The sequence below is a fragment of the Lissotriton helveticus genome, chromosome 1_1 (genome assembly GCF_964261635.1).
Source record: "Lissotriton helveticus chromosome 1_1, aLisHel1.1, whole genome shotgun sequence".
NCBI lineage: Eukaryota > Metazoa > Chordata > Amphibia > Caudata > Salamandridae > Lissotriton > Lissotriton helveticus.
In genome coordinates, this window is record NC_136057.1 from 408,839,449 (window position 1) to 408,911,537 (window position 72,089).

Consider the following 72,089-nt stretch of genomic DNA (forward strand, 5'->3'; position numbering starts at 1 on the left):
ATCAGTTCCCTTATGTGCGTTTTCAGCCCAATCGTTCTCCTCTCATCTAGGTCTCGATCTGTGTAATGTAGCCTGTGGTTACCCTGTAATGCTTTGGTTCTTGACAGATCCACCATATATTTGCCTGCTAGTTCGACTAACTTCTCATGGACTGCTCTCGCCTTTCGAGTGATGTCCTTTGCCATATACAGTATTTCATCCTGTTCATACATTTCCATTCTTTCTAAAGGCAGGGTACCATCTACCATGTCATCCAGGTCTGACCTTAAGCTGGCGACATCAAGTCTCTTGGCTTTTATTTCAGCTCGCAATATGTCTTTTGAAGGGGGCTCACTGGTCTCCCTACCATCCCAACTTCGAGCTCTGCGTTTGGGCTCGGGAGAGTTAATGGGTGCCCTCCCTTGCTCCCATCTCTCCAGGTCCCATGCTCGGCCATCCGATCTTGGAAGGTGATGGAACACGGGCCTGTTACCCCTACTCTTGCTCTGCCCACTCTCTTCTTCTTCTCTCCTCTCACCGTACACCTCTCTGTTATTTTCCCTCTGGTCGCTACTCTCCCTTTGTCTCGTATCGCTCAGTATCCGATACGATCCTTCCTGGTTCCCCATATTCCCTGGGCTGCGCTCATTTCCGTCATCACAGGGTCTATGGTGCGACCTCTCACAACTCCCATTCAGTTCTCTGGTGCCAGGCACACAGTGTGGACACTTAAAGCTGTTTCTGTACTCTTGTGCTCTCCTCTCCCCTTCACTGAGTATTGGGCGCGCCACCCCTCCACTCCCGGGGCCCCCGTTTTCCAGGTCTGTTCTATCTCCACTCCGGGCCCAATGGGTGACTCCCCTACTATCTCTCTCTCTACAGTCCCACTCCGGGCTACTCTCCCCAGCCCCGCAGTGAGTCCGAGCTCGGCTGTCCTGACTTTCCCTTTCAGCTTCCGCAGCTATGATGTTCTTTTGAGCCTTCACTGCCTCATCCCACTGCTTCATGTACTCATTTAGCTCTTGAAAGGATTTTCGTCCAGATCCCCTCAGATCCACTGGCCATCTAGGGCCCCCAGGATCTCCTCCTGGGTCCCCTGCTGGGTGCACCGGAGTGCTCCATTCTCTTGGTATCGGCATCTGACTTGGGGAATTAATCGTATCGTCCCTCCTTGCCGTCCCTGCTCCTTCTCTGTCTTTCCGTACCCGTTCTTCCCCTCTTGCTCTCTCTTGGTCATATATCGATATTATAGGACCTATGGTAACAGGTACCTGTAGTGCATCTGGTAATGCGTAGGATGTGGCGCTCTTCGTTTCCGGCGCTCTTTGTACCACAAACCTCCCGACTACCTGTTGCACCTGACTAGGCGGGGACAGTTCTTTCTTTGCCTCAGGATCCCACTCTGAACTGGGAAGCGGTCTATGCTCTCCTGCATTGCCCCCCTTTTCTCCTTCTGTATGCTCGACCCCTCCCCCTGCTCTATTATACGGGGGTGGCCTGTCTGTCAATAATCTGTTTATCAGGCTGTCCTCTGTTTCGCTCTCATCATCTTCTTCTAGGGGGCTTTTATTTACGGGCACCTCTAACACTGGGTACAGTTTATTTACTTCCAGGTTATGCACTCTCCATCTTTTAGCATCCGCATCCCACCTGGCATCCTGCACTGCCCTTACCGAGCGTTTCACCCTTTCTTGTCGTCTGTTCATATTCTTTTCATGCGCTGCCCTAATCCATGCTTCAAGGGCTTCAAACTGGGTCGGTCTAGGCAAGGGTCTAATTGAGGTCATGACTGATTTTAATCGATGTAACACCTCTAATCTGAACGTCCCGTACTTCGGGAACGTCAGTTCCTCATTTCCTTCCGTAATCTTACTCCACTCTGATATCCAGAGGATCGTATGCAACCCAACATTCACTGCCATGTAACGAGCTGGCGTACCCTCCGGCGGGGCTTCTTCCCCTTCATACGATCCCCGCTTCTCTCTTTTAAACACCGCTTTCAGCCATTTAAAACACTTCATAATTATGCGCACAATATCCAGCCTCGCTACTCTGTTTACTTCCTGATGACAATCCACCAATCCTGTCGCGGCTTTGCTGACTTGGCCTATCGCAGCGCGGTCTTTCTCCGGTCGGCCAATCACGTCGCGACCCTGTCTGACGTCTTTGCTAGCTGGCCTATCACAGCGCGGTCTTTCTCCGGTCGGCCAATCACGTCGCGACACTTTCTGACGTCACTTTTCTCCGCTTCGCAGCAGCACCCCTCCTTTCTCAACTCGTCTCCCGGTTATGCATGCGTCCCATTCATACACCGAAAAATGACTACTTCCGACCAAGCGGTCACTTCTCTCGACTGTACGTCCACAGTCTATATGTAATTGTCAACATAACTGACGAAATGTCTATCGTCTCTCTGATAGGTTGCTTACACACACAGTAACTTCCGACCAGCGTCCGTTACTCACGCACTCACTCTTACGTTCCCCCTATCTCGGTCTTTCGGGTGATCAATGGTACCTCATGACCCCCTTCACACTAGTTGACAATTACTCTGGGTGTCCGATACACCCGAACCACTTAAGCTCTCCTTGAACTTAAGATTTCCACCGGTTGCGCGCGCTCACAACCTGTTCCACAGTCACTCTACAGACATTCAACTCCGCCAGACATTACAACATAGATACAATACAAAACACCGCAATCTAACACGCATAACCCTTTATACTCACTCTCGACCGATACTGCTGCTTTTTCTGTCTCACGTCATCCGGATCTTCTTCAGCGGGCTGTTCTTCCGATCATCGATTTCTATGGGCCTTGGGGTAAGCTAACCTGGCCTAGGTTACCGTCCTCAAGAAGGCAACCATCCTCTGCTACCAACTGGAAGGGCGAGATTTTGATCGATACCTTAGCACTATTGATCTAAACCTCGATCTGGTCGACTGAACCTTTGTTGCCTGTCTTTAAGGTACAAGGTACATCCATTTCCAAGTTAGTTCACCCAATAAAAGACTCTACTCCCAAAGATCACAAACAACTTCTAGCTTTCAAAAGTTTATTGTAAAGATATGATAAGCTGCAAATACAGACATCTCAGAATGAGATTTACGAGATACACAGGTCCAATTACATACATGTGCTCTCGGAAAGCCCTCAGACGAGCAACGGAAATCACTAACACAAGTTCTAAGAATAATAAGGCTATCAGCATTGACGCATATCTCTCCTTCATTTAAATTGGAGGAAAACACACAGGTTAGGCTGTCCCTACCCTGCTCTAGATGGTATCCCTACTTAACCAAGTCCCAACCTAAATAAAGGTGTCAGCAGTGAATGACCCCCAAGGGAAGTCACTCACTCTAAGTCTCTTGGTGAAAACCTATAGTTCTCCAGTCATGACCCCTCTCTGCCTACCCATCCGCTCTCTAAAGGGTCCTCAGGTATCTGCTCTAACTCCACCCAGGGGTGCTGTCCCTAATACAAAACAGTCAACAACATTTGAGACGCCCCTTTCGAGACGCCCCTCACGTGGTGTAGCTTCTGGCTTTTTCCATGATGCTTTGTATTGGGCCTCATACGTTAGAGTTGACCTTGCTTCTCAGACTCTTCTCCGGCCCGCTGATACCCCTTAAACATTCCAGAACCCTCCTCCATGTCTGGGCCGTCTACTGAACAGACCTCTATTCATTCATTTATAATTGGATCCCCCCTTTCCCTTTGCAGACAGATATCTGCAGCCAAGAACCCAACTCTCATAGACTTCTAAAAAGGCTTGCAACATTTCTCAGCCCAGACATGTACGTGTAAATCAACGTTAAAACATTTCAGGCCTACAATATTTCTCATAATGATTATAGCATTCAACTTCTTCATTAATTAAAGCATGTTAATACTCTTATTCTATTATTCAGTAAACATGTTTATAAATCATGGCTCATTTAATGCAATGACCAAAACATTAATACAATCTGTGTCGTGAAAAGAAACACCTTCCCTTTCCCTCCAGCTCTGGCCCTGAGGCCTACCACATTCTGCGTTTAACCACAGACCATCTTACATTTTAACAGCTACACGACATAGATTCAAAAATAATCACATCTAATAAAATCATATAGTGTCACACATTTCTGTATTAGTTCCACTTCTACTTAAATCTCTATATTAGCTATACATTTAGAATATAATTTCAGATACTATTAGCACTCATGGCATTTCTCCTCATGATTTGTGCTTACTACAGGTAAGTGTGATGCACTCATACATTTAGATCAGTTTGCGCTCTCTCAGGGCTATTGGTTCGTCCACAGAATAGCATCATCTACGCCACCCTGTGGTCAGCTAAAGTACTACAAGTTTACATTGCAGTTCACTGGAGCCTTATCCTTTATTGTAGCACGTGGGAAAAGATTAGCAGGAGAGCCAGCAAACACATGGGTTTCTTTTCTTATCCAGTGCAATAAACTACTTCAAATGCCGGATGGGCGATCCTTTCCGCCTGTTTGTCCTAGCTTCTACATTTAAATATTCCCAGCAAGGAAGCCTTCTTCTCACACTGTAGGGGAAACGCGAGGACTAAAAACCATCCCATTCCCGAGTCTGTTTATTAGTGGCCACCCTAAACTAAATGCCTACATAAGCCCAGGGCTATGGTTTTGTGTATTCTGGCTTTGTTGCTGGTACCCTGACACGTGCAGCAAAGAAGGAGCTTATGTGATTTGGGCGTGGTAGAGGCGAAGCAGCTATTAATGCAGTGCTGAGAGCTAAGTTACATTAAAGACCCTAGTACATGTTTATTTCTGATAGTATCCAAACATTTGTACACCTGCAAAAGGAATGCTTGCTTGCGCAACAGACCGTGCAGGTTTGATTATTGTTTAAGTCAAAATACAGGTGCAGAGCAGATGCTGACGAGTGACTTGAAATGTACACTGTTTTGTTTTTTTCAGCAATGAATGACTTTATTTTTCATAAGTACTTAAAATCATGACAATTTGTTACACCACTAATCCATTCCCAATAGTAACACACAGACTCCTTAAAAAATGGACCGGATGTTATTTATATGATAATTATTTAGCAGTGTTCTAGAGTTCACTCTTTTAAAACCATATAAAAAAATTTGGCCGAGCAAGCAAGCTCAGCTATGCTACAGGTATTTAAGCAGAATGTGTCTTTACATTTAAACATTTTAAGAACATCGGTTTAAGGAGTTTGCATCTTTCTAGGTGAGGCAGATGGCAACAACCAATACGATGCATGGTGGATTCCTTCTTGTAGTTGCAAAGTCTGCAGTGATGTGAGTCCTTTAGAATTTTCTTCCATCTGTCTCTCAACTACCTAATATGGAAAACCAAAAATTGCGGCCTCAATATGTTCTGCCTGCAAATAATGCGCCTAGACTCCCTTAAATAATAATTTATATTGAGTCATTCTTTTTAACAAATGTTAATTAATTCTGGTGACTGATTAGTTTAAATGTGTCTAGATTTGCTGCTCGAGAGGTTCTTGACAGGTGAAACTTGGCATTCAAAGCGACATATGAGAGGTCGATATATGGTATTTCATTTTCACTAACCATATTCATCTTTAAATCTTGCGTGGCAAGGTATATGGCCAAGGATTTTGTCCTTTGTTAAGGCACCTAAAAGTGTCTTGGAATTAATTGTTAAAGAATTCAGGGGCATATTATCAAGGGAGGGGCGATACATTATCGCCGCTTTTATCTGCAGGAAACTGCCGATAAAGCGGCGATAATGGGCTTGATAATATGCTCTATGAATTCCTATCGAAGCCCATGTTAGATGTGAAGACATCTAACAATGGCTTCGATAGGAATTCATAGAGCATATTATCAAGCCCATTATCGCAGTTTTATCGGCAGTTTCCTGCAGATAAAAGCGGCGATAATGTATCGCCCCTCCCTTGATAATATACCCCTCAATTCTGTGTTCACAACAACGTAATGATGTTTTATAAAAACAGTTTTGAACACTACGCTCTGGTTGGGCAAACGGAATTCCAGTAGTGTCTGGGTGCAACTAGTAAACTAAGAAAGTTGAAAAATAATTCTGTAGGCAATGCACTGTATTCTATCTAACCCTGGGCGAAGTACTACGCTAGGCTCGCGTAGTTTGTGAAGTTTGGGCTACTTTGCACTACGCGAATTGCACGTTGCACAGTGCAAACATGCGTAGCGGTAATGTTTTGCTCGCTCGCGGTCCTCAATGTCAAGTTGGCGACCGCAAGCGAGCAAAATGGCATCCCGGTGAGACTTTTTCCTCGTTTGCAACATCAAGTTGCCGATCGCGAAGCGTGGAAATTAAACCTCCTGGCGAGATTCTCAACGCGGGAGGTCAGGTTTCTCATTGCGAGTGGTCCCGTATGCTCGAGACCGCTCGCGATGAGAAACTACCAGTCCGCGTTGAGAAAGCTGCTGCTCGAGTAGAAAACTACTCGAGCAGCAGAAAATGACCGCTTGCACTGTGCAAGATGCGGTTTGCACCGATTGCACAGTGCAGACAAGCATTCGGCACTGTGCAATCAGTGCGAACAGCATTTTGCACAGTGCACTACGCAGTTCACGTAGCTGCGCGTAGCTCGCGTAGTGCAAAGTGCACTTCTTGTAGCTGCGTGTAGCGATACTACGGGAACTACGCCCAGGGTTATTTCTATCTAATGTAAGTGAACAATTTGAAGGTAAACACGTAGTCAGCAAAACCGTTGCTTTTGTAATGTTTAAAATTGCTTCAGTTGTGGGACTATAATTCTGTAAATTTTTGCGTTTATCTGCGCAGTGCAAAGATTAGGGTGCTTGTTGTTCTTCCTACTGTGAATTTGGTGGGTTCAGGGGTTGAGTCAGATAACCAGATGCCCAAGTATTATATAGTGATGTATACCCCAGTTTAACTGGGCCAAGGAACCAGATTTTCTTTGTAATATTTGTATATTTTCCAAACTTTAACCTTTGTTTCTGAACAGTTTCCCAACTGTTTGTTATGTTGGTTATATTTCTTCAGTTCATTCAGTGTTCACTGCAAACCGGCTTCTGCTTCATCCAGTATGACTAAATCATCAGCATATTCAAGAATTTGCAATCCTTTTGGGGAAATAACTTGGCTCTAGACAGAGCTTTGCGATGTCAGCAGTGTAAAGACTGAATGACAGGGGAGCCAACACTCTCCTTGGTTTGAGAACTCTGTTTGTATCTGTGCTTTACGATATTTCATGACTATATTCCGGAATTCACTCTGACCCAGGTTTTAGAGTAGAGGGTGACAATGGCTTTTAGCATTGATCTAGGCATTCTCCATTTACTTAGTTTTGTCCCTACAATCTGATTGGTCAGACCTGTCGACCACTGCTGAATAATTGAATAATCTACAAAAAAAGCAAATACCAGGGATCCACAAAGAAGCGTGGAAATTTATGCCAAATAGTTAAAAGTTAAAGTGTTATCATTCATAGAGTATTTTTTTCTGAAACCAATCTGATATAAAGGGATTCCCTCCCCCTCGCCCCCACTGACCATTCGTCCATGTCATTCAATAGCCTGGTGTAGGCTTTGGTCAGTTATAAGTCAATAATTGGTGAGGTCCGATCTTTCTACTTTCTAATAAATCAGGTGTAAGATGCACCTTTGCCACATGTAGGGGACTTGTGCATCTTTGAATGAAGCACAGTATAGCAAAGATAATCAGCAGTCCCAATAATCAATATCAGATTCAAACAAAGAGTCAGGGATACCATTAGGGCATGGGGCACGATTGCCGTTAATTAATTTTGACACTCTTTTAGTGTGACTCAGTGTGATCTGTGCATACAGGTTCTCCTAAGGAATAGGTTGTTGTTGCATCTAGCCTGATATTCCCTTTTGAACTTGATCATTTGTTGTATAAAATGTTCTTATATAATTAACTCATTTAAAAAGGGGAAAGTCCAGTCCTGTTGGTGCCACCCCTATTACCTAATCAATTAAGTGTCAGAATTTAAGTTGATCATTTTTTCTCAGCACTTTATAAATTAACTGCTATTGAACCTCACAGTATATTTTTCTTCCTATGAAGTTTGTCAATATCTTCTCTTTGTATTTTTGAGATTGAGTGCCACGTCTAAATTATTTATTTTTAATTTTTTTATTTTGCGGTTTTTATAAAGCGCTTACACGATATGAAGGGTATCAGAGGGCTTTACATCAATGTACTTGTATAGAAACATAAACCGTCACAGTACATAAATAAGGCTAGATTCTGGATGGTTCTCAGTTCAGTATTGGGGGAACATTTACCGGACTTTGTTGCTGCCACAGCCACAGGGGTGCTTGGGAGGAGAGTTGCTGCCCTTTTCCTTCCATCAGCTGGGGTCGCCGCCTGACTCTCGCTGCCCGCTCCCACTTCCACCTGGGGAAGCGTAGACAGCCGAGCAGAGTGCAGGTCAGGGGACTGCAATCCCCAGCAGCCCACAGGAACCACGTGACATGAACACAGCGCCAGGAGGCGCATAAAATTACCGTCAGTCCTCCCTCGCGGGACGCGAGCGGGACGCCGGGCTAAGCCCGGGCAAAGGGCGGGCCCTCTGTGGCCCTCAGAGGCCAGAGGAGGACGGGACGGGCCACCCCACTTGGTTCCACTGGAGAGGAGGTACCTATATTTTGAACCTTCCTATAATTCCGCCATTTCATTTGTCCATTGACTCCTATGTAGCAGTGTTTTCCTCTAGTCATGTCCATTTGGGAGGAGCTGAATGCCCTGTGTGGCACAAAGTATGTTCCGGAAGCCTTGACTCCTCCTAAATTGGGTAGAGACGCTGACCAACTTAATTGCACTCTATTGGATGTACCTTTATCCCCCAATAAAACTCATGCTCAAACCAACACTCTGTCCCGGGGATCAACCAGCAAAAGGGAGCATGCTGAGGACAAAAATAATGCCAACGATGATAATCTACCTAATGTTGACGTTGAGGTGGACAAAATGTGCATCAGCCCCCCATTATGCCCCTCCAACTCAACTATACTAACACCGGCTAAGAACTTACTGGCTCAGATTGAGCAACTGTTAATCTCGTCTTTATCACCTTTGATCACAAAAATCAATGATCTAGGGGACAGGTTGACCCTTATTGAAAAAACAATAAAAAAGAACTATTCATCAACCGATAAAATTGATACACCTATTTGCCCTACTCCCTCTATCAACTACGAAAAGTCCAAGCCCACTGCATGCAGAAAAAATCAAACTCTTGAACCCCCCTTTACTACACTCATTCCAAGAGGCCGGAATGTTACTCTTAACCCCGTACTCGTACCTCATAGAGCACCAAGGACCACACCTGATAGAAGGCATTGCATCAATCTACCTTCCGAAGCCGCCCCATTCGTGACTGTTCTCTCTGGGGTCCCTGCATTGAGTCACGGCAAACTTGAAACACACCAGGATTTGCTTAACAAAGCGATTTTTTGGCTAAAACACAACAGACCGTTGCCACCTGCACTAGATGGCGGAATTCTGAGTGTTAGGAGGGTGGGGTGGCTAGGTACACTGCCCAAAGACATTTCGGGGGACTTGATTTTAATTAAATTTAAGGATAGGAACATTGTCCCCTACCTCCGTTCCTCCCAGCACAAAGAAGGAGAAGGCCCCATTTGCATTTGGGATTTGCATGATTTTTATCCCAGCCCCCGGTACAATTCATTACCAAGACTAATGTCATTGAACCATAATTCTTGGTGAAAGGGGATTCTGGGTACCTTGTGCTATTAATTCTGTACTTTTTGTTTTTGTCTTTGACTATTCACGCATTTTGATTACCTGATTAGTTAAATTGTTTCTTGTTCATTTTAATAGTTGATTTCTTTTAATCCTGTAAATGATTTGATGAGTTATCTTTGTATGTATGTATTTTTCTTTCTTGTTGCTTTTATGGTTTTAAACTAAAAAACGATTAAAGCTTATTTGATTTGATTTGATCAGTTCAGTATTATGTTGTAAAAGTTCCTTTCAGGGAGAGTAGAGGAGTTTGGTTGGGGAGTTGTGGATCAGATCTTCAAGAGGCTTTGCAGCAGTGATGACCATCCAGAAGGATAGAGATGACGGTTGAGGTGAAATCTTTTAATTGTCTCATGAAGCTAGTGAAGGAGGGGTTAGTTCTGATATGAATTAGGATAGAGTTCCAGATTTTGGGGGGCGTTGTCCGAGAAAGAGTGAGAGAGGTCTTTTTTTTAATGTCTTTTGGGTGGGATGAGAAGGAGCGAGTTGGAGCTTCTTAGGTTTCTGGATTGTCCTGCTTTAGTGAGTTTGACGGAGAGGTGTCTGGTTTGCCAGCGTGAAGGGCTTAATGGGTGAGAGAGGCCATTTTGAAACAGTAAAATACTTTGATTGGTAGCTATTTTAAGTTTTGCAAAGCAGGGGTGGTGTGATGTGTTTCTTGAATCCTGTGACCATTGTTGCCGCTGTGTTTAGAGTGGCGCTCAAAGGCACTATGTGTTTTTTAGTTGCTCCAGTTAGTGTGGCATTTCCATAGTTGTGACAGAACTAGAGCGTGTGTTGCGATTTTTAGTTCATTGGGGGTAGGAAAGGCTTGATTTTGTTGAGGAGCTTTAAGCTGTAGAAGTCAGAATGGAGCTTTTGTGAGAGCTCATGTTTAGCCTTGAGTCCGGAGAGATCCCCAAAGATTTAGCTGAGTTAGCTGGGGTAAGCTTGCAATTTAGGGACTCTAGGTTGTTTATCCATTCTTGGATCTGAGGGGCTTGGTCATGATTGGAGAAGACAGGAATTTCGGTGAAAACAGTTTTCTACTTTTAGGAGTGTGGAGCTGAGTCGGTGAATGTCATTAAGAGAGGATATTTCTAGGTAGAACTGGGTGTCGTCTGCATAGAGGGGATTGGAGATATTTGCTTGTTTTAGAATGGTAGTGAGGGGTTACATGTAGATGTAGAAGAGTGTGGGAGAGAGGACTGAGCCTTGTGGGACTCCTCGGGTTGTCGGACATCGAGTTTGTGACTTTTATGAGTTGGGATCAATTATGTAGTAATGAGGAGAACCATTTCAGAACAGCACCATCAGCTCTGATATACATTTGTAGGGCATCTAAAAGTAACTTGTGATCCACCATGTGAAAGGCCACCGATAGGACAAGGAGTACGAGCAGGCAGCATCTGTTTGAGTCAAGGTAGTTGTGAATGTCATCTGTTATACTCAGTATAGCTGTTTCAGTGCTGCATCCCTTCCTGAAACCTGATTGGTGGGTCAAGTAGGTTGTTCAAGTCCAGGTGTTGGCTGAGTTTGGAGAGAACACATTTCTCAAGGATTTTTGCTAAGAAAGGAAGGTTGGTGATGGGTATCTATGTATGTATGCATTTAAGCTTGCATAGCGCTCAGCTACCCCCAACGGGGGTGTCCCGGCGCTTGTGGACACGGTGAGAGATGAGATAGAGTTGTCTTTTATGCCAAAGTTTGTCAAAGCTGTCAGTCCCTGATTTGTTACGGGAGGCTGAAGAGTCAAGTCATCAGCACCTTCCGGAAAATTAGTTCTGATTTAGCTGTCCTAATATGATCGGGCATGGAGTTCCATAGGATTGCAGTTTTGACGGAAAAAGACCGTCCTCCAATTCTGGATTTAGAGAAACGAGGGATAGTGAGGTATTCATGATCATTAGATCTTAGGGTCCTCAACTATTGTATTTGTGAACTCTCTTCTTTAAATATTGTGTTCTATATGCAAGAGTAAATGCCTTAAATTCAGTTCTTCTCTTGACAGGCAGCCAATGGAGATTGCGCAAATGGGGGGATATATGATGTCTTAATGGGATGTTTCTAATGAACCTGGCTACCGCGTTCTGCACTATTTACAGTTTTCTCAGAAGGTATGCTGGCAGCCCCATGTACAGGCTATTTGCATAATCAAGTTGTGATGTAATTACTGCATGGATTTCTTCCTTGGTCGCCTCTCTCCCTGACTTATCTGATCTCTCTCTTGACCTTCAAGTCGACGCCGTTAACACCTGGCTGTCTACTTCTTGTGACTCGGTCGCCCCCCTCATGAGGATCAAGGCTTGTTGCCTCCACGAAGCCAATAAATGGTTTTCTAGTGATTTTAAGGCCCTTAAATTGGCTCTTACGCAGTCAGAGCGTCAGTGGAGGCGCAACTACTGTCCCCTCCTGAGGGATCGATATAGGTCTCTTTTAAAGGATTACAAGAGAGCTCTTCTCTCAGCTCAACTAAAATACTTTTCTAAAAAAACTTACTTGCGGCCAACAAATCCAAGGAGATTTTCTCCATTGTTCATAATCTGGCCGCATCTGACCGAGTTAATCCCAACCCTGTTCCCTCCCAAGCACTCTGTCTTTCCTTGAATGATTTTTTCCTTGAGAAGATTGCCAATATTAAACGTAACATCCCTCTGACATCTTCTCCCCTTCCCCCCTTCCTTCCCTCCTATGTCCTCCTCTCTTAATTACTTTTCACTCATCTTGAAGGAATCCTTCCTTGCTCTGCTTAGGAAGGTTAAGTCAGGCTCCCCTGCCGACTGTGGACCGGCTCGCATCTTAAGGGAGCTATTCTCTGGCTGCCCTGACCCTCCCCTATCCCTTCTTAACGCATCCATTTCCCAGGGCATAGTCCCCTCTCTCTTTAAATCAGCTATCATCATCCCTATTATGAAAAACCCCGGTTCTGACCCTACTCTCCCTGCTAACTTCAGGCCCATCTCTCTGCTCCCTTACTTAGGTAAAATACTGGAGAGCCACATCACTTCCTGCTTGTCGGCCTATATTGAGGACAACCGTTTATTGGCCTCTCATCAAGCGGGTTTCCGTCCGGTCCATTCGACCGAATCTGTGGTCCTCTCTGTTCTGGACGAGTTGAAGAGCAAGGCGGATTCCAACTCGCCTCAAGCCTTGGTGCTCCTCGATCTGTCCGCTGCTTTTGACACGGTCGACCACTCCATCCTTCTCGACCGTGTCAGGGCAGCGGGCATCCAGGGCACCACTCTTTCTTGGCTCGCTTCTTTCCTCAAAGGTCGGATGCAAGCTGTCCGTCTCTCTGGCTTCTCTGCCCCTTCCCTTCCGGTGTCCTCTGGGGTTCCCCAAGGTTCTTCTCTCTCCCCTCTTCTCTTTAATCTCTATATCTATCCCCTCATTATTTCACTGCTTAACATGGGGGTCTCCGTATACAATTACGCTGATGACCTTCAGCTTGTTTTCGATCTTTCTCCCTCTCCTGATTCCCTTCTTAAATTTCCAACTACACTTATTTTTATTTCTGATTGGATGAACCAAAATCACCTCAAGCTTAACCCGGACAAAACGGAGTTGGTCCTGACTGGTGGTCCTACTAGCCCTTGGACTTCTACCTTTTGGCCTCCCACCTTCGGCCCTCCCCCGGTCTCTTCTGCTTCAAACCATCTCTGATCTCCACTCTCCCCCATTATCTATCATCTTACTTAATACCAGGTCAGCCATTAAACACCATCAGGACCTCTTCATTCTTTTAGACACAGACAAACCCGATCTCCTGCTGTTAACGGAGACGTGGTTTTCTGAAGCCTCTCTTCCGTCTCTATTGGCTGCCCTCCCCTCGACCTACTACGCTATCCGTGCCGACCGCCCTGGCGGGAAAGCGGGTGGAGGCGTTGCTCTCATTGCCCGTTCTGACCTCCAGTTCCAGATTCTCCCCTCACCCTCCTTGGGAGGAATTGACTACTTGGTGGCTCGTTCCACCTCTCTTTCCCCCCACCTAGCCATTGTGCTCGTCTATCGCCCTCCTCAATCAACCCCATCCTTCCTTCCGGCCTTTCAAGATCTACTCGGCACCCTGGCCGTCAACTATGCCTCGGTTCTAGTCCTCGGGGACTTCAATTATTGGCCGACGGACCCTAAGGAATGTGCCTCATCAAAGGAATTTTCGGAAACCCTTCTCTCTCTCAATTTCACCTCCCTTGTCCACACCCCCACCCACATTCATGGCCACACTCTAGACCAAGTTTGGTCTCTTAATTGTTCCCTGTCTGCACTGTCTGTTACCCCTTGCACTTGGTCCGATCACTTTTTAATTTCGTTTTCCCTTAGTCTTTGTCTGACCAAGACCCTTATCCACACCAAAAACTCATGGGCTCGCAATTGGGGTAAGGTCAATCTGTCCGACCTCTCGACTTCACTTCTGGCCTCCTCTCCCTCTTTATCGGGACTGGACTCCGCAGCCCAAGCCAAAGCCATCGATTCATGGCTTACGAAGGGAAGCGACTGCTTGGCTCCTCTCCGGCGTACCTCGATTAGGCGCCCTAAAGACGCCAATCGGTGGTTTAATAATGATCTGAAAGAACTGAAGCTTACGGTTCGAAGGGCAGAACGCAAATGGAGATTGGACTATTCCCCCACCTCCAAGACCCGTTATGTCCATCTCCTAGGGACTTATAAAAAAAACATCACTGAGGCCAAGAAAGCCTATTTCTCGGCCAAAATTTTGGCGGCCGAGAATCAACCGAAGGAGATCTTTGCCATCACTCACGACCTGGCTTTTTCCGACAGGACCTCACTTAAACCCCCTCCCTCTCAGAAACTCTGCGATTCGCTGAATTCCTACTTCGTAGAAAAAATCTCGACAATTAAATCCAACATCCCCCCTCCCTCCCCTCTTTTTGTTGACCCCCTGCCTCCCCCCGCCCCAGCCTTCTTCAATTCCTTTCCTCCTCTCTCTGAAGAACTTTTCCTGTCTTTCCTTCCCAAAATTAAATCCGGTTCCCCTCTTGACATATGCCCGGCACACATCTTACGGCAGGTTTACTCTGTCTGTACTTTGCCTCCTCTTGGCTTCCTTAATGACTCACTGGCTCAAGGGGTTGTCACTCCATCACTAAAATCCGCTTCCATCGTCCCCATCTTAAAAAAGCCAGGAGCCGACCCCTCCGTGATGGCCAATTATCGCCCCATTTCCCTTCTACCCTTTCTGGCGAAGGTGCTTGAGCGACTTGTTACATCTGCGCTCAGCTCCTTTGTCGAGGAGAATGGGAGGCTGGCTCCGTGTCAGGCTGGGTTTCGGCCCAAGCACTCGACAGAGTCAGTGGTGGTGTCAGTACTAGACACCCTCAGAGAGGGTATGGACGTAGGCAAACCTCAGGCGCTGGTCCTCCTTGATCTGTCCGCCGCTTTTGACACGGTGGATCATTCCATCTTGCTTTCCCGTGTCAGGGCGGCGGGCATAGGAGGCTCAGCCCTTATTTGGCTCTCGTCCTTTCTGAGGGACCGGACCCAGGCGGTTCATCTTGGGGAGTTTTCAGCTACCCCCTGCCAGGTCCAGTGCGGTGTTCCCCAGGGTTCTTCTCTCTCTCCCTTACTGTTCAATCTTTATATCTCGCCTCTTATCTTTGCCCTACAGCAGCTGGAGGTCACGGTATATAACTATGCCGATGACCTCCAGCTCATCTTTAACCTGTCCTCTTCCCCTGACTCCATCTCTAACTTCCAATCTATTCTATATTTCATCAGGGACTGGATGAACTTCAACCACCTGAAGCTCAATCCCGATAAGACGGAACTTGTGGTGACGGGTGGTTGCTCCAGTCCCTGGAATTCTCTATTTTGGCCCCCCTCCTTTGGCTCTCCTCCTACCCCAGTTCCCTCTGTTAAGACTCTTGGCATCAAGCTAAATGACAAACTCACTATGCACTCCCAGATTGGTTCGGTGGTTTCTTCCTGCTTTCTTACTCTCCGCACTATCCGCTCTATCTCTCGCTTCTTTTCTTTCTCTGCACTTAAACTAATTATGTCAGCACTGGTCCTGTCCCGCCTGGACTACGGGAACATCCTGTTCAATGGCATCCCTCAGTACAGCCTGCGTAAACTGCAACTGGTGCAGAACCAGGCGGCCCGCCTTGCCTTCGGTCTCCCCAAATTTCATCATACCTCTCCCCTCTTGAAGACTCTCCACTGGCTCCCCGTGCGGGAACGCGCCTTGTTCAAATTAGGCTGCATGGCGTTTCAGGCCAGGACGGGCCTGGCCCCTCTCTTCATATCTTCAGCCATCAAAGCTTATGTCCCTGGCAGAGACCTCCGCTCCTCGGCACAACTTCTTTTAGCAGTTCCTCGCTACCGGAAAAAAAAACAGGGCGGCTCTAAATTCTCCACTCTTGCCCCCATGTTCTGGAATTCTCTCCCCTTCCACCTTAGGTCCCTCACCCAGTATTCCAGCTTCCGCAAAGCTTTGAAGACTTTTTTATTCACTCAGGCTCTTCTTTCTTAAACTCCGCTCGCCTTTTCAGTCTATGCCTTAGCGACTGATTTTGCCCAGCTGGCTGCCTGCTATCTTAGCGCCAGGAAACCGCCCAGGTGTATGTTGCGCTTGATAAATATTTTAAACTTAAACTTAAACGTAATCAGAACCTTGGGAATCAAAATCAGCCAGGACCTCTCCATGCGCCCGCAGGTTAGCTCTGTTGTGTCATCTTGTTTTCTGTCCCTCAGGATTATTAGTAAAATCTCTCGTTTTTTCTCATTTGATGCCCTTAAGATAATTGTTTTGGCTATGATCCTCTCGAGATTGGACTACGGGAATTGCCTACGAGCAGCACCGCCTCCAGACCATCCAAAATCAGGCTGCTCGTCTCATCCACTGGCTCCCTAGGTCCCATCATACCACCCCCTTACTCAAGTCCCTCCATTGGCTTCCCGTCCTGCAGAGAGCCCTCTTCAAGCTAGGATGTATAGTCTTCATGGCCCGCGCCCGCACTGCTCCTATTTTTATTCATTCTATGATCACCCATTATCTCCCCTGCCGCGACCTCCGTTCTTCCAGTCAGGCACTTCTCAGTGTCCCCAGCTTCCGTTTGTCCAGAACAGGTGGCACAAGGTTCTCTACCCTTGCCCCGCGCTTCTGGAACACTCTCCCATTCTTCATCAGGTCTATCACTGACTATTTGCATTTCCATAAGGCGCTCAAAACCCACCTGTTTGCTCAAGCCTTTTCTTCTTAGTAATTCCCTGGTGCCCTTCTCCTTCTGCCACCGCCTAACCACCCAGCGCCAGGAAGCCTCTTGGCCACAGTGCGCCTAACAAATACTTTCCACTTTCAACTTTCATGGACAATTATTTTCCGGCAGTCCATTGGTAGAAAGTAGAGGAATCTCCGGAGAGCCTTCATATTTCAGAAGCAGGATGAAGAAACTTGGCTTATATGGGTCTTACATGACAAGGAAGTATCTAGTTTGAACCCTAGGTTCCTAGCAGATGAAACTGGGAGGGGGGAGGGTTAAGTTCTGTAGGCCACCAGAGATCCGATGGAGGGGTAAAGGCTGGTTGAAAAATAGCAACTCTGTTTTATCTGTATTCAACTTTAGGCAGCTAGCTGACATCCAAGTTGAGATGTCCATAAGACACTGCCTAAAGTTTGAGAAAGAGGTCCCTGAGCATTCTTTAAAGGAAAACACGAGCTGCGTGTCATCAGCATATGAGATGACATCAACACGGCGTTGCTTTACCAGAGTGGCAAGGGGGCAAGATAGACATTAAAAAGGGTTGGGCTGAGTGCCAAACCCTGGGGGACTCCACGTATCAGAGGACGTGCACTAAAGGTGTGGGGACACAAGCGAATTCTCTGTGAACGGTCTTTCATGAAGGAGCTGAGCCAAGCTAAGACGGTCCCTGTTACTCCTAAGTGTTGAAGCCTGTCTAGAAGGATCTTATGGGAAACTGTGTCGAATGCTGCCGAGAGGTCCAATAACACCAGCATTGCACAGTTTCCTTTGTCCATGTTTTCCCTGACAGTCTCTGCTACCTCAAGAAGTGCTGTCTCCGTACTATATCCTGCTCTAAAACCCGATTGGGTTTCATGGAGTAGTTTATTGGCTTCTAGGAATGTTGATAGTTGTTTTTGTACTTCCTTTTCCAGAATCTTAGCCGTTGCTGGCAGGAGGGAGATAGGTCTAAAATTCTTTAGAATTGTAGGATCTGCATTTTCCTTTTTAAGAAGTGGCTTAACAATAGCAGTTTTCCAGCTAGACGGATAGATGCCAATTTACAAGGAGGTGTTCCAGAGCTGGTTTAGGGCTGGATTTAGCAGTGGTGCAAATATTTTAGAAAACATGGATGGACAAGGGTCAAGTGGGGAACCAGATTTAAGTTTTTTCCAACTGCTTGAGGGATGTAGCCAAATCAAAGGGGCTGAACTCAGACCATATTATTGTAGGTGAGGGGTGAGGCAAAGGCAGGATAGAAGAGTCCTTTGCAGAAAAAGTTGCATAGATGTCTTGAATCTTCTCCTGAAAGAAGATTGAAAGGTTTTCACAAAGTGTAGCAGAGGAGACAATGTTACTTTTCTGTGATTCTGGTTTGAGAAAATCCTGCACAATTTAAAAAATTTCTTTAGAAGAGTTGTCAGCAGGTTTTATTTGACTAGTGATATATTCTTTGATCACATTACGTTTTAATTTGTGAAATTGTTTTATTGCCTTTCTATCGGTGTTTTTGACTTCGGAATCATAGGCAGAACGCCAGATCCATTCAAGTTTTTTACATCGCCTTTTTTCTGTTTGAAGTGCAGGTGTGAACCAAGGGGCTGACGGTGTACTTCTAACCCATTTCCTTGATTTCATGGGAGCTATTTGATCAAGGGCCGCGGTGACCCATTGATTAAGATTTACAGCGTCACTGTTCGGGTCTCCAGTAAATAGCAAGGGATTGTTTATTAATATAGGCCCTAATATTTCAGGTTTGACTTTCCTCCAATTCCTTTTCATATCATGTTCAACTTTTTTGGTATTAAGGTTAATGGGGGTGGTTAAATAGAATGGAATAACATAATGGTCTGACCAAAGGAGGGGAATGGGATCTTCGGTTATTAAGATGGGGATATTAGTGCAAATAAGGTCTAAGATGTGACCAGCCTTATGTGTGGGCTTAAGTACTAGTTGTTTAAGGTTTAAGCCAATTATCATCTCTGTAAATTGGGTAGCTATAGTGCATGTATCATTGTCCATATGGACATTAAAATCTCCTAATACTAAAAAGTTGGTATATTTTAATGAGAAGTCGGCGATCTGCTCGCTGATTTCCCATAGCTTGGCGGGCTTGGAGGTAGGTGGCCTGTAAATTAGCAGTCCCGCAATGGAAAGGTTAGGGGAGATTGTAATATTAAAGAATAGTGCTTCTATCAGGTCAGTATGTTCGATCCTTCTGTGTGAATTCTCCCAGTCCTTCCTGATGATAACCGCAAGTCCACCTCCCACTCTTATATCTTTCCAATTTCTAATACTATTCTATAGTTTTCTGGGATTGCCTTTGAGATATCAGGAGTGGAACTCTCTTTCATCCATGTTTCTGTTAGAAAGATGAGATCCCAAGAGTTAAAGTCAAGTAATAACTAGATGTTATCTACATGTTTAGGGCGAGATCTACAATTAATTAGGCAGGCTTTTATTTTAAGGGTTGGACTATTGCTAGTGGCAGAAGGCTCTGAAGATGTGGCTTTAGTAAGGATTTTGCACTGTCTTCCCAGTACTTCTTTGTCCAACTTAAAGAAACATAACTTACACTCGAATTCTGCCTCACAGGGCTCAATGTCTAGTGTGCAGGGGTCAAAACATGATGGCATATGGCAGGTAGTTAGGTTGAGCTCAAGAATTTGATCTTTGGACAACATGGTTCGCGCGTCTGGTTGAAAATGTGCAGCATGGCGATGGTAAAGCCCGCCTCTGCCATCCCCGAAGTGTGTTCCTCTCAGGGAATGTCCAGCTATTGGTCAGGGAAGCCCTCTACTACAGGCCGTGATGGACCGGGGCAATGACCAGCTGGCAATGCGGCGTGAAGCGCTGAAATGAGTTTCAGGTACGTGAGTGAGTCGGGAAGCGAGATCTAAGTATTATTAAAACAATGCAGTGCAGTGCAGTAATTCTATTTTTTAAATATTAGACTGTGCAACTTTAAAAACTGTTATATTAGATGGCGTGTGAAAGCAAAGAACAATGACAGCGTAGCTAGCGCCTCACCATGAGCGCGCGTCCGCTGCGTGTCAGAGCCAACCTTCCTTAAAATACAATTAGCAAGGGTAAAGCCTGCCTCTGCCATCCCCGGAAGTGCATTCCTCTCAGGGGATGTCCAGCTATTGGTCAAGGAAGCCCTCCACTACAATCGGCACAGGCCGTGGTGGACCGGGGCAATGACCAGCTGGCAATGCGGCGTGACGCGCTGAAATGAGTTTCAGGTACTTGAGTGAGTCAGGAAGCGAAATCTAAGTATTATTAAAACAATGCAGTGCAGTGCAGTAATTCTATTCTTAAATTAATAGACTGTGCAACTTTAAAACTGTTATATTAGACGACGTGTGAAAGCAAAGATCAATGACAGCGTAGCTAGCGCCTCACCATAAGCACGCGTCTAAAGTTTTAGGGATCGTATTGGTCAACATCATGTTTTTTTAGCAGGGGGTGACTTATTTAAGGAAGTTGGGCATCAGCCCCTTGTTTAAGGAGCTGATGATGATTTTCATCCTTAGAGGGGTTAAGGTGAGGCTGAGGTTTTTTGCCAGGGAAGCTGGTAGTGGGTCTGCGTAGTGGGTGGAGGGCTTGGATTTGGCAATCACCATGGAGATGTCCTCTTCTGAGAGAGGTTTGAAGTCCATCCATCTCTTGGGTGAAGAGGAGGGTCTTGAGTATGGGCTTGTTTTGACAGTTAATGGAGGAGGAGTCTCGGTTTTGGGGATCATCGAGTGAACTGGGATTGGGTTTATCTTCATTTTGGGTGCAGACAGGCTGGGTTGGGATTCAGGGTGATAGTCTACGTAGAGCTCCATCCTGGGGATTTTCTCATTGAAGAATTTGGCCAGGTAGTCACACTGTAGTTTCGAAGCAGGTGGATTTACCCTGGCTGGCATGAAAGTCGCATTTCGGGTGATGTTGAAGAGCTCTTTGGGGCGGTTTTTAGCTTTGGCCAGGAAACTCTGGAAGAAGTTGGCTTTCTCCTTGAAGATGTGTTTTTGTAGTTCCTACGTTCTCTTCTGAGCTGGAAGAGGTTGGTTGTGGATGCGTTTACTCTCCATAGTCTTTCAGTGACTCTTACTTGTCTTCTTTCGGAGTTGAGGTCCTTGTTGAACCAGCCTTTAGAGTGGGTATTTTTGACCATTTTTGCGTTTCACTGAGGATAGTAGATCAAGGGCAGGTTTCACCTTTACGTTGTAGAGGGTAGTGAGCTTGTCCGTATTGAGGTTGTCTGTGGTGGGTGGGAATAGGGATGATATTTTTTCTTCCAGGTCAAAGAGAGGGATAAGATTGAGGTTTCGGTGTTATTCAGGGCTAATCTCGGCCCTGACTGGTGGAGCTGATGTTTGGTTGATGTTAAATAGAATGCTGTGGTATTATGATGAGTCAATTGGGAGAATGTTATGTGGAACATCTCCGAGTGCCCAATCTTTATAACTAACATTTATTTTCATTCTTGGACTCATAGTTTTCATTTTCCATTTTAAAACTACACTTAGTACAGCCTGGAGAGTGCTGTATGATAAAGCTATAACTGACAGACGATGTCATACATGATACCAGTTGCCAGCTCTGCACCTCAAGCTCTATCCTGTTGCCCATGGTGTATGTGTTTTGTGAGGTAGGCTTCATTACTGTTGCTCATGCTTTACCTAGTTCATAGAGGAATTGGTTCTGTCCGGTAAGATAATTTCTTTACAGTTCAAAACATTTATGTAGTATCAATGAATCTTTGTTAGAAGTTGGAACACCTAAACAGTAATAGTTTTTCGGTGGTATCAAAAACTTTTTATTTTTATTCTTCATCAAACAAAACAGAAATTGAAAATACAGTCTGTCTAGTAAATCATCAAATGGAACGACGCAAGTTAAATGAATTTACAGTGAATAAAGAGCCCAAGTGACAGAAGGAGACTGAGTGTATTATACATAGAAGTGACAAAACCATATGTTAATAATGAATAAAGTGAGACTTGTATAGCCCATGGCTACCCTGAGGCCTCCCAGCGCTGCAGACAGATCAAGCGGGCTGAGAGCAAGTGTTAGAAAGGGATGTTAAAAAGATGAGTTTTCAAGAGTTTTCGAAATGCTGGCAGGTTGGACTCCTGCCACAGATGGAGAGGGAGGAGTTGGCAACATTGAAAGAGAAGGAGCGCCCGCCCCATCTGGGCCTACGTATTCTGTACGTAACGGCGGAGAAGGTGAGGCTGGAGCGGAGGTCCCTGGCTGGGTGATAGGGTGTGACCAGGAATTGGGAAATAACTGGGCCACACTTCCAGAACGCCTTGTGTGTCAGGCACATGACTTTGAACAGGATCCTTGCCTGATGGGGAGCCAATGAAGGTTCCTTAATGCTAGTGTAGCAGATTGCCTGCGGGGAATCTGAAGAAGCAGATGGGCAGCACAATTTTGCATGATCTGGAGCTTGTAGATGGTGAATAGAAGGGCTCCCAAATAAAGAGCATTTCCATAATTCAGGCGTGAGAGAATGAGGGCCTGGACTAGGATTCTTCTCACCTGGAATGGGAGAAGGGGAGGTTCTTACTGAGCATCCTCAGCAGACCAAAGCAGGTCGCTGAGAGCTTAGTGGCCTGATAGTTAAAGCTAAGGGAGTGGTCGAGCCACATGCCAAGGCTCTTGATCTGGTCTTTTGAGTCAGGTGCCGGACCGAGACAGGAAGGCAATAGCAGTGCAGGGTTGAAGGAGTGAGAGTTGCCGAGAAGCATGAGCTCAGTTTTGTCTCCGTTCAGTTTGAGGCAGGAGAGTTCCATCCACTTGGTGCCCTCCTCTAGGCAAGGGCAAGGGTCTAGGGTGCTAGGTGACCCCTCGGGTGATTTAGTGCCACCACGAGTTGCGTTTCATCTGCATAGGTGATGATCCATATACCAAATTGATAGAAATCTCCGCCAGGGGTCTCATAAAGATGTTAAACAGTGTGGGGCTTAAGGAGGAGCCCCGGGGTACCCCACAACCGGCAGCCGGTTGGAGACAACATCTACTTCAAACACCTGGAAAAAGCGGTCCTAATCTCTTGTTTTGATTCTCTTAGCCTAAGAGAGAACCACGGGCCGATTTCAGTCTGCATTGCTTGAGGGTGGGTCTTTTAGGGAGGACTGAGTCAAGGAAGCTGATAATCCAATGGTTAAACTTCTCATTTGCCAGTGTGGGATTGAGATCAGTAACTGGTCTGGCGACTTCAAGAACTGAAATCCAATGGTCGGTAGGGAGTTTGGGCCAATTCCCCTCCAGAACCGGGATGGGGTTGACGGAGGAAAGGGAGGCTGGACTGCCCAGGTGAGGGGAATCAGGTAGTGATCCAACCACGGGAGCGGCTGTGGGGTGCCTACCCTGAGTTCAGGTAAGTTACTGAAGACCCGGTCGCATAGGTGGCCTTTGACATGCGTCGGGGAAGGGACTTTCTGCGTGCGTGAGCTGAAGTGCAGAGTCAGGGTCGAAATGTCGACCGATATACTTGTCCATATACTCCTAGGGCCTCATTTATGAGAAATGACGCATCGCTGCGTGAAAGCAGCGATGCGTCACTTCTCAGTGCGCACTCCTTGCGACATAGCTGATGCGTCATATTTAATGTATGACGCATCATGTCGCAAGGAGTTACAGATATATCAGTATTTCTGAAGTATCTGTAAGCGCAAAAGTGACGCATTGCTGGAGTGTGTCACAAAAGTGACGCAACTCCAGCAATGCGTCCTTTCACATGGGGCAAGCCCCATGTGAAAGGGCCTACGTCAGTCTTACGCCTGCTGTGAGGCAGGCACAAGATTTTGACGCAATGACGTCCTAGAAGTGACGCCGTGAAATCTCATAGATTTCAATGCGTCACTTCTACGAGGCTTTTTGCGGGGAACGCCCCCCCTGCATACATTATACCTGACGCAGGTATAATGCAGCGCAGGGGTTTACAAAGTGACACATATGCTTAGATGCGTCACGTTGTAAATAGTGCGCAACAGGAGGCATGTGTTACGCCGCCGATGTGTCACAAAAAGTGACGCATCGGGAGCGCAAAACTGACGCCAGGCCTCATAAATGACGCCCTTAGTTCTTGTTGTCCTTAAATTATTAAGCAATCAGTGCTTGGACTAGAGATACTGTAAGCATATATTTGGACCTGAACAAAGTCTTTTTCCCTGTAAACCCTTTTCCCTGCATTATTAACGCATGGTTTTGTGACTTCTATGTATAGTACACTTAGTCACCTTCTGTCACTTGGGCACTTTATTCACTGTAAATTGATGTCACTTGTGTCATTCCATTTTATGAATTACTAGACAGACAATATTTAGAATTTCTGTTTTGTTTGATGAAAAAGAAAAGTAAAACGTTTTTGATACTCCCTATTTTTTTTACTGTTTACGTGTTCCAACTTCTATCAAAGATTCATTAATACTATATAATGTTTTGAACTGTAAAGAAATGTTCTTACCCGACAGAACCAATTGTTACTTGTGATATATATGCGCAGGTTCTGAGGGATATTGGGTTACCCCATTGCTTTCAATATTTCACGGAGGAGGCTTGCACTGCTGCTTGCTTTCTGTGCTATACCTATTTTGAGAGGTAGGCTTGCTCTGTTGAAACTCACATTGTTAGAGGCTCATTTTAAGTGATTCACAATGCTGGTTGATAATTGTGCACTGATACTGCCAGATGCTACATTTATTGGGTGCACACTTACCGCATCATTCTGAGTTTCAGACTTAGGAATGGGGGATAGAGCTCAAAGAGCATGCTATTTATTCTATTTTGATTATGCTACTTAGAAATGTGCTCTATTTACTTGCATGTTTAGTGCCACATTTATCTTGTGCAAATTGTGTAGGCTAAAATCTGTGGGGTCTTCTACTTGGACAATAGTTATAATAGGTTTGAGTGCAAACTGACGCCTGCAATTGAAATAGGATTTGCAGTGCAGTTAGACTGAGACCCTGTTGGGTCTTACATAGTTGCTCTCATGTTGTACCTGTTTTGTGATAGAAGCTTGCACTTTCTGCTTGCTTCCTGTGCTGCTCCTGTTTTGTGTATACAATTCACATGCATACAAAAGGGCCGATTACGAAGTCGTGCGGAAAGCCTACTCTCAACAGTCGGAATCTCCTAGACTGCGTCGGAGCCCTTCCAACCGACTCAGTCGGTTAGCATTCTGACTGACCGGGGGTGCATAAGGGACCCCCCTGTAAAACCCTGCACTGTGTGGCAGGCACAATGCGGTGCCTGTGACAGGTTTTCCACGCACACCCCAAATCCCCATAGGAGCATGTGTTGTTGGTCGGAATCAAAACACGTGATCCCGTAGGGAACAAAGGGACTCCAACCGAACAGTGTTCGATCGCATCGTAATCGGTCGGGAGGAGCCGCAACTGCGAGTTGGTTGGTTCCTGAATCCGAGACAGTGTCTGGCAGAAAGTTTCAACCCAACATCGCAATGAGACCTTAAGTGTATTGTGTGAGCAGCCATCCAAGCTGTATCTTCTTTGTTCAGGAGAATGGCTATGAATTTCGTTACCTGCGCTGCATCGCCAAATGTGATGCAGCGCGGGCAACAATTTTTCTTTTTTTTTCCGGTATTTACCTGTAATGGTCCATATCCCACATTTTACAACCCCCCATCCTGACCCTCCCCCGACTGACGTCACCGCCCCGGCATAATGCCCTGCACGGCTGTGCCTGGGCAGGGGTTAGATCTATTTGCCTCCCCACTCAATGCCCTTTTTCCCTAATTTTAGGGCTCAATGTGGTGTGCACAAGCATAGGTGGTGGATGCACTGTGGGTTCCTTGACCTCAAGGAATACTGTTTGCTTTTCCACCAATTCATCTCCTTCCAATGATACTGTTAAAGACATGGGGGGGGGACCAAAGTGATGTTGATACTTGTAGCGCCATTCTGGCTGCATCCCTCCTGCTTCCCTCTGTTAAACTAATTGCCCATGAACAATTATTTGCATCTTCCCTAGAACCTTCCACCTCAACATTTACCTTTATTGACTCGGTCCCAACTCACTCATCTACGTTGCCGAGCGTAAAAACTGGGTCCCAAATCACTCCTCTGCGTTGCCTAGCATAAAAACTGAAATGTAAGCCCTGCAAAGGTTGAACTGTTATAAAGAAATATCCAGCTATGTGTGATCCCTTTCAGATATCAGACTTTTTTAGGGGACGGTTCCTTAAAAGACCTGGCTCCTTCCACTTTAGAAGCACAGTTGGCAGCTAGTAGAGCTTTCAGGAATTCTAGTGATGACATATCAAAGATGATACCTTTAAATTACTCAAAAGATGTAGGCTAAAAAATCTAGTGATTCCTAATCCGGTGTTCACTTAGAATCTTTCTGTAATACTTAGAGGTCCCAGGAAAAAATATTTGAGCCTTTGGAGTCAGTGGAAATGGCCTGGGCTTCTGCTAAAATAGATTTTCATGTTGTTATCATCTAAGCTAACAGTTTGGGTGAGCTCGTAGCTTTAGTTATATCATGCCCATATCTCAGGTTTTTTTCCAGACAGAGTAGTACTGCGTCTAGATCCCAAATTCAGACCGAAAGTTCAATGTAACTTTCATTTATTAGAAGAGATTGTTGTATCAGTACTTGAAGGCCCATCTGGTGATTTTGAGGGTTTGACTCTGGATGTTAAAAGAGCTTCATTATGACTTCCACGTTGAGTAGGTGGTTACTTCAAGCCATATTCCAAGCATATTGGTTGAAGAACCAGTTCCAATGAACATGTAGGGTTGCTCAACAAGAGCAATCTCTACCTCTTTGGTGGAAGTCTTTGGTGTTTCACTGCAGGCGATTTGTGGAGCAGCCACTTGGTCTAAACCACATACTTAGGTAAGTCCTTACAGATAATCCTGTCAGACTTTAGGTGCTTGTTTTAAGTGTTTTCACAGCCCGACTATTGTGTTATATTTTGCTGTGTCTAGCACTATAAATTGGCACAACTTTGAATGTCTACTGAATCACAAGTGGCCAATCATGCTCCTTCTTGCCTAAAAAACTCTATAAGTTTGTTCTTAGAATTGGTACAGGATTGTGCCTCTCCACACCCCAGTAATTGTGTTATTGGAAAATAAATTACCCTGTCCGGCTGGACAGTGGCCTACATAGTTTCCATTGTGGACTATTGTTTATCTTGTTAAACATTGAAGTGTGGCACAATTTCCAAACATATTCTTAGTGGAGGCAAGGAACGTCTTCAAGTAGTGCGCCCACTGACTGACTAGGAAGATCCTGACAGTAACCAATCAATTTAGGCCATTTCCAATAATAGAGTTCATATCCTTGTGATGTCATCTTTCTTGCAACAAAGAAGGTGAAATGAAACAAATAATGAAATATGCAGACATGCCCTTGCTTCTGATCTGAAAATAAAGAGATTAAGAAACATGAGAACATTCTATTGTAAACACATAAAATAACCTGGGCAACAAGGAAATAGATCATTGGAATCCAAGCAACTTTAACTCAGTGTTTGCTAACCTGATTATCACAGTTGCCTCTAAACATTCGGGTAGGAAGGGGGAAATAAGCCTTGACTCTAAATTAATAGAATTAAAAATTCGTATTTGTATTAAATAAAAAATGTTCCATTCTATGGCAGGACCAGACTAGGACTACTCAAGTTCCAAGCTGGTCCACTACAACAGAAACTAAGTTACTTACTGATGTAAACTAGAAGCGTTTAAATGTAGAATCGAAGGACCAGTCTAAAGCCTGCATAATATCCTCCAACCTACCACCCAAAAGAAAAAAATGTAAATGCCATAGCACCTCTGACATAGTGGGCCCAGAAAGTCGAAGTATCAATGCCTGTCCCAGACATGATCCACCTAACCCACCCAGCTAGAGTGGGTGAAAACATTATGGCAAACGTTTTCTGGACTGATATATGAGCAGCTGGCCTGTAGGGGAAGACTTTAGCTGTCTGGCCACAGACTCATAAGAATGCAAGCACTGAATAACACATAGGAGCATTTGTAAGTAATTTCCATTTTGTGATTCCCAAATAGCGATTTTTAAGGAATTTGAGAATAGCAAAATGGAATGTAGATAATAATTCGCAATTTTTTTGAGGATCTCTAATATTCCTTAATTGCGATTGCAAATTGCGAATCGCAATTAAGAAATCATTGTCCCATTCATTCCTATGGGCTAAGAGGCCCATAGGAATGAAAGGGGATACATTCTCAAATTGCGATTTTCTATGAGAAAATCGAAATTTGAGAATCGCAATTCTAAGGGTGCCAGGGTGTCCAAAGGACACATGTTGCACCCCTGGAATGTGCCTCTAAGTACATGTCGGTACGAAAGGGGGTGGTGATGGACGGAGCATCTGAACCAATCAAACACTCACACCCAGTCAAAAGATCTGGGTTTAATCCATCACCGTTCTTTAGCCCACTCTGCCACCCCAGTTCAGACATGGCCATATGACCCTGTGCCTCATGGTAACAGTCCAGCCCGAACTGCCAATCCATGCCTTCCCTGGACCAGAAACAAGTTTCCTCGGACCGGTTTCTGGCATTTCAGCAGTCTTCAGCCAGGCTTGCTTGAATCCGATTTGAACTTCTATTTAACATAGTGGTAAAAGATGCTGTGCAAACAAATTCACGGTAGAGCATTCTTCTGGTTAATATTAATCACCTTCAACATTTTCCCACCAAATCGCTGCACATTTTCATTTAGAGCAGAGACCTTTGGGGTCAGAGGTAGAACATAAAGTTCTTGAGGTTGGTAATATTAGAGTTGATATTTCAGGTAGTCATTAGCCAGTCTGTTTCGAGTTTCTCAGATGATTTGCATTGTTGCAAAGGTATCAAGTGCAGATTGGCTTGCTTATTGACCAAACTTATGAAGGCCAAATGTAATACAAAATGTCCTATTCTAGGTTTGTCTGGCGTATGCTCTTATTGCCTTAAGACATGCTTAGGGCGACTGTTAAGCAGTATAATGACCAGGAATGAAACACAACTTGGATGGAGCAAGTAGTATCACTTGTGGCATAAACTTTAGATATCTTTCTAGATAAAAATAAATGCATTTTAAAAGTTTGCAATTGAAGTATCAAAACATGGAGCCTTATCAAATATAATTCCCAGATATTTGATAGACTGGTATGATGATGTATCCACACCTATTTTTGAACACGAGTTAAAGCCAAGAAAGTGCTCTTTAATTCCAGAGAGAAACATATTTCAGTCTTGCCCCTGTGAAGAAAAGAACAGTTATTAAACATCTAACTTTCTGTAAACATTGTGTGGCTGCTTTTCGTTGACTGCTATTATGTATGCTCACGAAGGTCTGGGCATCATCCATGTACATTCAAAACATAGATTTGAAAACATAGACAATAGGAAGCAGTTTGGCAAATAAAATCAAACAGGCTTTTAATTACAAGGAGGAAATGGAAGTAAGTGCCCTAGGGCACCCTGCAGAAAACATTTTTAAGATTAGAGTGGACATCTCCCAACTGAACACCTTGTCATGTTTGGTGGGTTCATGGAGTAGTGCATCCAGGGTGTGTGTTTGACCAAATCGTCACAGGTTCAAAGCCCAGCCGGTCCACTCAGTCGTTATTCTTCTGTGGTTGATAAAATGAGTACCACTGAGTTGGGTAACAATAAGCATCTGTTATTCCACTGCTGATATGTGCCAAGGGGTGAATGTGTTCTTTACAAATACTCTTATTATGTCATTTGTCAAGTAGATCTATTGTAATTCATGTAATTTGCCAGCAGATCTATTGTACTGTATTCACGATCACCCCAAGCTCAAGATCTAGTCGTTTTACAGCAGCCTATGGTCTACAGCGTCAAATGCTCCCAAGAGATCCTGGAAAATCAGGCCCACAGCATGCTTTTTGTCCACAGTTGTAGCAAAGAGAGGATATATCTCTTACATGCTATTAACTCTTTGCTGTAGCATTATTCCGCCAATTGAGAACTTACACTGAAATGCATGGGGAACTATTTTTCTTCTTAAAGGTGCAATAAATTATGTGCACAGAAAACGATCCCTATTTGTTTTGTTTTTTCACTGCAGCAGGCTTTTTTCCTGCTTTAGACAGAACTTGTGTTTTCGTTTTCCCATTTTGCCCCTTTGTTCTTTATTCTCTATGTCTTTGTTATTGGTTTTCTATTTATGTTTCTTTTTCTTCTCTATGAATTCTTAACATTGTTCTCTCCACTAGCTGCTTATCCATAAATTTTCATTCTCTATTTTCATGCTTATAAAGGCTTTGTCCAAGACAATACCTCTATATTTATTGAACTAATAAGGGTAAATACAGTCACACACAGCTATGTCTGTGTTTTAGCACTCTTTCATGACACAGTATTTACCCAAAAATATTGCAATACAACTTTATGTACTTGCAATGTAAAAGTCAAAAATATCGATTACAAAAATATATTGGGCCAAAATATCAACTCTACATAGATATTTGTAAATAACTCTATATTAACCTAAGGTTACAGTGCTGTTATAGTTATGTATTGTAAGACTATAAAAACTAAAGCTTCAAAACTAAATCAGCACCCACATTTAACGGTTATAGTTTACTGAGCTAACTATAACGTGTGCCCCCTCCCTGTACTGCTTATGGCCTCACACAGTACATCACTCATGATATATTAAATTACATCATTGAGGATATCTCAAATAACATCATTGGTGATATCACTGATGACATCATCCAATCTACAGCTCATCAAATTACTCTATAAATGTTAGAAATTGGGTTGTTGGTTGACTGTGGGGGGCGCCCTGAGTATCAGAAACCACAATCCTAGTCAGGGTAAAGCACAGGCAAACCCCACGTTTATCTCTGCTCCCTCCCTGGAAGCTTGGGACAGAGACTCCAGGCTAAACTTAAAGACAATGTGTAAAGTATTTGTAAAACACCTTTAAACAGTAAAACAGTGAAAACACTGCACAAAAAAATCCCGCTCCAGGTTTTGAAAAATAGAGGGGCATATTATCAACAACTAGCGATATTTATCGCTAAATGAGCTTAGCGATATTTTTTTTATCGCCGCGCATCGACGGATTTTATCGCAGAGATAACGTGCTATTAGCAACATTTATCTCAAATGCGATAAAATATCTAGCGATAGCGGCAAATCGCGTGAATATCGCTGGGAATCCAGCTACATTCAGGCATCATCGCTAATGGGGACTTAACATGAATATCCACCTGCCATTGGAAATACAGGTTAAGAAGTGGTCTGAGCAGGCATTAGGTTTTAGCGATAATCGCGCTTACCGCAATTCTTTTTATTGCTTTGCCTGCCTTGCTAATAGGCGATAGCTGTGTTAGCTACTGTTTTCAGTCGCTAACAGTTTGGGTACGCCCACTTTGCATGTCATTAGCGATTAATATCGCTAACATGCAAAGCGGGCCCCAAACCTGTAGCTATCGCCTAACAGCTGTTGCTAACTGCTGTTAGCGATAGCTTGCTAATAGGGCGATAAAAATATCGCCACTTTAGCTGGAAAAAGTCCCTCTGAAGCGGCGATATGGCCCTTGATAATATGCCCCAGAGTAATTTGTAATAAAAAAAAACAAGACCAACCATACAAAAATCAATCATTAAAACGGCAGATATTACATTTTAACGTTTTAGGTCAAAATAGCACCAAAAAGCACAAAGTGCATACTGGGGATATCTGGTCATACTGGACTGGGACAAAGTCACAAGTTCAGGCCGACAGCAATAGAGCGCGGGCGGGCTACAGGTACCGTGTTGGACACACTGAACAAATTCTGGATATAAAGCGTTACATGGATCAGTATTGAAAATGCACTACACATCCAAAGTGATGCATTGGTTCTGAGGTGCACAAACCAAAATAAGGTAGGATGCTGGTTGGAACCTAAAAGGCACAAGACCCCGGATCGGGTCAAGCACCTCCTACTTTAAGTAATGTGGCACTTTTTAAAACGGGAAGGCCATCCTTAATAGAAGAGGATGCTTCACACACATAATAGTGTCATGCTTCATCATTCACATCCTCTCCCCACCCTGGTAAGATGGTGCTACCAGGGCAGACTCAACCTCTGCGAAGAGTTTGCGGTAGGAGGGAGTTCTTACATAAAACTACTGGACAGAAACGGGAGCCAGTTACATTAAAAATGCCTCTGGGTTCCTCAGTTATCACCTTTATTCGTGAGGAACCTAGGTATGCTAAAAAACAATCTAATGACGGGTATCACAGACTCAAGCCCGTCCTTTTCTTGCCAACATGTTTCTGCACTCAGTAATTTGCCAAATAGGTCTGGGGCATTCATAAGGGCTAGTGGATCTCTATCGTATAGGACAAGGTGAAACACCTATTGAGTTACCCAAGTGAGTCGTACCTGCGCTAATAATCCCAGATTCCGTAGATAACCCTAGGCTTTAGGTGATACAGGTAGGCTGGTCAAGGAGAGGGTGGTATCCTTCATTGTCACACTTTCATCAGAAGAATCACCACTCGTGTCAACCTAGAAACTTCCACTCCTTTCGCTGAGATGCACAAGGCTCTGGTGTGAGGTTCTGTTGCATCGATGTAGAGTATCCTCACATTAACGAGATTTGCAATACGAAGTCCTCACGCCTGGTATGCAGTGCGCACCTGGTGATGCACCGGTTCTGAGGAGCTGCGAGGCTGCCGGCTACGAGTGATTAGAGGACCTGAGCTGGAGATGTGGCGCACCATCAGCGATTCATCGGTTCTGAAGACTGGGGAGACGTGTGTCTTTGCGATGGGTCCAATATACGCAGCAGCAGTGATGTGTCAGTTCTGCTTGAGGATGCGCAGCTCAGCAGAGGAGCGACTTGGGTTATGTAATGTTATTTTAGTCCGACTTGTATAGCGCAACAGCTGCCTCAGCGAAGAGGCGTCCCGGCGCTTACTACAGGCAGGCGGCAAGAACTAAAGCCTAAACCGAAGGGAAGAGATGAGATTTATTGCCTTCCTAAATGTCAAGTAGTTATCCAGACTGCAAATGTGGAGAGAATTCCAAAGTTTAGCCGCTAGATAGCGGAAAGATCGTCCCCCTGCACGTAGGCGTTTTACTGGCAGAACCAGAGCCAAGCATGACCCCATAGAGTGCAGATGGCGCAAGGTTGTGTAAGGTACCAACATGTCAGACAAAATGCAAGGGGAAGAGAACTTTAAGATTTTGAAGGACATGGAAAGAGCTTTAAATTCTATGCGCTTGGTCACCGGCAGCCAGTGTAATTGTCAGATTACCCTCGAAATGGGGCGTCTTCTTGGGAGACACAAAAGGGCTCTGGTAGCCACATTTTGGACCCTTTGTAGGCGCATGACCTCAGCTTTATTCACACCCAAAAAAAGTGAATTAGCATAGTCAAGCCTTGACAGTATGGCCGACTGGACAATCAATTGTCTGGTGGACGGGTCAAAATAGCCCAGAAGGGGTTTCAGTCCCCGTAAAAGGTCGAAACACGTGCATGCAATTTTCTTAGTTTGGTCCTGAAAAGTGAGGGTTGAATCCATCCATACACCTAGGTTTTTCACCATCAACTTAGGGGTGGGTGTGCTCCCTAGGGTATTAGGCCACCAGTTCTCACTCCAAAGCTTGGGGTTCTGCTGCCAATCCCCTTAGGCCAACTTCCAAGGGTCTAGGACTGGGGTGGCACAACTTGACAAGGTAGACTCACTGATGGAAAAGTCCAGCTGCAAGGTTGTTGGAAGCTTATTATGTCCCTGAGGCTTCCGATCAGGTGGCAACCCAACTAACCCTTTGAGTCACTCTGGGTTCAAGAGATGTAGGTCCAGCCCTTCTCACCCAGGAATGAGGGTAGCTGGCAGCAGATATGAACAGCAAAGCATGAGTACAAGAGAGTGGCAGTCCAGCAGCACAGCAGTCCGTCTTCCCAGCAAAATATCCACAGGTCCAGAAATGTAATGAAGTGGTGGTATCTGAGATACTTCTTTTATATATAGTAGTGCCTTTGAAGTGGGGATAAGCTTCCAGAGGCATGCCTTTGAAGTGCACAGATGACCTGCCATCCTTGCCCTGGCTCCAGATAAACTACAGGGGGTATGCAGCCCTTTGTGTGGAGACAGGACACAGCCTGTTTCGGTGTAAGTGAGGTTGGGCCCAGCTGTTCCCACCTACCCTGTCAGTGATGACCCATGTAGTCACATCTAAGCTTCTATTGTGTATGGCTGTCTAGGAGGATTACACAAAGCCCAACTGCCAACTACACCCTGTCATGTGTCCAGAGACAGGCTGTAGTCACCAAGTTGCTAAGGCAAAAAAATGCCATCTTTCTAAAAGGGCAGGCAAAAGACACACAATTAATGGACGGAATGCAGAACAAATCAAAACATTCACCCCCAGTCAAGAGATCTGGGTTAAATCCATCATTCTTTTGCTCACCATACCACCGCAGTTTAGATCTATCCATAGGCAAATCAGTCTTGACCCTGTGCGTCATAGGAACAGTCCAGCCCGAACTGCCAAGCCAGGTCCTCCCTGGACCGGAAGCAAGCATCCTAGGACTGGTTTCGGGGTTTCACCCCTCTTCAGCCAGGATAGCTTGAATCCAGTTTGCACAGTGAGCCCCGGACCCACATCTAGGCATACCCGGCGCACTTAGGGCTAGAAAACAAAAGACACACAATTGATGGGTGGAATGCAGAACAAATCAAAACATTCACCCCCAGTCAAGAGATCTGGGTTAAACCCATCATTCTTTTGCTCACCATGCCACTCCATTTTAGACCTGGCCATAGGCAAATCAGTCTTGACCCTGTGCCTCATGGGAACAGTCCAGCCCGAACTGCCAAGCCAGGTCCTCCCTGGACTGGAAACAAGCATCCTAGGACCAGTTTCGGGGTTTCACCACTCTTCAGCCAGGATAGCTTGAATCCAGTGGCAGAGTGAGCCTAAGACCCACATCTGGGCATACCCGGCGCACTTAGGGTGAGAAAGCAAAAGACACACAATTGATGGATGGAATGCAGAACAAATCAAAACATTCACCCCCAGTGAAGAGAGCTGGGTTAAATCCATCATTCTTTTGCTCACCATGCCACCCCAGTTTAGACCTGGCAATAGGCAAATCAGCCTTGACCCTGTGCCTCATGGGAACAGTCCAGCCTGAACTGCCAAGCCAGGCCCTCCCTGGACCGGAAACAAGCATCCTAGGACCGGTTTCGGAGTTTTACCCCTCTACAGCCAGGATATCTTAAATCCAGTGCCAGAGTAGGCCCGGGACCCACATCTGGGCATACCCGGCGCACTTAGGGCGAGAAAGCAAAAGACACACAATTGATGGACGGAATGCAGAACAAATCAAAACATTCACTCCCAGTCAAGAGATCTGGGTTAAATCCATCATTCTTTTGCTCACCATGCCACCCCAGTTTAGACCTGGCCATAGGCAAATCAGTCTTGACCCTGTGCCTCATGGGAACAGTCCAGCCCGAACTGCCAAGATAGGTCCTCCCTGGACCGGAAACAAGCATCCTAGGACCGGTTTCAGGGTTTCACCCCTCTTCAGCCAGGATAGCTTGAATTCAGTGGCACTGTTTCCATTTCTCTCTGAGGCCATGATGTTTCCAGAATGTTTGTGCACTAAAACAGCCAGATTCATGAAGCAAAAATCGGCTCGCAAAGGGCCAGATTCTGCGAATCTGGCCCTTTGCGAGCGCTTTTTTTGCATTTGGGATTCATCATCCCAAATGCAAAAATCGCAAATTTTGAAATCGCTAAATTGCGAGGAATTGCATTTAAGGAATCTCTATTTGAGATTCCTTAAATGCAATTCATGAACCATTTTAGATTTGCGAATTCGCAATTTTTGGCCGCTATTTACCGCGAAGTCTGACTTCGTGGTAAATAGCGAAAACTTAGAAAAATGCACTTTAGTGCATTTTCTAAGTTGGATGTAACACACACACATGTCCTTTGGACATGTGTGTGCGCAACACCAGTGGAAATCACCATTTCAGGGGTGCTACAGGGTGTCCTTTGGACACCCTGGCACCCTTGAAATCGCTTCCTTATTTGCGATTTGCTAATTGCTAATCGCAAATAAGGAATGACTCCCCATTCATTCCTATGAGCCTTTGGCCCAAAGGAATGAATGGGGAGTCATTCCTTATTTGCGATTAGCAATTAGCGAATCGCAAATAAGGAAGCAGTAGAAATCGCTATAAATGTTGCGATTTCTACATGCATCCCATTTTGCGAGTCTTTAATAGTGATTCCTTAATAATCGCTTTTAAAGACTCGCAAAAGAGGAGCATGATGAATCTGGGGGTAAGTGGTCTCTGTTAAATATCAATCCAGTAATACTGGTTAACAAAATCAATTGCGTTTTTTTAAAGAGTTTGTTTTTTAAGTAGTGTTTCCTGAGTAGCCAATCAAATGGCTGCTTTCATTTCTATTTTTATTTACCTCCCATTACCTCCCATACGTACCACAGTACTTCAGCAGGACCCATAGAACCAATCTTAGGGTCCCTCAGGAATCCCACAAGGGTAGTACTTCCTGTTCCAAGACCCACAACTAATATTTTTTTTTTAAAGTTGTGCACACTATGAAGCAACAGTTTTATTTACATTGTGTTGCTAGACTTTTCCTCGCAGGCCCAAATAACAAAGGTGTCTTGCATGTTTTGATGGAATTTTTGCATTTTTAGTGTGGTACTACCTCAAAAACTGGTACCACTATACTCATAAAAGACGGAGAAAAACGGCATCCCATTGGCTCAGATCACTAGTTTATTACATAGACAGGAAGGTACTACAGTGAACGCCAAAGGGCAGCCATGACCTCGCTGGGTCCAGAACCTGCAGTTAACCCTCCAGGGGAAGCCAAACCCCCACCGCACAATGACATTAGTTTTTATCTTGTTACAATTGCTTTTCTCAAAGACAAAGGTCAAATGTCAGTCTTGTCTACTGACACATTTCTGCTTATTCTTTAAAAAGGAGACTTGCCTTTACTTTTCTTTCTCTTTCTGCAAAGTATTAGGATTTTGTAAAGTGAACTATGTGACAATCTTTCTAGTGTGAAAGGAAAGTCTGTGTAGAATGAATGTTCTTCTAGCATTCAAGACAATTTAAATACCAATAAATGTACTATACAAATATTTTAAAATAAATTAACAGTTGGTAAAGCACAAATTAAGCACTTATTTCAACTTCTGAAGTGTGATGGAAACATAGATTTTAATAGGATCTAAACAAATCAAGACACTTTACTCGGTGATGTGCAACCCAAATTCCACAGATTATACTTTGTGCGCTATATAGTTTTATCAATAAAACTGTACATATGGGCAAATTTAGTGGTTACTTTTATGGAAAATGGGCTGCTAGTAAATGGCACTGTGGTGACACACCGTGCTTTGGTATAATATTTGTGAGCTCCTGAAATGCAAACCCAACTACATACTACACCCCTAACACTCTCCTGCTAAATGGGTGTGGCTCATTTGCAACACTTGTTCTTTGTAGTGAGGCTTACATTTTTCAGATTCTCAGAGTTCTGTGATCTAACAAGGATCGAGGCACCCCCATCCTTAAACTTGTTCCAGCACGACTGAGAATGGGGTTGGCTGCAGGGACTGGCCTGCGTCAAACTACCTGAGTCAGCCAGCCCTCACACACACCAACCCCACATCTTTCATTTTTTTAAATGTGTTAAGGTGCCGCAGTACTACTACCAAGCCTCACCCAGGTACTATGACACCATGCAATCGGCAGTTTGTAAAGCTTGCATTAGTCTTTCGATACCAGTTTCTCAAGGAGTCAGCAGTATCACACAGCGGCACTTCCACAGAAGTACCTCAATACATCTGGCTAAAAAAAAAAGGGAGTTTGGCCTTTTTGGAGGTCTTCCCCAAAGTGCCATGGGCTCCTTCTACTTTTAAGCTAGACTTAGGACAGTGGGACCAAACCCTGTAATGACAACACTTTACTTTAGATTACGGCTAGTCAATCAGATTGCTTGGTCCCACAGGACCAAAGGGACCGATGGGGGGGGGGATATGGGGGGGAGTCCTCTCAGCCAAATAAAGAATTTTAATTTTTTAATTTGCAGTACTTTGGGAATACCGCAGTACCACTCATCCAGATAGCTTTATATAAATTGAACCTTAATTTCTCGAACACGGCTAAACGGATTTACATCAATTCACAAAAAGCACAATTTCTAAATAAAGATGTAGCTTTCTACCACAATTTAGTGTAATTTCATTCCACTATTTTTTTATATCACTTTCTATGGGAAATTGCATCGGAAAAAGACATTTTGTGATCTCCCTTTTTTCTCGACCCTCGCTTCAAAAATACATTGCTAAAATAATACATCAACACGTGAAATAAAAGTAAAAAACAAAACCACAATTAAAAACTTAAAAAATATCAAGTTTTAAAATATTATCTTTTTTATAAAACTACATTAATAAACACCTTCAAAATATTTACAAACATTTAAAAAATACAAATATTAGTTAAAATCCAGTCGGTTTGGGGGCGAGGAACTCACTTTTACTCTTCTAAAACCACTCTAACAGATGTTGAGAAACATACAGACATGAGGGGGGCAAATAAACCAAGCTACTCTAACTCCCGTCTAAGAAAGGTTGGGGAAAGTGCATGCATTGGGGGCTACAAGCGAGGTGGGGTAAAATGTACTATTCTAGCTGTATTCCAACGAGCATTGGGAAAAGTTCAAACATGGCTTATAATTTATATTCTAACACCAGTCTTATAAATATTAGGGAAGACACAAATGTTGATTGAGTGGAGTCAGATGTACTATTCTTACTAAAATATAGCAAACTTTGGGGAAAGTGCCTAGATTTTGGGGTCAAAATTATTATTCTTATTCCATTCTAACAAATGTTGGTGAAAGTGCATACATGGGGGGAGGTTATATTTAATATTCTAACTCCAATCTAACAATTATTTGGGAAAGACCATATTGTATAGCATTGCATTTGCATTTATTGTGCTTACTTTCATGATGAGATGGTGAAGAGTTTTTCACCAGACAGCCTGCTGCTCTACGAAGAAACGGTTAATGTTTAATCCATTGTTAATGGTTGTTGTTGGTTATTGGGATTAGACCCGTACTCTTAAGGAGATCAATCCATGCATTTAATCCATCACCTTTGTGGTGGATTAAATTAGTAGTGGTGAGGTATGATCATTATTGGGGATGACGGGGTGTAAATTGTATTTATGTAGTGCTTACTACTCTTGACGAGGTGCTGAAGTGCTTTGCAGCTCAAGGTTAGACGTAAATAGGTATATTAAGTAACATGTGATTCCTTTTCCCTTGTAGGATTACTTTTGGTAAATTTTAGGTTTGTGCTCTCGCAATCTCATGCATTTACTTTTTTGTTTTGAAAAAGGATAGATACATTGAGGAGGATTAGAAAATGGAAGCTGTGAGATGTTATTGGGAGTGGTGAACATATGCCCATATTAGTTGGATGAATTGGATAGGAGTTAAAAAGAGTTTGGAAGGATGTTTGGGAGTCAATAGTAGTCAGGAGATTAGGGAGAAGCAGAGGTGGAACGTTTTTTTAATTACTAAAAAAGAATTTATATATGTATATAGACCTACCCATGCATTTACATGCATACATATATGCACACATACAAACATATGCACATTACACTTAGTAATATTTCTGTACATGGTATAAATGTATGGATGTAAGTGAGGGGTTACATTCACTATACACAAATAATATATTTTCACCTTGACAATATTTTTAAAATCATTATACAATATTCCTTTAAAAAACAAAAAGAGTAATCTAATTTGTGATGTAGGAGAGCATTTTAGCATAAATGTATGCAAAATATTTTAATTGTTTTTTAATTAAAATTACCAGTATGCTTCAAACTCGCCCATATTACACACAAACATTAAATAAAATAACAAAATAACTATAAAATAGAGTTAAACCAAACAAAATCACAAAGCCTAAATAATAATTAATTGTTTACAATTATATAAATTCATTATTATTTTACAATCATGTTAAATATTTTCAGTTTTAAAATATTCACACTACATTAAACAATTAAAATACAATGTTAAATACTATAATAAAAGAGCTAACCTCCCAACTTCCCTAATGAACTCCGGATCCTAAACATAAAAATTAATACATAACTCCAAAATTCAATAAACTATTCCATGGATAGGTAACAATTAAAATATAAAACACAACCTACCAATGAATTAATAATAATTCATATATAATCAAATACTCTGCTATACATTGTTGTACTGTTTTCTCTTGTACATCATAATGCTCTTCTTCCTTACATAGTTCTTGGTACTTTTCTTCTGATGGCCCTCTTTAAATGATAGACCCTATTCACAAAGGTATTTTTGGCTGAAAAGTTGTTTTTATGCCCATGTGCACCACTTGTATTCCTATCTGGAACACATAAAGGAGTTGCTGGCAGACATAAAAGCATTTGCTACTGCTTATTTCTCTACCACACGTGGGGAGACATCTGTAGTAGTAGTAGATCACACTTAATGGGTCAGAAATGGGCATTCCAGGGCATTGTTTGCTTTGAACTTTTGGGAACGCCCACAAACATAGAGGTTTGTGGGATTTTCTGACCTCCTGCCTGACCTCTTTCCACCCTGCAAATGATCGCAGGCATACTTCACCAAAGATTGGAGAAACTCTCTTTCCAGTACTGTAAGGAGAATAATCGTCCCTAGGTTTGCTTGGGTTGTAGGCAGAGGTTTTTCCACTACTGTGTAGAATTCTTCATAGGGTTATATAGAATCCTGTGGGCCACGTCACCTGACGTTCCCCCGTGCCTGGCTCATCTTTCCAGAAGTACTTCTGGGCTTGTTGGTGAGTTGCAGAATGTATTACATTTACACATGTATGTAAGCATACATCCATGTATGAAGATTCTCTACTTTTTTGTAAATATGGAACGGTGCATGTAAAGCAAGACCTGACAAATTTCCTAGCAAAAGCCAGGAATTTGTAGAGGGCTCTACCAGCGAGTCACACCCTTTGTGTATATTTAACCAGATACACTGATGGGGGTTTAGCACATGCTTGTTTGTTGTAAAAAAAACTATTGTGTGGTACTGTGTGCACGGGATATAGTAGTATATACCGGATGAACTACCTGGACCTGCAAAATCTGATGGTGCATTAAAGTACATTGTAATTGTAATTGCATTTAAATAGTGCTTACTATCCCTGATGATGCGTCAAAGCACTTTTTCGGCGAGTAGCACGCTACTCCGGAACCGAAAAAGGATTACTGGTGAATTAACATAGGGGGATATGACATCGCAAGTCTTGTTACACATTACAGCTGAGTGGTATATTTTGCAAGTGCGCAATTTATACTTGTTAGCGAACTCCACGTCCTGGCATTGGGAATTACACGCAATTTGCACATTGCTTCTACTGGTCCTAGGATCAGCAACCGTGAATTGTTGGCAATTTGGTCCACAGATTTACCATAAATGAAATCTGCGGAAAATCAGTGTCAAACTTCAGTATCAGGTGCAATTTGCACTGAACAATTCAGTTTCTGGTTCCATTCGTAACGGGATTACCGTTCCCTAAATAAATGGTGGTGGATAACATGGCTCATTTGGACAGGTCCCATGCCCTTAAATTGGCTAGTTGTTCATCTCACTAAAATCTCTTCTGACAGGTAGAAAGACCACAATCTTCTAACGAATATTAATAAACTTCAGTAGAGTTTTATAAATCTGGGAACAGAAAGGACCCCCTACCTTTTAGTTAAATATTTGATGTGGAAAAAGTGCACTTGCAGAGCCAAAGCAGGTTTCTCAGCTTCGTTAATATTGCACCCTTGGCGACCCAATAAGGAAAACTCTGAATTAACATCTCCCTCCAGACTGAAAACAAATAAAGACTGCTCTGTGTCATGTCATCAGCCTGTGAACAGGAAAAGGCTGAAAATATGGTTTAACAGGATCACCCAAAAAGCCGAACGACTTGCCAGGCTGGCTCTTTCACCCTCCAGGTCTGAGCCATGACTACTTCATAGACCAACTCAGAAATGTTGCCTTTCATGTACTGCCAAACAGTTAAAAATAGAAACCGCACATTTTTACGCACCACTTTCTTTAATTTATTCTCCACTTGACCAGATTGTATTTTGGGCGCAGTCATTCTGTCAGTATTCAGCCACTGACAGAGATGCAAAGGAATGACTAATAGTGTAAATTCTTCTTCTTGAAACTATTAGAAAAGTTGCATATTGTACTTTTCGTAGAAGCAGCAGATTTATGTCTGGAACATATTAAGGTAAGAATAACAGCAATTAATGATTAGGCCGGTAGGACAGGCCATAAATAGTGCCTCAAACATAAATATTTATTTTATCTGCTGTCAGCGTCAGAACAAACATAAGCACATAGCTATCTGCATGTCAGTGAGCCGAAACAAGATGCTGACAGACAAAACGAATTGCGCTTGTCAACGCTTTTGTCGATATTAACCTGTGTTTCATATAGCAGACCTCTCCCATCTCCAAGACGGCGGGCGGAGCCTAACAGTCACGTAATCAGCATTCAAACAAGGTTGTACTTTCAATGTCATGTGCGGATGAAATGCGGCTACTTTGTGCTTGAGGGGGTGTATTTACCACCGTCTCTCCTTGCGCATGATTTAGTGCAGTAGCGAATGGGGGTGTACACTTCACAAAACTTTAATTGTATACATAACGCGACACACTTAGGGCCAGATGTAGGTAGCCAAATACCGGTCGGTAACGGCCGAATTCGGCCATTACCGACGGGTATTTGGAGATCGGCATGTAGGTGACAGAAAATAGGCCGAATCGGTAAATTTCCCGATTCGGTAAAATTACCGATCGGTAAAGTTACCGATCGGTAAAGTTACCGATTGGTAAAATACCGAATCGGTAATTAAGAATAGGTAAAATTGAAGTTTGAGATGTAGGGAGGCTCTGAAATACCGATTTTGGGCCAAAATCGGTATTTAAGAGTCGGTATTTACCATGGATTCAAATCAGGTGTAAACCAGGTACAGCCTATAAAAAAGGACCCAAAATGCAATTCTGTTTGCAAAATGGCGGCATTCTATGTAATTGCAAGACGGCTACGGCTACAGGAGGAAGGAGAGAGGGAATGGCTGAGACAGGAGCAGGTCTACAGGCAGAGGGTGACCCTGTTCATGCTCACAGAGGAAGAGATTTTGCAAAGGTACAGGTTGGCTCCAGACACCATCATGGAGCTCATCAGGGACCTCAAACCTCTGTTGGAGCACCCCACCCCAAGGGCACATGCAATACCAGCACATGTACAGGTGCTGTGCAGCATCCACCTGCTGGCGTCAGGGAGCTACCAGAGCGTGGTTGCTGCGGTGGGAGGGGTGACCCAGAGCAGCCTCTCAAGGTTTTTTCACAGATTCCTTGACGCCATGTTGCACAGGATGGACCATTACATTTCTTTTCCATCCACCCATGCAGAACTGGTTCAAACCAAATCGGACTTCTACCAGATGGCAGGATTTCCCCATATCATCGGATGCATTGATGGCACACACATCCCCATTTGTCCCCCTGCTGCCACAGAATACATTTACCGCAATAGGAAATCAACCCACACCATCAACGTGCAGGTGATTTGCAATGCTAAGCACTACATCACAGACCTTGTAGCAAAATTCCCGGGAAGTACCCATGATTCATATATATTTCAGAGCAGTGGCATCTATGAACGGCTGACTGCAGGGGAATTTGGTGAAGGCTACCTCCTAGGTAAGACACAGTGTGCAACACCTATTAGACCTATTGCAATTAGCAGTACATGTATGCATGTGAGTAAATTATTCCCTTTTCTTTCCAGGAGACAGTGCATATGCCCTTCGCTCATTCATACTAACCCCCTACCTCAACCCCTCAACACCCAGCCAAAGGAGATACAACCGGGCACACAAGCGCACACGCAATGTTGTTGAGAGAACATTTGGAATTTGGAAGAGCAGGTTTAGATGCCTGCACAAGAGTGGAGGTGCAAGGCAGTATACCCCCATCACATGCTGTAAGATCATTGCTGCCTGTGCCATGTTGCACAATCTGGCTGTTAAGAAGGGGACTGAGGTGGAGTTAACTGACTATGAGGATCACGACGACGACAATGCTGTGCCTGAAAGACATCCTGCAGGAGTGTCAACACCAAGTGATGGCAGATACAGACGTGAGGAGATTACACGCAACTATTTCTGAGTAAGTGAAGACACTGAGCTATAGTTAGGCTGTGGGGTTTTAGGTTTAAACCTATAATAACTGATAAAACCCCACTGAAAGAACAATAGCCCTCACCGGTGAAAACATATAAACACTGAAAAAACACGTGCACAACCACAAACTAAATGCCATTCAAAGAAAGGAAAAAGAAAGTAAAAGAGTCATTTTGTTCTTACTGAAGGGATCAATACAATGTAACTTTGTTATACAAGCTAGCAGTAAGAAAGACTGGCTAACATTATTCTGCTTGAGTTTTGTTCTTTAGGGATGCCACTTAAATATTGTTTCTTCTTCCTTTTACTTTTTTCAGTTTTATGGCCTTTGGTCTAAAGATGCAGGGTTTAGTTTCACGTCTTAGGTTTAGTTTAATTATTTTATACACTGTACAGAATCAGGTAATATCAAACTCACACTTGATATTTTGGCTGCATTTGATTCTTTCACTGATAGGTAAAATGGCTATTTTCATAAAAATCTTTCCTAATATGTGTCATCAGATTTACCCACAGAGAATAGGTAAAACCCTTAATACGTCAGACCATAGTTTCTAGTGGGTCAGTATTGATAGTAGGCGAATTGCCAACACCTCAAGCTTTAAACATTAATTGCAAGGTGTAGCATCTGGGATAGTGGTGAAAACGTGACACCAGACTTTTGGAAAACATGGAACGCAGTGTCACTTGTTATGCTCTGCAAAAAAGGTTCTGTCCAAGTTCAACAAAGATTGGAGTGGTATTGTTTGTATTTGTAGTGATTCAGCTACATATATAAAACATTTGTGTGATGACATGTCAAAATTGATACCCGAGCTCAAGTGATTCCCTGTAGAAGATCCTTGACACTTGTTAGATGGTATGCTGAAAGCATCTTTACAATCTTCAGAGTTAATGAGGGATGCTATTGACTTTTTAGTCCATTCTGGTGCACTGTTTTCTTATGCCCAGGAACTAAGACGCAAAAAGGTATCATTTCCTTCTTTATGTGGCATCAAAGAAAGAGCCATCCTAACTGTGTCCCTTAGCTGACGGTTCTCAGCCCAAGGTGCTATGAATGCTGAGAAGGCCTTTTCACAGAAGTTTACATGGGAAGGAAAGCACGAGCGCACATGACCAAAGACTCACTGAAGAAGTATTGTATGGTGTACTACAATAAGATTTATTTGCAAAAATCTCTTTGGACCTCATATACACTATACATACACTGTCTATATACCATGTTCTTTCAGTGCAGAAAGCAAGCAATGATAAAAGTAAAACGTTCCATAAACACCGGAAAAACACTTTTTCTGTTGTTTTTAGTGGCGTGAAAATGTGTAACCACTGATAACAACTGTTTTTTAAAATATTGAAAACACTGAAAAAACCCCACCAGAATTTACCAAAAATAGAAACTGAAAACAGGACAGCCTAGCTATAGTCAAAGCACAAGCTTCTGTTTATTTAGATTTCTTAAACAGATGGTAAAGAAAAAAAGAGCAACAGTAAGCATTTGACATCAATGCTCACAGTGAGCAAACACACTCAGACAGGTCTTGAACCCACCCACCATAGTTGCACATTGTCACTAGGCTTGTTTAAATGGCACAAATGTGCAAATGAAACTTTAACAACTAAAGAAACAAATGTCCACAGGCAGTAGGCCATAGTAAAAAATGTTCATTTTCGGCCAAGCTTTGCACTGCCAGGTGTTTGTGGCTCAGCCTGTACACTGGGCGTTTGGCCTGTAGCCTCACCCTGTCGCCTGCTGCTCCTCCTTGGCTCAACACCATGTGGGCTAGCTGTGCTGCTCCTACTGGTGCTAGGTTCACTGTCCGGCACGTCAAGAGCAGAACTTCGTGCACTTTGTGCATTGAGTAGGGCCTCCAGCGCACCAGTCATTCCAGCTATGCCCCTTGTTAACTGGTTGGTATTATTAGTCAGGACTTCCTGGCTATTGATGCTACGCCTGCATAGCAGGGATGTGGCTGTTGCCAGGCGGTGTAAGGATTTCTCTGCTCGCTGTGCGCGCTGCTTGTCCCTGCGCCTTGCAGCAATTTCAGAGTCAAGTTTAGTGCACAGTTGCTGTATGCCTGTTGCCATGCACTTGTTCACCTCCACAAGCTCTTGTATGCCCTTGCCAATGTCCTGAATGTTAATGTTCATGTTTCTCATTTGTCTCTGACAGGCCATGATGCCCTTGCCCTGCATCCTCTGTATCCTGACCATCGATCCCTCCAGGCCTTGGAAGACACTGGACCCCTCCCCACGTGCACCTGCACCCCTTCCTTGGACTGTGCGCCTTCGAGTGGTAGGTGGTACAGGCTCTGTGCCGGGCTGCAGTGTGGCAGTGATGTCAGCCTCAGACAAGTCATGTGACTCTACACCCACCATTTCCTCAGCACCTATCTCCATTTGCAGCAGTGGGGAAACAACATGCCTCCTGCTAGGGTGTGCAACAGGTGTTACCAATTCAAGGGATGCAGGCATTTCTGGTGATGACACCAATAGTGTCCTGAACGGCCGCTCCCCCACGCTCCCTCACGCTCCCTGACTCCTGCTAACTGCAGCGCCCAGAGCCCACAGCTGAAGCTGCTCTCGAAGCGTGACTCTCCTGCTTTGCTAACTCCAGATTGGTATCGTAGCTCCGCTTCAGGAATTGCGCGCTGAGCATTATTAACTATTCAGTTTGCAGCGAGTTCTAACTGTGTATTGCTGTCTGTGTTAATGCTCTGTGACCGCAGCATTATTAAACTGTTAGCGCTATCACCTGGTGCCCTTAGAGAGCGCGCTGCTGATTCTGGCTGTGCTTGAAAGAATTGCTGGTATTGTTTTCTAAGTTTCGATTTCAGGCCCCACCACCATCTTGTGTGTTGTGCTTTCCCCTGACACGCCTCCCCGAGACCGCCTCCCAGCTGCCCCTCCCACCCACGAACAGAGGGTTCCCGTCCTCCCAAGCCAGATTGTGACCGCCTGGACCTCGTCCTGAACGGCCGCTCCCCCACGCTCCCTCACGCTCCCTGACTCCTGCTAACTGCAGCGCCCAGAGCCCACAGCTGAAGCTGCTCTCGAAGCGTGACTCTCCTGCTTTGCTAACTCCAGATTGGTATCGTAGCTCCGCTTCAGGAATTGCGCGCTGAGCATTATTAACTATTCAGTTTGCAGCGAGTTCTAACTGTGTATTGCTGTCTGTGTTAACGCTCTGTGACCGCAGCATTATTAAACTGTTAGCGCTATCACCTGGTGCCCTTAGAGAGCGCGCTGCTGATTCTGGCTGTGCTTGAAAGAATTGCTGGTATTGTTTTCTAAGTTTTGATTTCAGGCCCCACCACCATCTTGTGTGTTGTGCTTTCCCCTGACACGCCTCCCCGAGACCGCCTCCCAGCTGCCCCTCCCACGCTCCGCCCCCTCCACCCCCCATTTATGGCAGATAACCACACGCGCAGTGTCAACGCGCTACGGCCGCGCCGAAGGTGCGCCAAAGGTAAGCCCGTCTACGCCCGTCCGCGCCTGGACCGCGCCCAGCGCCCGACCCCCTGGCCCTCGCAATGCCCAGCCCTCCCGCATTACTTATAATGCCTCCACCCTCCTAGCCCTTAACCACGGCCGTCCCCCCAACTGCGTCCAAGCCGCACCTGGACACACTCATGGACCCTTTTCCTGCAACTCCTGCAAGTTCGACGGCACCAAGAATAACTCCTCATCTACGAACACACAACAGATACCCGACCCCAACCACCTACAATGCATCCTGCTCAACACCCGCTCGGTCCACAGGCACGCCATTGACCTCTGGAATCTACTAGACACCATCTCTCCGGACGTCGCCTTCCTAACAGAAACATGGATGAACGCCACATCAGCCCCAGACATCACCATTGCCATCCCGGAAGGCTATAAGATCATTCGCAAGGACCGCACCGGCCACACAGGAGGAGGCATCGCTATCGTCCATAAGAAATCCATCCGCATCTCAACCAGCTCAGACGTCAATCTCGCCAACTCTGAACACCTTCACTTCCAGATCCACACCGACCCCAAGACCACACTCAGAGGCACCCTCCTTTACAGGCCACCAGGGCCCCGCACACAATTTAGTGAAGACATCACGGACCTCATCACTCCACACGCGCTCCCTTCCGAGGATTACATCCTTCTGGGAGACCTCAACTTTCACCTTGAAAAGAACAACGATCGCAACACCACCACCCTTTTGGACAACCTTGCCAACCTCGGACTTAAACAACTTGTCACTACCCCCACCCACATCGCAGGTCACACACTCGACCCTATCTTCACCTCCAGCAAACATGTCTCCTTCAGCCACACCACAGCTCTCCTCTGGACTGACCACAGCTGCGTTCACTTTACCTACAACAAGACCACATCCAACAACCACCCCCAACCCACTCTGCAAAGAAACTGGAACAAAATCACCATCGACCAGATCGCCTCATCGCTCCTTCAAAACCCCCCAGCCCACTCCTCTAACCCAGACCAAGCAGCCACCAACCTCACCCAATGGTTATCCAACAGCGCCGACATCCTAGCACCATTGAAAAAACGACAAATCAAACTAGGCAGCAAGAAGGCCTCCTGGTTCAACGATGATCTTAAGAAATCCAAGAAACTCTGTCGCTCCCTTGAGAAGGCCTGGAAAAAAGACCCAACCACCAGCACCAAGGACGCCTTCAAAAACGCCACCCGCATACACCACCAACTTATCCGGAATGCCAAGAAAGCCGCTTTCAAGGACCGACTAGATAACAACGCCCACAACAGCAAGGAATTATTCAACATCGTCAAGGAATTTACCAACCCCTCAGCCAACTCCAATGACATCACCCCCTCTCAAGCCCTCTGCGACTCCCTAGCCTCTTTCTTCCACAACAAAATTGCAGACATCCACAACAGCTTCGACAACCGTTCCAAAGACCAACCCACCCAACCCCCTGCAGGACCCCCACCCCCCCGGAACATCCTCAATGACTGGAAGCCAATCTCCACGGAGGACACCATCCGTCTGATGAACTCTATCCACTCAGGATCCCCCACAGACCCATGCCCTCACCACATCTTTAACAAAGCAGACTCCATTATAGCACCGCACCTCCAAGACGTCATCAACTGCTCCCTCAACTCCGCAACCTTCCCAGAAAGCTGGAAACATGCCGAACTCAGCGCCCTCCTGAAGAAACCCACAGCTGACCCCACCGAACTCAAAAACTACCGCCCTATCTCACTCCTTCCATTCCCGGCCAAAGTCATCGAGAAAGCGGTCAACAACCAGCTCGCCGCATTCCTCGAAACCAACAAATCCCTCGACTCCTCACAATCCGGCTTCCGAGCCAAGCACAGCACCGAAACCGCCCTCATCGCAGCAACAGACGACATTAGAACTCTACTGGACAATGGAGACACAGTCGCCCTCATCCTCCTCGACCTATCCGCAGCCTTCGACACGGTCTGTCATAGCACCCTTTTACAACGCCTCAGAAACGTCGGAATCCAGGGAAAAGCACTGGAATGGATCACCTCGTTCCTCACCGGAAGAACCCAGAGAGTCCGCCTTCCACCATTCAAGTCAGAGGCCACTGAAGTCATCTGCGGCGTACCACAAGGATCTTCTCTCAGCCCCACCCTCTTCAACGTATACATGAGCCCCCTCGCGGTCATCGCACGCCAACACAACCTCAACATCATCTCCTACGCCGACGACACTCAACTGATCCTATCACTCACCAGAGACCCTAACACTGCCAAAACCAACTTACACGAAGGAATGAAAGAAGTAGCCGAATGGATGAAGCACAGCCGTCTGAAACTGAACTCAGACAAAACAGAAGTCCTCATCCTAGGCACCTCCCCCTCCGCCTGGGATGACTCTTGGTGGCCAGAGGCCCTTGGAAAAGCACCCATCCCAACGGACCACGCACGGAACCTGGGCGTCATCCTGGATTCATCACTCTCGATGAACAGACAAGCCAACGCCGTTTCTTCATCTTGCTTCAACATTCTTCGCATGCTCAAAAAAACATTTTGCTGGATCCCCACCGAAACTAGAAAAACAGTCACCCACGCTCTGGTCACGAGCCGATTGGACTACGGAAACACCCTCTACGCCGGTACCACCGCCAAACTCCAGAAAAAACTCCAACGCATCCAGAACGCCTCAGCCAGGCTTATATTGGACATCCCGCGTAAAGAACACATCTCTGGTCACCTGAAAAACCTCCACTGGCTCCCCGTCAATAAGAGGATTACTTTCCGCCTCCTAACCCACGCACACAAAGCACTCTACGAAATTGGACCCGAATGCCTCAACACACGACTGTCCTTCTACACCCCCTCCCGCCAGCTACGATCCTCCAACCAAGCCCTTGCCTCTGTACCTCGCATCAACAAAACCACCATGGGAGGTAGATCCTTCTCCTACCTGGCAGCTAAAACCTGGAACTCACTTCCCACTCACCTTCGCCTTACTCAGAACCACCTAGCATTCAGAAAGCAACTTAAAACGTGGATATTTGACAAGTAATTCCCCACCCTTATTCAAGCGCCTTGAGACCCTCTGGGTATGTAGCGCGCTATATAAATTTATTGACTTGACTTGACTTGACTTGACTGTGAGGGAATTGAGGATCCATGCATTTCCTCACTGATGTCTGTTTCTTGGGAGGGTGGCTGCCCACTCGGAACCCCTGTGTCCTGGGATGCACTGGGCCCTGGATCCTGACTGTCATCCCTCTGGGGTGCCGTGCCTTCTGCCTCCTCGGACTGCCTTCTGGATGTGTGACCTGTGGACATATGGGCACATATCAGCTAGGTGCAAATGTGTCACAGCCACTACAATTAAACATATCAATTTGCACTTTGAACATGCTGCCTGCCCTTCATTTTGTCTGCAAACATTTAAATTTGTTGTTGGTTACAGTGCTATGTCACATGTTCTGTCAAAGACTGACTACATGTACCATGATGCATTGCTACAGTTTTGCACACACACCATGGGACTGGGGTAACTGAGCTGCAAGGGGTGAGGGATGGATGGGGGTCGGAGGGGGATTGCTGTGCATGCATCTTACCTTTTGTTTTTGCAGTTTTAGCCGAGCTGTCCACTTCTCCCAGTCCATGGACACTTTCAGACTCCAGGGTTGTGGCTACCAGCTCCTCAAGCTCGGTGAGTGGGGGTGCAGTGTTCTTTCCTCCACCTGTTTTCTGTGACTGTTTGTGGCGATCAGCCAATTTTTTCTTTGTGAGGCTCCTTAGGTCATAGAACCTCTTCTTTAAGTCTTCTGTCACTCTGGTGGTCACTCCCACAGCATTCACTTTATCTAGGATGTCCAGCCATATTTTCCTTTTTGTGGATTCTGCCACAGTGAGGGACAGTTTTCCAAAAAGTCTGTGGTGTACCTTGACCACCTCCTCAACAAGCATCTGTAATTCAGTACTACTGAACTTAAGTTTCCTTTTCCTTTCTGCCTGCTCACTTTCCCTGCTGCTTTCCATTTTAAAGTGTTCTCAATTCACAAGCTCTGCCTGCTGCTGCTGCTGCTCCCAGTCTCTCTGCTCCAACTGCCTTTCCAGAACCTTCTAATTAGTTGCAGCTGCCTGTGTGCACACTTCCTGCCAGGAAGGGGGAGGGTAGTTGCACCTGATTGGCTGTTGTGTTGAGTTTCACTTTTGTTTGCTGGCCGACGCGGGAAATACCAATCGGTATTTACCGATCGGTATTTCCAATGCTTTCCTATGGGACTTTTGCCCCATAGGAATGCATTGGCCATACCGATCGGTAAATACCGATCGGTAATTACCGATTCAATATTTACCGATTCTTATTTACCGATTCTTACCGAATCGGTAATTGGAACATCTGGATGTTCCTACATACCCCCCCTTCTTATTTACCGATTCTTATTTACCGAATCGGTAAAATTCGGTAATTAAGAATCGGTAAATATTTTTTACCTACATCTGGCCCAAAGTCACGAAAGTGCTTCAAAATTTTCCTTCAGACGGATGCATTTGAATCCATACCTAAACAATTTTCAAGTTGGATCAGAATTGTTTTATCTGACATTAAACATTTTCAAAGGCTACCCAGCCAATAACAACAGGTTAGAGAGCTCCTCAGCATAAGGCTAATGCAGACTTTGTGGTTGTTACAAACATTTTATATAAACGGTCCCCGACACACACACCCCTTGTTTGGCCTTTTCCAACCTTAGCCCTAAACTATTCCAGTGGCAAAGTCTGTCGACCCATGCAAACTATTAGTACCGATATAGGCAACCCTCCCGCGCAATATGCGCTGTAATAAATAATCACACAAAAACAGGTTTGCTGGAAAAGGTTGCTGAAGGTTTATTTCATACAAGGAGTATGCCAATGTGGTGGGTTAACTTACTGGCGATCCAAGGGCAGGCAGCGGTGACTGACTTAAGCTGCCCTGCCCGCCTGATGAGCCAAATTGCACCGTGGCCAACCCAATCGATGCTACCATTTATGTGGGGATTCTCCCCCTTTAATACCATGGACCACCAGTCCATGACTTTACTCACACCTTTTTAGGGGCAGAGCGTAGCAAGGTATGCCTGCGGTTGCTCTGGCTTGCAACCGCCCGAAAGACCAACAGGGCGCCGACATTTATCCAGGGTCCTGCCATAAAGACTCCTGGGATTTGGCATAGGGAACCCCTATTGTGCTCCTGACAAGGGTACCCCTATGTACCAGTCAGCCTCCGGATCACCATGTAACTCCGCCAAAGCCCTGATTTGATTTGATTTGATTTTTGATATTTATATAGCGCAGCAGTCACCCAAGGGCATCAAGGCGCAAGAGAAAGACTGCAAATAGCACACGTCCAGATAAAGAATGGAGGAGCTACAGCTCACCGTTTGCCAGAGAATAGCCAGGTCTTGATGGCTTTTCTAAACGGGAGCACACGAGGTATAGATCTAAGTGCCAAAGGTAGAGAATTCCAGAGCTTACACACTGCCACTGAGAAAGCCCGCCCCTATCCCCCCACTTCTTCTTCTTGGTCCTAGGTACCAAAAGTTGCATATGATGCGAGGAGCGAAGTAGTCGACCTAGGAAATACCATTTAAACATGGTCTTCAGTCGTAGAGGATAGGAAGCATGCAGTGATTTATGGGCCATACACAGTGCTTTAAAACTGATACGTTGTTCAATGGGGAGCCAGTGTAGGAATTCCAGTCCCTTTTTAGCTGATTGTCTTTTAGGGATATTCAGAATGAGACTTGCCAGTGCATTCTGTAGCACCTGAAGTTTATGTTGTAAGCCTTTACTAGCGGCCAGGTAGAGGGCATTGCAGTTCTCTAGTCTGGCAATTACAAGAGCCAGAGCTACCTGGATACTAGCTGAATGCTAAATGAAAGGGAAGGGTTTTTAAAAAAATCCTTATAAGCCAGGAGCATGTGGAGATGGTACGGTTCACTTGAGCCTTGAAGCTAAGTTCCGTATTCATCAAGACTCCCAGATTCTTGGCCTTTTCACTAGGGACAGGACAGGATCCTAAAGATTGAGGCCAGCAGTTACTGTTCCATTTGACTGTCCCTGCTCCGAATATTATCCCCTCCGTTTTTTCCCCATTAAGTTTAAGGAAATTAGCTGACATCCAGTTTGCTACTCTGGACATACAGCTGCGGACATTCTCTGACCATGAGTCACACCCCTTAGGGACGGTAACCATAATTTGTGTGTCATCTGCATATGACACCACCTCTAATCCAAAAGAGTGGATTACTGTAGCGAGCAGGGCTACATACAGGCTAAAAAGGGTGGGACTCAAGAAGACCCCTGCGGGACTTCGCAAGGTAGTGAATAGGAATCGGAGTGAAAAGATTTTAAATTCACCCTTTGGGATCTCCCTGTCAGTAACAAGGACAAAAGGGCAAGAGCTTGATGGGATATACCAAGACTCTGGAGTCTGTCCAGCAGCAACATAGGAGAGATGGTGTCAAATGCTGCTGTCAGATCCACGCGAATTAGTACAACTCCCTGCCCTTCGTCCACCATGGCCTGGTGTAATCTGTACCGTGATGCCTTCTGAATCAAAACTGTGATTCATTGAGCCAGGATTGCCGATCTGCAGTTGCCATAAGCTTCTTATTGAGATGTGCCTCCAAGATTTTTGCTGAAACAGGAAGCAAAGAGATGGGACGGTAATTCTTACAGTCTCTAGATTCTACATTATGTTTCTTCAGAAGAGGTCTAATTATGGCTTGTTTCCAGGAATGGGGAAAAATACCAGAACGGATGATAATATTCATTAATTTACGAGGTGTTCTTCTATAGTATCGGCAACCATATGTAATATTACCGGTGGGCATACCTCCATAGGAGAGCCAGAACACATTCTCCTTAGATACTGTACGAGAGTAGGGGGCGTCAGGCCGCAAAATATTGGAAGGCCTATGTATTCATCATTAACCATCCGTGGACTGTCTTTAATAGGGGTGTATACTGTAGGATTTGCATATTTGGGTTAGCCTCTAGCCCATTGTATATGTCTGTGATCTTATTCTAAAAAAAGGAAGCCAGTTGATCTCAAAATATTTTTGATGCGTCTGGTTCAGTCAAGGATTGGGAGGATGAGAGCTGTTGTACCAGCTGAAACAGTTCTTTGGTAGATTTAGAATTATCAATTGCCTATGTGCAGTACAAAGATTTCTCCGTCGCAAGCGCAACTTTATAGTCCTTAACTATACCTTTGTATCAAATTCTATCATGATCCTCTCCGGTTCGTCTCCATGCCCGTTCCGTATGACGACAGCATTGTTTTAAGTGTCTTAGTTTGTCATTGTACCAAGGACCTGAGGAGGGGCACTTTTTCTGAGTATATATTTTAAAAAGTGCCACTATATCTGCTGCTGATTTCAGCCATGTATCAAAGGCCTCAGCTCCTAGATTAGAGTCCTCATTAATAGTACAAGAAATGTTTTCTAAGGCATTAGTCAAAGTGGTGGCTGAGATACTTTTCCAGTTTCTAAATGTACTAGGACCTTGGGATCTAGTTCTTTGCTTACTACTGGAGGTGAACATTCAAACTGAACTGCACTGTGGTCTGACCAACAGATAGATATTGTGTGTTGGAAGGCAATCCATGAATCATTGGAAAAATTACCATCCAATATATGCCATGCCTCATGAGTTGGGACTGTTACTAATTGGGCAAAGCCCATACTTTCAAGTGTCTCTAGGAGGGTATTTGAATCTGTATTTTTCCTTTTCTTCTAAATAGAAATTAAAATCCCCTAGGATAGTTTGTGCGTTGTCAACTATGAGTATTTCTAAAAGTTGCTTAAATTCTTGTAGAAAAGGCACCCCAGGACCAGGGGTCTGTAGATCAATAACCCTCCAAACGTACAGGTAGGCCTCACAGGTAAGAGTCTTCTGTTCGGATTCAACGATACACTTGTACTTAGATTTAAAAACAATAGCTAGCCCCCCACCTATGCGACCTACCCTATCTAGCCTTTGGATGGATGGGCCCCCCACCATGGCAAGCTCCATAACCTCCTTCAACCTGCAGAGACCAGTCCTTCTAGCTGGACAAATACCCTATCTACCTCTACAGGTGTGCCCCTTCCCTATTGGTGTACCATGTGGTGTTTGCACTAAAGAGGCCAGAAATAGGTCCCTTGGGGATATCAAACAAAAGCTCTCTTCGTAACCTCAGTTCTGTGTGATACAATCCATTGTGTACTGTGTGCAAGTTTGAGCATTTTCATTTGGAGGTTGACTAAGCCCTTGTTTACCCCCTTACTTGGAGAGTCCCAAATTTGAGGGTTCAGACTGATGACCATTTGCCGAAATAGCAAGTGAACATATAGACGTGTATCAAATGTAAGCTTTGTCATCCTCTGCCATCCAAAACAATACAAAGGTGGATCTAAAAAACAGGGGGGAGGCCTTAGGTTCCCCAAGTTTACTCCAAATATTCTACTACATATTATGTCCTTATTGCCTTCGAAACCCATCAGCCTGACTGCGATATGCAGATGCTGTGTCACCATGCTGGTGTCCCCACCCTGGAGTATGTAACCCATAGCCAGACTTATAAAGGTATACCAGGGTGCAGAAAAGATGCCAATGCTTTCAATTAGTGAGAACCAGGAGTAAAACATATGAACAAATGTACCTGCACCTTTTTAACTAAGAATGCAAGATGTGTTCTGGTGATAGAATAACTGCTCCAAACCCAATTTCTCAACACTATTGAAGTCACAGCACATGTTTTGGAATGACAAACTAATGCAACCCACCTGGTTTACCCACACCCATCTTTGCAGAATTCTGCTTCTTGTCATCATTGCCTGCAAGCCCGTCACCGTCTGACTGCAATCTTTAGATGCTGAGTCACCCTGCTGATGTCCCCAACCTGCATGAGTAGCCAAGTGCCAAACATCTACTAATGTATACCAGAATGCAGACAAGTAGATGGAAAAGCTTCTGGAAGGTGAGAACAGGAGGAGAACAGTATGTACAGGATCCTCACCCGTTTTATTGATACACCAGTCCCATTGTTAAAATTACTTGAAATTTAAAGCAGTATTTGCCTGGGCATGTCTTCCCATTCAATCACTAGAGCTGGGATACCTGACTAGATATGCTGGCTGGGATACCTAAATTGCTCCCCCTCAGTGGTGATTTGAGGTAAACCCATGATATTGTCAACAGCGAGGGCCGTGCTGCATGAAAACCCATCATGTGCCCATAGTTCCCTCTTGTGACATCTCTGCTAGCTGGCCTAAACCATCTTTCCTATTCAGTTATAATTTTAGTAATTCATGGCGCTGACAAACGCAGGTGCCTATTGCAGGGTTGTGTATATGTGGCCCTTAACTTAAACAATCAACTTAGAGTGGATGGGTTGTCAACGTTGCCTGGCTGTGGTGCACTACCTTTGCCCAAGCAACTCCTGACAAGATGTGTCAGTGCAGGTGGGAGTAAGAGTTATATCCAGCCTGCCTTACTTTCCTCTCTTCCAGTTATCTGTGATAGTGCTTGTTGGAGCATAACATAATTGTGTATTTGTGAAGCGCATGTGCTCCCGTAGGATGGTGGTGCTGAATAACAGATGTTTGTTACCCCACTCACTGATACTCATTTTTAACAACCTCAGAAGGATGAAAGGTTCATTGAACACAACAGGGTTTGATCCTATGACCATGACGTCAAACCTACGGTCAGACCAAGCAGATAAATCGGTCCAGGTTTTCTTTGCCATTGCCATGACCCCTTCTATGCCCTTTTGAATTTACCATTTAACCTGCAAGTGGCCATTTGGCTGACACCCCAGTGGAACCTGAGAGTCATATTTAACCTTCATATTCTTAGAGCATAGCAGCACTCACCACTGCAGATGCCTTGGGCGTAAGCATCTGCAGGCCAAACAAGTTATCTGCGTTATTATTTAAATTAATTTAACACAGTGTATATGAATAAAACTATGCACAGGCACTTGAAAATTTCACATGTTCTGTAAATGTGAAACATTTTCGACTTGTCCGTCAACATTAAGTTAGTCGCCCTAGATCAATTTGTGTGAGCAGTGCAAGTGCATCCAACAGAAACAAGTATCAACGATAAGTGACCACAATGGAAGTAAGACGGCAGCTTATTGCGGGTGGGTTGTCCAAATGTTGCTTCGGTGTGGTAGAATTTAACCCCCCAATGTGCAGCAAATTATTGAACTGATCTGCTCACACTCCACAGACTGTATGAATATTAACAATGTGAGTGGCCAATGACATCAATGCCAGAATCTAAGATTCCTACTTTATGTTCTAAGACAGCCCACCTTATTGTGGGTCCTGCAAGGACCCCTCTGCCTCACTTAGAGTAACCTAGATACTTCTCTCTTAAGACACTTGTATGTCACTCAAGAAAGACACCTAGCAACTACTTGACGTACTGCAGTAACAAGAGGATTCAGTCCATTGCACCCAACTCTATGGTGCCATCTGGTAACGTTTGGATGGCCAGGAGCCTTATGATCGCTTTTCTGCAGTTACTTCTGCCTCACGAGGGAAATCTAGTATTGACATGAGGACCTGCAGCTATGCGAGATACCACAACTATTGGCTTTGCCCAGCCATGTTCATATTGTGGAGACTGTAATTGAGCACAATGCCCCCAGGTGTGCATGTGTTGCCTGTTTGGAGTTACGAGGCCACACATACCATGTTACAAGGGCAGCAGCAAGTCCTGCTCCTCAGCATAAGAAAGCTTATGCCGTGGTTGTTACAAACATTTTATATAAGCTCTCTCACCCCTTGTTTGGCCTTTCCCAACCTTAGCCCTAAACTATTCTTGTGGTATAGTCTGTCAACACATGCAAACTATTTCCCAGGAATAGTTGGAGTTATTGAATTTGTGAATATATGTATGCAAGAATATCTTTATTTATTTAGCTCTATGGGAGCATCGCCCCACTGACTTCAATGGGAAAAGTAAAGTGATAATAACGTTTCGTTATTATCATTTTAATTTTCCTATTGAAGTCAGTGGCTCTCAGGTGGGGCGGCGCTGGCCAGAGCAGGGAGAGGAGTGGTTTGCACTCCCTAAGTGCACATGACTGCTTGGCCGGCCGTCTTGAGCCGGCCAAACAGTCATGCACACTTTCATCTTCCCCACCAGGCTTGCTTTACACAGCCTGGTGAGGAACATACAAAGTCTTCCAGTCCCCATCTGAGCGCCGAGGTTCGGCACTCAGACCAAACATAACGCTGCAATGCAGCATTGTGATTAGCTATGGGGATCCTGGTATTCCGGGTGCTTTCTGCTGCTTCCTGCAGCGGCAGGAAGATGAGGACGGAGAAGAGGTGCCAGCCCAGGTAAGTGTTTTTATTTTTTATTTCGTCCCATCCTGTGGAAAACCACATTTTCTGTTTCTGGTGATTTTAGAAGATATCAATGCAGCACTCAAATAATGGCATAAGTTCCCATGGCAAATGTAATTTCAACTTGCATTTTCTGAAATACTCACAGTTCACACAGGCTGCAGCACTGATGTATTGGCTTCATTTTCACCACGTCTCACTACCATATGGAATGAATTAGGGGTCTTTTTGTAAGGCTTTGTAGAGATCAGATTTATCTGGAGCCACATTGTGAGAGTTTTGCACCAAATATCTGGTGTATTCTTCTGCAATCACTGAAAATTCATTGAAGTTGGCCAAAGAGGAATATGAAAAAAATCAATCAATCAATCGGTTTTGTAAAGCACGACTACTCACCCATGAGGGTCTCAAGGTACTGAGGGGGTGGGGGAAAGCTGCCCGTCCTTCTGGGTGTGGAGGCTCGTTCGAAAATCCAGGATATTAGGTCGTCCTTGACTTGGGTCAGTAACGCAGATTGCCTGAAGTGAGGAGGCAGGCTGTTCCCGGTCTTGGAGACAAGGTAGGGGAAGGAACTTCCTCTAGTTCTTGTCTTGTGGATCTTGGGGATGGAGGCTAGGTCGCGATAGATGGAACGGAATTATCAGGCCGGCACTTGGAATGCAAGGTGGTGGTCCAGGTATGCTGGTCCTGTGTTGTGTAGAGCTTTGTAGGCATGTGTGAGGAACTTGAAGGTGATTCTCTTGTTGACCGGAAGCAGTGGATTGTCAGTGGTGCTGTGTGATGTGGGCTGTGGCGGGGGATGTCAAGGACCAGTCTGGCGGCGGTGTTTTGAATGTTCTGTAGTTTCTTGAGTTGTTTCTCTGTGATGCCTTAAAGTGCATTGCCATAGTCGAGTCTGCTGGTAATGATTGAGTGTGTGATGGTCTTACTGGATTCTACGGGGATCTATCTGAATGTCTTTCAAAGCAGGCAGAGTGTGTAGAGGCAGGGTGAGGAAACAGTTGATTTGGCAGTTCATTGAGATCGATGAGTCCAGTATGATGCCAAGGTTGTGTGCATCATCCGTCGGGGTGGGCGGGGGTCCCAGATTGGCTGGCCACAAGGAGTTGTCCCAGGCTGAAGGGATGAGCACTTCAGTCTTGCCCAAGTTAAGCTTGAGGCCTCTGTCTTTCATCCAGGTGGTGATGGCCTTCACTCCGCTGTGGAAGTTGGTTCTGGCAGTTGTGGGTTCATTGGTGAGGGAGGGGATCAGCTGGGTGTCATCGTCGTAGGAGACGATGTTGAGTCCGTGACTTCTGACGATGTCACCAAGGGAGGCCATGTAGACGTTGAAGAGGGTGGGGCTCAGGCAGGAACCCTGGGGCACTCTGCAGCTCATCTCTGTAGATTCAGAGAGGAATAGGAGTAGTCTGACTTGCTGTGTCCGGCCGGTGAGGAAGGAGTGGATCCAGTCCAGTGCCTTATCGCGGATGCTGGCGTGGTGGAGTCTCATGATTAGGGTGCGTTGGGAGATGGTGTCGAAAATGGCCAAGAGGTCCAGTAGGATAAGCGCTGCCATCTTGCCTCGGTAGAGGTGGGAGTGGATGTCGTCGGTGGTGGTGAGGAGTGCGGTCTCCGTGCTGTGGTTGCTTCGGAAGCTGGATTGGTAGGAGTCCAGGACGTGGTTTACTTCGATGAACTCGGAGAGTTGGGCCTTCTCGATGACTTTGGCTGGGAAGGAGAGAAGGGAGATAGGTCTGAAATTCTTGAGGTCCATCGGTGTCTGAGGGCAGCTTCTTCAGCAGGAGGTTGATCACGGCATGCTTCCAGTCGTCGGGGATGGTGGCGGTTCGATGTAGCAGTTGATGGTTGGGCGAAGCTGGAAGGTAATGGTGGCGGCTGCTCTGTGGCAGAAGTGGTACAGGGAAAGATCCGACAGGGCTCCTGAGCGGATGCTCTTCATGGTCTTGAGCGTGTCCTCTGTTGTGAGTGGGGTCCAGATGAGCATGGTCTGGTGGGATGAGGCATGTGGCTGATGGTTCGTGAATGTTGTGAAAAACATTTGTCCAATACGTTAGAGGTGAAGTTCCAGTCTGCAACTCTGATGACTTTGGGATTGTCAAATTTAACAATCAATCAATTCAGTGATTCAAAAAATGCAGGTTTGCTGCCATTGGGGCAACAAATCCTGGTACCAGGGTGGAATTCTGTGACTAAAATAAATTTCCCATTAAGGTTTGTTGTCAAGAACATTAACACTTTATGCATCACTTGTGCTCATAGTGGACGAGGATTTGTCACAAGGTATAATCAAGGTAGATGGACAATGGCATATGGGTCATATATGTTTCCTTACATTTAGTTATTCAGAACATTATATCATTAATATTGTTTTCATAAAAGTCATATCTAATACAGATTTAAGTAAATAATGATGGCACCCATGTCATGATCTCAGGCCAAATGTGAACTAGAATGTGGCGGCCACCTTTGAACTCTATTATATCAAGGCACTTACCCTGAACAACCACAAATTTCAATGATGACATTTTGTCTGCTTTCGTCTTGCTCAGTTTGAAAACCTAATTATGCTCTGGCTATGCTTGGAAATCTTCTTGTTGTTGGAGTACTGCCATCAGTGTTTGTATGGACTTGAAAACGTTCTCAGAAGGCAGTATTGTTTTGTGATAGACTATGCTGAACTAAACTTACGTTCTCGTCTGTGGAGTTAACACGCTCATTCCTTCTAAAGACTTTGAACTACGTATTTGGTTTGGCTTTCCAAACATATTGTGAACGACATTCAGTATTATTCAAGGTAGTTGAATTATTAGTTTCTGCATGCGTATTTTATTACACTCAGAGGAGTTAGACTTTAGACTTATATTTCACATTATGTATTGCAGGGGAACCATTTTTATTCCCAAGCAGACATAGCTGCAGAGTATTACCCTACTCTAAAAGGTTTATCATATAAAGCTTATTCAGAAGAATAAATAGTAATGGTATTTGCTCGCTTTAGGAGTTAAAACCATGTGACGAATCAATACCAGGTACAAGAGTGGGTTCCCAATTCTCTTTTCCCTCTGTGTTCTTAGGAGTGGCTTTTAGTCTCCTTGGAGTGCAAGGTGGGGGAAAGGAAGCAGCACTGCATTTCAGAGATTCCCATAGTGGAACTGTGAGTCTGACATTTGAGCAGGATTTAATGAGAAAAACCTTGCAAAAGAGGATTGCTATCGCTCCTTTTTTTGTAGCTAGTATTAGTGAGTTGAGCCCAAAGAATACACCACCCTTCTCAATCAATCATGTTTATGTTGAACGTCTGTGGCTTTAAGACGTATTTCCTGAAGCATGCAATGCTCGGAGTTTTACCGGATAGATATGTGAGCATTTTCTGAGTCTTAGTGTATCTAGAAATGTCTTTTATATGATATTATATCATTGTGTTGTTTTAGGAGGTCTTCTCTGTGGAGTGGACTCGAAGGTGGTGTAGATAGGGCTTGTGAAGAGTCTTTCAAGGTCTAAAAGGATGTCAGGAAGATTTCCAAACCCTCTAAATAATGGAAATCCTTGGAGCAACCATCCCCCACATTGTTACCAGTTAAAGTAGTCTGAGTTTTATGTCTCATTTCTGCAAGAGAGGGTGCGGTGGCAGAAATATGAACCATTAATATGTATCAATTAATGTTGGTATCTTGGGAAATGTCTACAGAAATATCTAGTTTGTTCTTTCTTGGCACTACTTACCATCTGGTTTGTTCTTCTGAGTAGGAACACAATTTATGATGTAGGTGCATTTCTTTTTTTTTAATGGAATTGCTGAGTCTTACTGTGTGATTGCAGAAATATAAAAGGGTCTCCAGAACACTGTGTAGAAAACGTGTCATAAAAGCCATCGTGTGTGTTTCTTCCTGTTTCTCTGGGACCCCAAAGTCACAAAGGATGTGCCTGTCTTCAAGATCTGTGACTTGAAGTTTCCAAAAATCCTGGAATATGGTTTACTTGCTAAACAGCCATGAGCATTGAAAATAAATCTTTTCATGCATACATCAATATCTATGGTCTATAAGGCAACACTATCTAAATCAAATTCAGTCAAATTTAGTTCTGAATCATTTCATTAAATCATTGTCAGTTATGTTTTCTTTCCATCACCTACCAGAAAACTACTTACCTGTACTGGTTAAAGGAAAATGTTATTTTCTAGTGGGGATTGGAAAAGTCCATTTTGAGCAATGGAGTTTTAAGTTGTGTTAAATGGTGAGCTTCTGATCATTATAGCATTGTCGAGATTCCCATTGGGAATACTAACAGCGCATCACCGTTCAGTTCTCAGTGCATATCACTATTGTTAATTTCCCTCTCCAACATTGCTGCTGTTATCTCTCTCTCAATTATGCCATATGATAGGCATATTCATAAATTCAGATCAGAGAATTATCACATACCTTGACTAAATTACTGCAGAATACCAAGCATTTGGTAATCTCTGGTGATTATTTCTCCTGCGGTATGTTATGGAAGGTGATGCTTTCTAGTCGTTAGTGATTATCCAGTGGTTAAAGTGTCTCATCTAAGGGCGGCTTACCCTGATCCCGTTCATTGGTCACTGTGAGCTTCGCAAGAGTGTTTCTGTCTGTGTGAACCGGGGTGGTATACAGTACTGTTATACCATCAACTGGATGTGGTAGTCAGTGCAGCATCTGACTTCTGAGTGGCTTTAATGTTGACATACGGGGAGTTGAGCAAGATGAGAAGGAGGGATAACACTTCTAGGCCCTCCATCTTCACCACTGGTAAGGTAAGGTAATACTTTATTGTACAGTTAATAAAAACCGTTCAACCCAACATCAATAAAAACAGTTTTGTGTATCTGTAGCAGCATAGAAAATTATATTAATACTGTGGTAGGATGTAAAAAACTACGATTAAAAGATTCGAAAACTAAAACTATTAAAAAAGCAGGTAGGAAAGAAAATTGGTCCTCTACTGAGCCACTTCTATCTTCCCATTGAAGAGCATTGCATAGTTAGGCTGACCTACTTTCCCCTTCAGTATACATTTGATTATTGCAGTCCGTAATCCGTATGGGTGGCAAGACATTCTCCTACCTGTAAGCTTATAATTTGTAGTAATGAGTCCCGGTGCGCTCCTAAGTGCCTACTGGGCCCTCAGTATAATCCGATTGTTTTAGCTCTGAGGATGCAAGTGATGCACTGGGTTCCATCAGCTTGGCTTTTTCTGTTTGTTCTTTCTTTTTGTTAAGGCGGGAGCTCATTTGAACTTCGTCACCCGGAAAAACATGCCAGGACCGCTTGCCTGCATGACCTGATTCGTTTTTTATTAAATAGTGGTCTCAGAAGGTTCCGGCGGTCTTGCTGCAGCTCCTTGCAGATGGTAATAAGGTGTAAGATGTTTTCCTCGTCGCTCCCACAAAGGTGGCACTTTGCTAGCATTGAGGGACGCAGCCAAGGGGCCATGTGGTCTGCAGAGCGCAATAGTCCTAGCCGGTATTTCAGAAATATCTCTTTTGTTTTTTTGGTGAAGCTGGTCTGAAGATATGTTTGTGGCCTAAGTTTGGTATAAGATTGTATAGTTAGCCAGCCATGAGCTCGCTCCCTCAGTAAAGCTTTGTCCTGCAGGAGAGTTTCTTTTCTGACGATGTTGTTTACTGCTTTTTTAAAGCCTGCCAGAGGCCCTTGGAGATCCCACAGTTGACGCACCCCCAGTTGTTTTATTGCGTCCTCCAGGAAAAGCCTTGTGGGGCAGTTTTCTTTAATTTGCAGTTCTTTCCAAAGGAGAGCGTTGAGTGTGAGAGCTTTTTAGGTATACTCCTTTACGTGCCAACTCTTCCTTCACCAGCCCAAATTCGAGTCCAATCTGTGCGGGTGAAGTGTACCTCGGCAAGCCAAAGATCATACGCAGTGCTCTTGTTACTGTTCCGTCCACCGTTTCGGCGTCCCTTCCTCTGATCGCTTCGCTTCGATCGGTGATAGATGGAATCAGTTTTGCTTGAATCACCTTTATTAGAGGAACGAGGTTTGGTCCAGTGATCTTATTTTGTAAGTTTCTTAATGATACCGCTGTCATTAGTCCTCTCTTTTTATTTCCTCGCATTGTGGCTTGAAGCTGCCATCTTCACCACTGGTCACCTCCTTGTATACCATCTGTGTCCTCACAGGTGTTTCCCATTACCTCTGGTTAGGTGGAGTGGTCGTCCATGGGTGCCATTCTGTGTATTAGTCTAAGAAGACTTTGAAGTATTGTAACCATCTCCAGTGCAGCTATGCACAACCTTTCCTTTACAGAGCCTTGATTCCTCATTGCAGTTCCTGCGATTGTATAATCAGTCGTATTATTTATTTTATCACTGAGGCCTTGAATTTGTGGGAAATCACTCTGTCATTCCTTGTTAACGCAGATCCTCTTGGACCAAGTGTTCCTGGCCCTGGATGGACTGAGCGATGGGAGAGGTCAGGGGACAATTTACGGTTCTGGCATTTAGTGATTGTGTTCTTGGAACAAACTTCCAAACGAGGCAAACTTGATCAGGGTCGGCAAATGATACGAGTAAATGCCATATCCAGCATTCCCTGCTCAGCTGCAGAAAACAGGCACAGGCAGCCCTAATTTCACACGGTGATACTGAGCCTGTGCCCCGAAGCCTGCTTTGAACAGTGGCCATGCGCATTTTTTCTGACTCGCCATCTTAGCTTTTTGCTCCGTTTTCAATCAGGGGCACCTTAATTTTTGTTTCAATACCAATCTGGCCAGTTTCCAGGACCCAGCGCTCTTTCATAAGTAAATATGAAAACAAATGCTAAGCTTAAACAAATACAAATCCTTTATGGAGAACAAGGACCTTATTGTGGGGGCTGGCAAATTTATCTGAAGCCCTTTTTTTGATCCTTAATTGAAAAATTGAGCGCCCAGCGTCCAAAACACACACTGAAATGCTAAAGACATTTGGGTATTGGCATCCCCGTTGACCTGGCAATGGTGACTGGCGGTGAGTTTTTCACAGAAAGTCTGCTTTTGATTTATTTCTGTAATAAAGGACGAGTAGGTGAGGCCTCTGAGGGGATTCGAGACGTGTTCTCTGCTCAGAGGTCTCTGGTGGCCTCATAAAAATTATAGCAGCAGACAGGTTATGTAGATGGAGCCCAAGTATGCAGGATATAGCTTGGAAGTTAATCATCTTGTGCTTCTTGTGGGGCACCAAAGAAAGCAAAGCGACCAGGCCAGCACTAGCCTCCCTACTGGTGCAGGAAAATATATTTATATGTATATAAAAACAGGTACATGTGTTGAGAAGAAACGCAGTCATATGCCAACAGATGTGCAATATGTACATAAAGGTACATTGCATCTATATATTTATTTGTGCTGTGTTTGCATACTTGTTTAACGACGTTAGTATGAATCTGGGAGCTTGGGAGTTCCTTTTCACCGAGTGATTTTTCTTAATGGATGTGCCAGGCTAAGGCCGTGGGCACGGGCCAGCTCTCCAGTGGTTGTTTCAAATCCCTCCCAAGAAGAAAGCTAACTTAAGGTATGAATAACTTTGAAAGACTTTTTTGGTAATACCTGGAAATACATCACTAAAAAGCAGGGAATATTTTTCTAATTTTCGCAGTTCAGACAAAATCGCAACAAAAAGGTAGTTAGACAGGAGAACAGTGCCACCTCGGAGTTGAGACTAATGGCTGAATTTTTAGCGGCTTGCAAACACTTTTTTAATACCCTAACATTTTTGTACGGCGTAGAGTCAAAGTGAGCATAAATGAGCAGCATTTCTGGAATTTGAAAGTAGTTAGTTCTGGGATCATCTCAAAAGTATAAGTCCTGAAGAGCTATCATAAAGCATGCATGGATGTTAAGTGGCTGAATGATTTGCTTAATGGACCCATTAATAATTGAAAGAATGCATGTGTGAATAAAAACTGGAGCAATTGATAGTACCTCTTGGACTCAAGTCAAGCCTTGACTTGTGTCACAGCTAGACAGTGTGAGTTTCTAGGTAGTCATTGTATGAATGTTGGCAGGGAGTAAGTATGCTGCAATGCAATATGAGCGGGTGGTTGGTCGGCGAAACCCAGTCACAATGCAGGAGAGTGTGTTTTTTCAAATCTTTGCAGAAGTATGTTGGTGCTTTCCCGTGGATGAATTTGTGTGGGAGACAGAGGGCGTTAAACGAGGGACAGTAATTTTATTAGGACGAATGGGCCTTCACAGTGCTGGGACCAGCCTCAATTTTATCAAACGGATTGCATGAACTGAGGAAACCTTACTTGTGTAGTTACATGCATACAATGTGAAATGCGATTCTGGAGTGATTTACGTCTGCCCACAACTGACATGCACCAAGAAAAGTCAAAAGATTCACAGTAGCTCCATGCAGATTGTGCACAGCACAATGCACACAAACTATGTGACAGAAATGTAAGGAAAGTGAGGGCACACTTGCAAAAGCTGGAATGTTCTCACCAGAGCCGGATCAAGGAAACCAGCAGAACACCTAGGTGGTGGCCTCCTATCTACCACTGGAGAGGCTGACAGGCCTATCCAATGAGTACTGCATAATATGTAGAAAAAACACATAAGTGCCACCGCTCATGTTAGTGAACAGTAGGCGGTCGCAGAAGGTATTACTCATTGCTTCGACCTGCACTACTGATGGTCAGTGGGCCATGCTGCCCATTGACCATCACACTTATTTTAATAGTAATTAAATGTGTTTTGAATGTGTGTTTTAAGCGGTGTGTATGCAAAACTGTTTTAACCAATGCTTATTGATTATCTGATCAACATCACGTACAGCAACGGTTTCTAAGGGCGGGTAACGTCGCCCCCCTACCCTGACCGATGCCAGCCATGCAGAAAAAATTCAATGATAATGAAAATATTTAATTGCCATATTATTTTTTCGACGTAGACGCTGCAGCAGTCAACCTACCCCAAGCCCAGAGACATGTGGGTCCGGATGTCTTGGCCAAAGTGACATGTGTACTTTGAGCGGGTCTAAAGGGCCTGGAGGAGTGTCCACCCAGCCCACTCCATCCAATGCAGGCGGTTCTCCATGAGATCAGTGTCTGGGTTGGTTAGGGGAGCTTGACTGCAGATTCAGAAGTGGAACACCGTGGAGGATGTGCAGCCGGTGGTAAGTAGCATTTAATTCATGTATTTAAAATGTCATTCTAGTTATTTTTTCCCACTTTATTTTGGGATTTTGGGACGTGGTGAGGCACTTCGCTCACTCCACTGCTTTCAAAGGGTACCAGCCGCCCCATATCACATAAGCAGGTTACAAGCATATTGACTGGTGTTACATATCCATGTTTAGTAATACCCCCATGGTCTCTGCGCATGCATGACAATATATATCTAGTCCGACAGGAGTAATTCGTTCAAAGTATGAACAAGTAAACCAAAAGAACTCTAGGTTATAACAGTTGCCTTTTCAGGTACAGATATTTAAAAGCAATACATTTGTCTTCCCTTTTGAGTGAACCCAGGGGCGGCCTTAGGCATGTGCAAACTGTGCACCTGCACAGGGCCTCCAAACCCCAGGGGCCGCCACACCAATATATATCCTAAATATAATAATCCTCTGAGGATGGATACTTATTTGCGTGGAGGCCCCTGACAGGGATTTGGTGGCCTCCGCCTCTGTTCCACTTCCAAACACCCTGACCCCCCCCCTCCCCCCCTCTTCTCTGGCCTCCACGGTCCGCCCCGCCCGACCCCCTCTTCTGGGGCCCCCTACCTACGCTCCCTGCCCAGGGCCACCAGGAAATAGAGCCGCCCCTGGTGAACCTCCCGCATGTATTCACACTCCTACACATAGGACTAGCGCTATGTGCCTGCTGGAGGGCATCGCCCCACGCTGTATTTTCATCATTCGTTTAGGGCTCGGATTTGGAATAAGGAACATGGGAAATCACCAGGCCTCATAAAGTTCAGTGCCGACCACTAACGAGGCTCTATTGACCTTAATCAGGAAGCTCCTCGATAAACTCTTTCAACTCATGGAGCAGGTTGTTGACCCAGTGTGCAGCCATGGGGGGGGCCACACAGCCCCCCGGGTCTGCTCCCGCCTCATTGACATAGATTCAGCTTAATCCCACATAAGTGTCGCTGTGCACCAGTGCTTTAACCCCGGTAACGTGTCGGCCTTCCAGTGCATAGCAATGGACCTTCAGAGTTCAGACTATGAGCAGCGCCAGATCTATGAAGCGGTGTGCAGGCTTCCTACTTTGTTACACCTGAACAGGCCCAGGACTCTACTCTCTGTGGATGCGAACTTCACCATTGTTTTTTGACGTTTTTTGTCAAGTGTGGGTCAGGGGAACTTCGCAGTGTTTGCCTTAAAGATCTCCCCATTTCTTTTTTTGATAAATTGTTAAGTTTAATACGATCCTCCTGGTGTGTTCTCAAAGGGGTATGGAGCACGTGCAGTCACTTTAGTGGGGTGTTTACATAAATGTCAATCATGCCACTCACAATTGCTCACCAACACATAGCTTATGACCGCGCGCGCATGCGCACACACACATGTACATCAGGTGTATTAAACCCTTGCTGGAATCTGAACCCGTGAGTCCGTTCACTGCAGCAGACACTGAGCCGTCTCCTCGGAAATGAAGCCAGTAACCTGCAGATGACACATTCCGCATAGCATGTTGCCAACGAACTGGAGAAAGGAATGGAGTCTTTGAAAGCTGGTAGACATGTTTGGAACTGAGGCTGGGCAGAGGCACACATGTGCCAGAACGTTAGGTTTAGTAAATTAGATTTCGTAACAAAATAATTTGAGCTGTGCAAAAGGGCTTATGCCTCCTCCAGTAGCGACAGTAACGTGCCAAGTTAAGTTCAGAAGAACGGTGTGTTGGAACGGAGGATAATTTAATATCTAAAACTCCCTCTGAAATTGCTCTGGCATGAGGGTTTAGAGACGTTGTCCGCCTTTGCACTGCATTTATGTTACATCTTTTTTTTGTGGATTGTAATGTGAACAGTCTGCATGGAGCAGCTTTGAATCTTTTTACTTTTCTTGCAGTTTTATGAATGTTGTGCTGCAACCTGCGGTCACTGTATGTATGTATGTATATAAGGATGTGGTACTTTTCTTGTGCAAACGTAGTCAAAAGGCAACTTAGCTATGTATAGGGTCAAAGACGAAGGCACGGTGATTAGAGGGATATCTGGCTTCTGATTTTTACTGCATCATGATGTTATATTATTTTAAGAAGTATGCATTCAGCGCGTTTCTAAATTGGAGCAGGGCTGAGGCAGTCTTCATGGATAAGGGGATGTCATTCCAGATCCTGGGTTCATAGGAGGAGACCGCCTATTGTCTTTTTTTTTTGCATTTCTTCATTTCGATCCAGATGGTGTCCCAGCTCTTTGTGAGCTGAAAGCCACTGGAGGTGGTAAATTAGGAGTTGCTGGTCGTGATGATTTTGTAGATAATGGAACTCCGGGTTTCAAGTGTGGCCATTGTGGAATGCAGGATGGGGCCATGGAGCTGGGCGTTGCCACCTTCAAGATGTTAGAGCAGGAGAGCTTTAACAATAGTGTCCGGGAGGAATGGTTTTGCTTTCTTTAGTAGAGTGCGCTGGTGGCAAGTGGGCTTGGTTTTCTCAGCCGTGTGTTCCTAGAGGGTGAAGTTAGTTTCTAGGATGATTCTAAGAGACCAGGCATTGGGTGAAAGTTGGGATTTGTATTCATCCAGGTTCATCTTGTTGTCAAGGTTTGGAGTAAATGTTGCCTAGCGATTATGGTAGGATTCTGTATTGCTCTTCTCCCAGTTCCTATTGTGATCCTGAGCACTAGGTTGAAGGGTTGTATTTGATTTCGCTGCCTCGATTTTTTTTGTATGAATGGCATATCTGGTTTTATTTCAAGGACTTTTCTCTTTAACTGCCTGTGCGACCTGGCGACATAGCCTGTAAGCCATGGATTTGTCTCATTTCACTGCCTACATTGTCCCAAGTTTTTTTTGTTTTTTTAAATATTTTATTTTTGCATTTCCAGAAACATACAACATATGCGTATAGCAGGCAACAATTACCCCCGTGTGACAACAGGATACATTTATTTTACAGTATGTCATCGTACAGACATTTACATTGCGTTACACACACCTTCTTGCGCTACAACATAACGTCCTCTAGGGTGAACCCATGTAATCTGTGACATCTTGAGGGCTAGAAAGTAAATGGGCCGTTAGTGGAGACCATACATCTTTAGGCCTAGAAGGCGCTGGAAGTTCTTCGGCATAGCATGCCAGTTGATCTCTGCAAAACACCAAGTCTTGTAACCAGTTTTTTTAAATTTCGGTGCCTTTTTTACTGTCCCATGGCTGTGCTACTATTCTCTTGGCCAGTAGTAATGCGATCGGCACCAGATGTCTATTCTCTGGTTTTAAGCGCTTCACCGGCCCCAGCTAGCAAATCTGAGGGCATTAATCTACTTCCTCCGACATCATGACTGTTAATGTCTGTGTAACCAACACCCAGAAGTCATTGACCCTGACACAATCCTATGCAAGATGAATGAAATCAGCCTCCTGTGCCCCACACCGTTCGCCTTCTCTCTCAGGCCGTAGCCATGTAACTGTCGGAGAGTATAACTGCTGTATGTATTTAAAATGAATTATGTGTAAATTACAATTGCCGTCAGCCGCCTAGTCATGGAGCAGCTGAACTCCCATTCCTCCTTGCTAAGAGCGTTAACCAATGCCTGTTCCCACCGCTCCTGTGCCTGGCTAGAAACAGGTGCAGTGTCAGATTGCATGGTGTTATACATTCGGGTGACCAACTTACCCCGCGATGGGCCTGCCAATAACGTTTGTAAGGGGCTCAGAGTAACTGGTTCAGTCGGTCGTTAAAGGTCTTGAGTGCTTCCCGTAACCTATAATTCATGAAAGTTGACATTAATGCACAGGGATGTCGGTCACGTACCACCTCCATCAAGATGAAGGTGCCCACCGGGTAGGTGTCACCCATTGTTACTATACCCATATCTGCCAGTATG